The 72,089-nt window shown below is 41.3% G+C and overlaps 2 protein-coding genes across 2 annotated transcripts; both read right to left on the bottom strand.

Annotated features, from left to right (window-relative positions):
* Positions 1–8,066: 8,066 nt before the first annotated feature.
* Positions 8,067–46,950, bottom strand: LOC139743432 (uncharacterized). The gene is given in 29 exon segments (XM_071653916.1): positions 8,067–8,980; positions 9,401–9,496; positions 10,188–10,317; positions 11,500–11,586; positions 12,088–12,248; positions 13,043–13,179; positions 14,022–14,312; positions 15,329–23,292; positions 23,869–24,065; positions 24,730–24,888; positions 26,185–26,292; positions 26,885–27,010; positions 27,797–27,953; positions 29,923–30,110; positions 30,589–32,313; positions 32,916–33,103; positions 33,791–33,904; positions 34,738–34,858; positions 35,317–35,409; positions 36,141–36,278; positions 37,497–37,607; positions 38,608–38,706; positions 39,368–39,505; positions 41,374–41,479; positions 42,169–42,216; positions 42,829–43,147; positions 44,004–44,202; positions 45,050–45,129; positions 45,657–46,950. Coding segments are annotated over 29 exon segments (14,646 nt in total). The 5' UTR covers positions 46,849–46,950; the 3' UTR covers positions 8,067–8,806.
* Positions 46,951–46,973: 23 nt separating this feature from the next.
* Positions 46,974–55,854, bottom strand: LOC139743433 (uncharacterized). Its single transcript, XM_071653917.1, has 3 exons — positions 55,668–55,854; positions 47,072–48,615; positions 46,974–46,983 (listed from the first exon to the last, which is right to left on the bottom strand). Exons 1-3 carry the CDS (start codon positions 55,833–55,835, stop codon positions 46,974–46,976), a joined length of 1,722 nt encoding a protein of 573 aa, XP_071510018.1. The 5' UTR covers positions 55,836–55,854.
* Between the last annotated feature and the right edge of the window lie 16,235 nt (positions 55,855–72,089).

A 72,089-nucleotide genomic window follows, 5' to 3' on the forward strand; every position in this document is an offset into this window, starting at 1 on the left:
TTTCGTTATCACGAAATTTTGTTGTAACCGAACAAATACGAAGTACAATATATAACAAAAAAAAGGAAACCACGCATATGTCATATTCTGTTTGATGAATACTCGTCATACACTGGAAAGCTATGTGAAATGGGATGGTACCTTTTTAATTTCGTTTGAATATTACATTTAAAAGAGAGCATAAAGTTGTTTGTTGTCACACAATAAGTCGTATAGAAAATGATGGTTTAGGATTCCGTTACAGTTTGCTATTCCAAAGATTCATTTTTTACTAAAGTTCGTCACTCCGAAAGACTCTTTGTTCCAAAGTTTCGCCATTCCCGGGAATCCGAAGGTTTGTTCATTATTTTGAAGCTTCGCTCTTCCAACGATTCGTTATTCCGAAAGTTCATAATTTAGATATGAATATGTTGTTCGTTTTCCGAAGGCTCGTTGATCGGAAGAGGAAATGAGTATCGTCATTCCGAAGGTTTGTAAATGAAAAAATGAGAAAGGTTCACTGTTCCGAAGGTTTTTTAATCCGACAATGAAATAAGGTTTGTTATTCCGAAGAAGGTTTGTAAATCAAAAATGAGAAAGGTTAGTTATTTCAAAGGTTGAGTTATCTTAAGACAATTATGAAGTTTGCAATTCCCAAGTTTTGTTAGTGGACACACCTTTTTCACCTTTGGATTTAACGAAACTTTTTTTTGTAACGTTCCGATTAACGAAAGTTTAGAATTCCTATCATTTTCTGACTAATGAACCGTCGTAATAAGAACCATATCTCATTGTCGGTTTAACAAACTTTAGAAATAACGAACTGTTTGAATAACGCCAAAATATTCGTAATAACAAACCTTATTTCATTTCCGAACCAACAGACATTTAGGTGTACATGTATAAGAATCTGTGGTGTTTTGCAATAACGTACCTTCGGAACAATAAAATGAACCATGTTTAATTTCAGATTATTGTATTACAATAATGCAAGTCCCCCTCGGGAACTGTGCAGGACACAAGGAGCGAACAAGTACACAGTGATGTGAAGCGTTCACCCATGCATAGACGCTATAAATGCTTGTTCTGCTACATATTTTCGGAAGCGATTCGCATTTCGTTATAACGGAGCACATTTCTTTTGTTTTTCTTTGTCAGTGGTGCTCAGAAAAGATTTCGTTATAACGAAAATTTTGCTATAACCGTGTTCGTTATAAGCGAATTTTGTACCATAGACTTCAATGGAGATAATTTTGGGACCAGAAGTTTTACTTTGTTATAATGAAATTTCGTTATAACCGTGTTCGTTATAACGGGAGTGCACTGTATGTACTTCATTGCTACAGTGGAACCCATTATAGTGAGGTATGTACAAGTATGTATTAAGTTTGCAAGTCCCACTCTGTTAATATTCTTGTGTGTGTGTGTGTGTGTGCACTTACCCATGGTGGAAAACGAGGACATACACACGAACTTTACATTTAAACCGAGGACACAGAAAACAACCGAGGACGTCCTCGGTTTGCAGACCATTCCAGACGGTCTGCTTTGGCATTTACAAAGGTGTAGGGGTACATGTTTGTAGGTCCTCGATTATAACATTACTGTAATAAGTCCTCGGTCGCATGGTAATATACAAATGAGTCCTCGGTTGACAAGAGTCCTACTTACACACAGGTCTTCGGTTATGTGGTAAAATTCTTATGGGTAAAACAGGTCCTCGGTTTCCACCATAGACGCGTACATGTGTGTGTGTGTTTTTTTTCTGCATACATCCATCAACACTGCTTCTTACACCATGCTGGAACTAAAGTGGCAGAAAAATCAAACAAGGTGAAGAAAACATAGCAAATATACATTCAACATTTTATTACTTTTTTTCCCGTCAAAACATTCATCATCAAACCGTCGTAATTCTCTCCTGAATATGAATAAATAAGATTACGAAATGTGCGAGATGATAGTCTCAATACACAGATTTCTCCGCATTTCTCATCTCACTGTACAATAAAATATAAAGTCATTCTAAAAAAAAAACGCATTTAGATGGCTACGGAGTACAAAAGCAGACACAAACATGGTCATTCAAAGACTTAGTAACAAGAATAGGATATCAATATGGGCTTCTACTCTCAGCTACAGACACTCTCTCGACACGAATACTGAATAAGAGCATCAACGGCTACTCGGGATAAAGTAGGACTTTAGGTTTGTGCTTTTCTAACAGCTGTGAGTGGGAAAAAAACAAGAAAGGGTATGAATGAAAAAATATTCAGCCCTGTAGGCTCAAAAAAATCACCATCTTTGGTCACAAGTAATTCAGGATTATAACGCTTGAATACTGTACAGAGTCAACAATTCATAAACGTGAACAGCCTACCGTCAAATATCTTTCCGAGTTTAAAAATTGAAATGTTGAAAAAATATCTGCAAAATGCAGTATTTTATATAATCACTTCTCAATACAGACAGATTTATTCAATCAATTCATTCTCCTCTACTGAAACACCATTATTCGATTTTTTTCAGATCAATACCATGGAAAGATTACAGAACAACACAGCATCTGATGAAAGGCTCAAAAAATGTTACTAACTACATTTCTTTCTTTTTAAAAAACATCAACAGGATATACAAAGTACTTCCCCCATTTAGCTTTATGCACATCAGAGAGATAATTGAACATGGACTTCTTCAAAAATAGAGGGCTCTTTTCACATGGCATAAAGTGCCACAGATCGAAACTCACGTGTGTCATCTTACAAACTGACCACCAAGAACGAAAAGCGTCCAGTCTTTATAAAAGAAAGATAAAATAAGTGCTCCCAGCAGCACACCAAAATTAGATTAAGTATGTGTTTGCAAAACTTAAGGAGTGCAGTGTGTACACTACTGGTCTGAATTCATCAATACTGCCACCAGCGAAGGGGGGGGGGGGGGGGCGGAGGTGGGAAGGGATTGAGATGGAACAGTCTCTCTTTACACAATTTTCTCAAACTTTAGGACGAACTAAGTGGATGGCTTTTGTGACGAGATGAGAAGACTTTTGAGGATTTTATTGGAGAGGAACACAGATTATCATGCTTCATGTACAACTCTGATTTCAGACGACACTCCCCTTTGGTCTGGGTATGAAAGATGGAGCTGCCATTTTCTACATGACAAAAGGCAAGCATATTCAACACATGGACTCTAAGAAAAAACTTCCAAGTATGGCCACAATTCTTTGACACCCAGCATACCGAAAGGGAAGCTTGTAATGTCTATGTGTGTCTTAGAATAGCTACTTAAGGGCTTTGAATGGTGCATGTACAGTATACAGTAACCTCCTCTTCGAATTATGAAAAATGAAAATCACATACGAGAATAATTAAAATGAGAAAGATGCCTGCCTCCATCCACACTGTATCATTAAACAACACACTAGCCATGAGACATGGTCACATGACCAAGGTGAGGGTCCACCAGTTATTGAGTACACTGTAAACATGATCATTCTTCTGCCACTGCTGATTGCATTGTACCAACTCGCAACAAGAACTGCCTTGGTTATGTGCAAGATTACTTGCAATGTGGCCTAGTACAGCCCATCATGTCCATCTTCGGTGAGGAGACACTCTTGTCTCCGTTGCTAAATAAATATGAGGGATCCTGAAACAAGACTATCATCACACGTGGGTATTGTCAGTCACGTTTCACACTGGTCATTAAAAAGCAACAACAAAACAAAAACACACTATAAAACTTACACATGCAACGGAGAATATTGCTTCTATACTCTTCACACAAACAACCACGCATAAAATGTCCCAGAGTGAGCAACTGGGATTGGAGAAAAGCGAAAAACACCCAAACAAACAAGCACATGCACAAAAAAAAAACAACAAAACAAGAACAAGTGACCACAGTATCTGTGGTCTCGTTTGGCACATTCACTTTGAGAGTTGAGAGAACGGCAAGACCAACTCGTCTGCCAATCATTATCTTCAACTCTCCCCGTTATTCTCTCTTTGACTTCAGATTCCCCGAGGCCTACTGAATACAAATCCTATCTTTGATTATGGCATAAACAAGTACAAATGTATTAAGTTTTTTAAAAAATGCTCCAACTTAAAACTGCACCGAAATCTGCACTTTATAAGTCTGAAAGGAACATGGGAAATATATTGGTTCTGTTAACCGATCAACTTTACCTACAATCAAAGAATATGAAAAGGAACATGTCTAAGAGATTATGTAATACTGCATGTATTGATATTACCCTACCAAAGTTGAATTATTCATACCCAAATTTGATTATACTGCCATATCAGCCCCAACCCTTCTGCCATAAAGATAGATAATTCACTACTGAAGTTGCTGAATACCCTTTCAAGGCTTGTTTATTTGCATTCTTGTTGAATACATAATTCTGTTGATGTTGCATTCAGAATCTTGATGAATTAATAACTACAAAATGTGACGAATCAATTTAAATCTTCACTACATACATTGTACGTCAGAGAGATAATACAATGATTACTCCTGCTTAGCCTAATTTTGACGATTCTGGACACGCAAAAACAGATCATTCATAATGAATTAAAATTTAAGTCGCTGATTGTAGCTTATGGGACATCAAGACAAGGACGCACAAAGTGGAGACACTGACTTCGATCCCCATTTGGGATTTACAGCTACCATATGTATACAAATACTTCATGTTTTTGTCTTTTTTAACACAACACGAATCACTCAAGGCACTATTCATATATCTATTAAACTATTTCCTCACAAATGTTAATTACTAGGGTATGTATTACATGAGAGTAAATATCTTTCATGATGATGATGAAGATGATGATGAAAACATTCATGCAGCGCCATTTGTCTGTAAAGAATATTTAAAGGCGCCCATATAATGGACCTACTGATCAGACTGATTGTGAGGAGAAAGTTAAGTTTCAGGTAGAATGAGACTGCTATGCCAACATTGATGTTTTGGCTATATGAGCTGCATCATGTATGACGTGATGATTACCATACCATGCTAAAAGAGAGTCACCTGTTCCCTGTTTTTTATTCCTGTCCAAAGTTTCATCAATATTGTTATCACTTCTGCTCCTACACTTTAAAGAGAGATAACAAATTTAACAGTCTATTCTCTCAGAAATTAGTAGTAATAATTAGTAATAATCAGAAAAAGTAGTACCTCTCAACATCAAATTTTTCAAACGGATCAGAAGTCCAAGATGAGAAGTCAGTTGCTCACGCAGTATGAACATGAAAAATATTACTCTTCTGTTCCATGAAAGAACATCCCCCACCCCCCCCCTTTTCTTTCGCAAGCATAGATGATCCAGACAAAATGGGTCAAACTCTCATGACCTCTCATCATATTGCACTCCCCGCGAAGAATCTTGTTCTTCCAATGAAAGTTTTATTATTATCTTCTTTTTTTTTAGACAGAACTGTGAGGAGTAATATACAATAGGTTTTGAAAACACTTTTTTTGTTTTTGGTGGTAGTGGTGGTGGCCACAATGTCGTGTGCTACTTCACATCAAACAATGCGTCGTGTCGTCTCAAAAATAAATATTCACAATCTCTTGTCTGAACAAATGTACTCGTACTCGTATTTTGACATTTGGACTTGCTTTGCAACAAAGTAGAAAAGGAGGCTTTGGGTTTGAGACAGAAATGTAAAATATCGCTTACGGTAAAATCCATGCTCTAAAGACAGTGGAATAGTGTGGAATGTCGCAAGTATGCTATACACAGTAGCACAAAAAATACTTGTTCCACTCGAAACCTAGCCAAGTTGCATTAATTGCTTAATATACAAACGAAAAATTTACAACATGAAAGAAAACGCAAGGAAAAATGGGGAAAAGAAAATACAAACAGGTAATATTTTTCAGTGACCACAGCAAACTACAGCAACATGACAGTTATCACCATTTCAACTAAAAAACACCAACAAATATGTCGAGTATCGACTCAGATTTCTCTCTGAAAGCTTCACTGACTTCACACTCTTTCAGATTAGATTACTTGTCGTCGATTGAGAAAGATAAAGGCATTAAGGCTACACTAACCGTACGCCATCAGCACCTGTATCTTTCTGAACCGACGTTGTGACATACCACTTTTTCACAGCGGTTACACCAGAAAAGATGGACATTTTGATGTGCCACCAACTCAAAGACCCGATTCGATGGCAAGAAGACTTATTCGTAAGAAGCGTCTCCCAGCTACACTTCCAAGCGGAGCAGAATGCAGTGGTTCCAATGACCTTGTGACCCTACATGACATCAGTTATAATTTCCCATCATGCATTGCATGTCATCTACATGTATGGCAAATATATGACACATATCGCTTTTTAAAGCAGTTTCTTCTAACACGAAGATCATACTGCAGCAGTAAGCACTTGTACATAAAAAACATCCTCCAACTCTTTTTGACTCTATAAATATTTCTAAATTTCTATTTCATTGTAATGATAAAACATATGAAATAGCTGCTCTTGTAGACACACAAAAACAAAACATTGTACACACAAACGGAGGAAAAACCGAAAACAAGAAACAAAGACATATCTCAAAATATGAGGTAGCGGCTGTTTAGCACATAGTACTAGCATGGTATAGGTACAATGTCAATCAGTCATTCTTGCCTTTTTTAGCACTAATATCTTATTGCCATGGCATCTGACGAGAGAACTATACTATATTCTCATTACACACAGTTGATCTTAGCAGTGAAAAGGGCTTCTCTTCTACATGTAGGTGGAGAATCACAAAAACTTCAATCGTGACCGACAAAATACATGTAGTTCCGGTTTGACCACATTATTCATTTCCAAGTGAGCAAATCTCTCGTCCTTTATGGGAAGTCTGTCAGAAATGGTCACAGCCACTCCACAGTGTACACAAGAAAGTGTTGCGGAGGGGATTTTTGAGGTCACGGAAAGTCAACTCAAGCAATCAAACAGAGAGGAATTATTTTCTGCACACACACACACGCAAACACCGAGTGGAGAAACATGTATTGATGTAAGAAAAGAAAACGGACAGCTTCTCTCGACTGACATCTAGGATGGAAATTTTTGATGGTAGCTTGACTGGGTTTACTGGCATCATAACCCTTTCCCTGCCAGGGACTTTGGACAGTGTGTACAATGCTATGGGGTTTTCTGTGCCAATCAGCAGGCAAAGCATGCAGAGGGTTAAAAACAGATTGTTGGACATGGGTTACTAGTATGTGGATCAACTCTTACTGGTATTATCAGAGATTAATGAGAGTTGGGAGTGTTCAGTGTGTTAGGCTCTGAGGTGTTGGAAAACGAAAAATATGGAAGCAGGTCGATGATTCATTCTTCATAATGACAATACTTTCATATCAGAGGTTTACACAAGTGTATTTTGACAGATGTACACTGTAGTTCTGTTTTCATCTTTGTAACAATTTTTTTGCATCATACGCTGATTTCATTTAAAGCTCAAAGTCAACATTCTGGCAGTCAATTGAAAAGTCGAGCTACCTGCACACTCCTCTTGCATGGTGGCCTACATGCAGAAAACAGAATATCACTTCTGGCTTCCAGCAATAGGATACTGTAAAAGTGGTTATTTTCGCGCGAGTAATTTTTTTCAAGCTCGGCTGGGTGAGGTGAATTTCGTGTGGTTTTAATTCCTCAGAATCAAGATTTTTTATTAATGGAACATACGGTGTCCAAAAATATTTTGGCACTGGTTTTTTGTCAGGCAAAATGCGCAAAAATTTCCACAACGCGAAAATGTCAATTTTTACAGTATACTGTTAAGACTGGAAATGTTTGATCACAGGCTTGTCCAGCGTCATTCTAATCGTGGCTGTTCTCACCAATGCTCACACCCTCAAAAAGGCAGTATACAGTAATGTCTCCACCATCTTTCTCATTTCCGTCATATAAGATGTTTATTGGGGATAGGGTAAACATCACAGACAATCTTTTTTGTTTTGCTTTTTTAATAAATGTGGACACATCTTAGGATTCCCCCTCCATTTTCTTCGATTAGTTTTGGATTTTTTTTTTTGTACAGTTCAGAAAATTTTTTCTTTTTCCCTCCCTCTAACTTGTCCAGAATGCCTTAACAACTTCATTGGGGTAATCAAGTGTCTTGTAGAGCCCAGTATCCAATCAAAAGGGTAAATTTCCAATGATTTTGGCATCGTTTCCCAGAAATATAACATGGGATTTATAAGGCACATCATGACTACATTTCAACTGCAGGAATGTAACATACATAGATCAGTCATATTTCTGGATACGCCGATTGTAAGTAGGCGGCTCAACCTCAGTGGACTTACAACATTCGTCGGAGAGTGTGTTTTCCTTTTGCTTTTGTACTTATTGGAGGAGGGGGAAGAGTGGTGGGAAGCTAATGGAGGGGCCCCCTTTGACATTTCTTGAGCTACGCATCACACAGCAGATCAGGGATCAACTTGTGGTTCGGTATCAACGAGGCTGGAACCCATCTGACTATCCTCCGTTGCCCTACAGTCACACTGACATATCTCCTGCCCTCTTTGCTAGTTTTGTTGTATTGCAAATTTCCTCACACTCCTCTAAGACTCAGAGTCCAGCATATTTCAAGATAAAAGAAACTGCAACACACATCTCCACATGAGCATCATTAAGTCCATAACCTGTCCCAAGCTGTTCCTCCTCTCCGAAGCCCTTTATTGGGCTTATTCCCCATTTAGGGGGACTTGCCCGAGGAATAAAATGCCTCAAGGAATTGACACCCAGAGTCTTCCTCGTTGCTGCTTCTGGAGGACGGGGACACACCCGGATCGTCGTCTCAGTTGAGGTACTTCCTGCATCGCCTGGAGCCACAGTTGCAGGGGATCTTGACCTCCTCGATGGGGAACTTGTAGTCGTAGGTCAGCTCCTCCCCCACGGTGATGCGCCGGCTGGCAAAGATGATGATGTGCTTCTGGCCGCCGACCTCGATCACCCGGGAGAAGCAGTTGGGCTGAAGGGGTGGTGGGGGGGGGGGGGGGGGGAGGAGGAGGAGGAGGAGGAGGAGCGGGAGGAGGAGGAGCGGGAGGAGGAGGATAATAATTGTTAAGAATTTTCTTATGTCTTCATGCAGTCAACGAACTGCTTCACAGATAATTTTCAAACAAGTGCATCACATCTATAGGATAACACATTGTACATTGTGATAATTGACAACAACTGAAGAAATATGATATGTGTCGTTTTGAATTGTATCATTTATGTCATCAAGAGATGTGCCTAATCTGCTTTAGACTACCCAATCTCTTCCACTCATGCTGTTCCAAGATGAAACAAAAATCTAAGCAAACATTGTTCTTTTTAAAAATGTTTCTCCCTTAAACTGATACAGAGATGGTTGCCATGGCAACACAGAAAGCACATGAGAGCATACCTCGCAGGAGTGGTTGATGAAGCGAGCTGCGTTGCCATGGGTCGTGGCGTCCACCACGTCGTAGTCGTCGATGCGGAACATGTAGCAGCCAATACCCTGGTGGAAGCGAGAGAGTGTAAAATATTCTCTTCCTTACCGGTGAAATTGAGGGTATTATAAGTGCAGGAATTACTCCATACATGTGGATGAAATTGCATGAAAAATTTACTTTAAGGTGTAATTGTAAAGAGAAGCCACTTGGCAGAATAAGACGTGGCTGTGCTCCTCCAAATCATTTGAGCCACATTTATGGGTTGACACGTAATAATCCAACTGCAATACATTCAACCTTTCTTGTCTGAATGAACTACATGTACGTGCATGAATCTATGGAATGGTGATTACATTCAATATTTTTTCTCAATATAGTAAAAATGCATGCACTTTGAGATCTTTATTTTGATATTTTTCTCTCTTTCTTTTCTTTGGCAATAAAAAGAGGACCCCAATCCACTCTTTGCCATCAAAAAAACAATACAATAAGAAATGTAAAAGTTACAAGTTCTGACATTATATCAAATATGAGTTAATCACCTAAACCCCAACATGAAATTAAATATGTGGGACTACATCATATCTCACATTTGTATGAAGGGACCTAATGGATATAGACAGTTGTATCAGTCAGTGAGGCAGGCTGTGAAAGAGAGGTAACTCTCACATTATCATGAAAACTGCACTGCAAAGGAAGTCAGCATGGTTTGAAAGTACTAGTCCTGAAAGGATTAAAGGGGGAAGAACCACTCACCTTGCTTTCATAGTACTTTTCTCTCTTGTCTGTGAGGATAGACCGGATGACCGTCCCGCTGTATTCGATGACCATCTCACCGGCCTCGATGGGGCGGCGGCAGAACAGGCCACGCCCATGAATTCCAGATCTGGAGACAAGAGAATTTTGTTGTTTTCAGTTCTTTCAAGCTTCTACAATGACTGTTTTAGACCTTCCACCAAATGCAACTCATACCAAAAACTGAATCTTGATACCACACTTTTGATCAGTTACAAAGAACACTGTTCACTTTCCTTATTTTCACTTTCTAGTTGTTCTTATTTCCTATGTCAGTGTGTTAATCAACACTTAGTTTTGCTCACTACACAAAGTTTTGAGTATAATAAACCAGATTTTCAGAGTGAAATTTTCTTGCCTATCCATTTGTTCAAAATTTTCATGGAGGCATCACATTTTACAGCAAATGAAGGTTAGGCTGCAAGAAGTATTACTGTGGAGAAAATGGCATGTAATCAAGCGACAAAAGTGCCATCTTCAACAAACAGCAACAAAAAATGATATGTAAGCAGAAGTTGCAGAGTACAGGCATATTTCTAATATCAAGAGGGATATGTCACTGCAGGTGCATGATAGACCACATCTGAACAGTCGAGTGAAAGTTCTAAATACAGTCCGACCTCTCCCATACGGTCTCCCTTCATCCAGATCTCTCGATTATCCGGATGCGATCTCGCCATGATTTTTATTTTTATTTTTTTCAGTCTAATGATTAGCCGGAAAAGGGGGATTTCAAACTGAAACACCCCCCAAAAAATCCTACCCATACTCACATAAATTTCATATTATTCCCGAAATAATTAACATACATTCATATCTAATTTTCATCTAAAATTACATGCATTCAGACTTTCACTACCCCCAAATTTTGCCCTGATAGCGAAGAAAGAGTTTCAGTGTATGCTACCTGCAATAGGTTACATGTAGCTACCAAATGGGTAAGCAAGCTGCGTGTATGAAACATTTAGTCTCCCATATCCCGCCTAATCCCTTATCCGGATGAGCACCGGTCTCAACATGTCTGCACAGGAGAGGTCGGATTGTATAAAAGTCAGACTGAGGGACATTGCAGCATGACTGAATGTGTTCAACTTAGCATTTATTCACACATTAAAACTGCAAACTTTCTGACCCTAGACAGATGTATCTTCTTTTCTTTTTCTTTGATGAAAGGGTACATTTTGAGACTTCATTCTTCAATCCCATCTAAGTACTCTGTTAAAAGCTACAGACATTGGGGGTCAGTGTGTCGGGCCTCATCGGGCAAGCGTACCTGTAGACTCCAACGGCTTCCTTGGCTGTCTGCTTGAGGTGGCGGAACCGCATCGCCATGGGCAGGTCCTGAAGACTGGTAGCCCTCCTGTCGTTGGGGAATGAATGCAAGAGACAGTGTCTGAGTCTTTAATGATGCAATTTGTGTGAGTCCACTCTCCAATCAGTCTACCAGACGTTGAAAACTCAACTCAACAAACAATGGATAATGCATCTCATCTACCAATGAAGAGCATGATGATCTCCATTTTTGTTTCAAGAGAAAAGTCTCTTGAGAGAGCAATGGCAGTGTCTTCAAATCAGCAATGCATAAACAAACACAAAGATTACAAAGTCTAAAATTAGCAACTTATTTATTTAGGATTATCAGTCAAATTATGAATACTGTACAAAGTTTATGGCATTTCGCTGGGAAACTTTGTCTTCAGGAAAAACTCTTAGCTATTTATGCTAGCTGCTACTTGAGCTTTAACTTTGTGTGAACATGAAAACCAAAATACAACATCTTTAAATTTCTACACAAAGTTGCCAATTCGGGATGATCTTAAGTAGTGACCAGGGCAACAGAGAGAAATAATAAAATGCTGACCTTGATGACTTGTGCTGGACATCGGGCTCCTCCTGCTGGTCAACCTCGCTGAAGATCGGTCGGCTGCGGTGGCTGGACGCCAGGAAGTTGAAGATGTCAAAGGTCGAGGATCGTTTGAAGACCTCGGCTCGGGCACAGCCGTGGGGATTGATCGGCGGCTCCTGTAAAACACGAAGAGTTTGTGATAACCAATCTCAGATCCAGCAGTGAAAATGTGACAGGATTTCTGAATCTTTCTCAGTTTCCTTTTCTTTGCTAATAAAGACTAAATGCCACAAGCTTACAAAATGTCTTATCCCTCTATATAACAATGGGTTCATTTAGTTTGGAGACCATCAGCCATATTGGGAGACGAGGACTTTCACTGCCACGACCTGATACAATCAAACCTCATTTCCTCTTGATTACAGAGCATATTAAAAGGACAAAAATACATGTGTTTGCGTGTGGGGGAGTGTCTCTGTTTACTATATTTGCAAACGATGGGCAAAACAACATGAGCTCAATAGAAAGACCAATATAACAATTTTCCCTTTGTTTCTTTCTACCACCATCCTCCACCACACCCAAACTTTCCTCATTCCCCAAATATGAAGACAATGCTCTCTTTTGCAGTACTGTAAGAGTTGAAATTCTAACGTAATTTTTCAAGCTCTGGTGGCTGAAATGAATTTTGCACGCCTTTATTTCCCTGTGATGAAATAGATAAAACATTATTACATACTACAAGCAGAAATATTCCTATGCTTTTATTTTTGCACTAGTTTTTTCGTGTCCACGAAATGCACAAACAATTTCCACATCGAAAATATTTCCACTTTTCACAACTTTTATGAAGCGCCATGAGCACTGAAAGGTGGACCAGTGGGCTATATAAATAGCCATTATTATTATAATTATCAACCAAAGCTCAGAGAGAGAGAGAGAGAGAGAGAGAGAGCTGGGAAGGGTAGACCTACGTCTTCCTCGTCGCCCCCTCGTGCTTGTGGAAGCGGAACTTGTAGTTGCGGCAGTTCCTCGCCCCGTACAGCTGCTCAAGAAGAAAGATGACGGCCTCGTGCGTGATTCCAAGCATCTTCATCCCGTTCACGCCTGCCACAAAAAAATCAACCGAACCAAAACTTTACATCACAAGGGGAAGTTTGTACCTCTACATAGCAAACAATACACACGTACACTGCACAATGCACCACTGCAGTCACTATTCTTAGTTTGACCGATTTCTCTCGTCTTTTATGTGCGCCGCAAAATGTAAAATATTAGAAAGAACGTTTTACGAATTCTTTCCTCTTAATGACAAATAGATATAATTTTTTCATTAACGCAAGGGAGAGATTTCCATATTGTTGAATGAACAGGTAAAAAGACCTCTATGTTCATGTCTTTGTTGGTCATTTACACCTACACACTATTGAAGAGATTCTGGAGACACTCAGAATTGTTACAGTGCACTTCAACTCCATGATAAAATTGTCTTGAACATATGTGACCCTGCATCACATAACCAACAAAAAAAAATCGCCAGACATGGATTTTTAGTAAAGGGCAAATTCTGATAACAGATAATTTCATGGGGATGAGAAAGTGATGAATTCGGTCTGTCCTACAAAATAAACTAAAGGTGGCAGGAAGATCTGGGGAAGGAGAGTATTTGCAGAAAAGAAGAAGAAGTAAAAAACTGAAACTGAAGTCTGAAGTGCATTAAACCATTTACATTTCAATGCATCTAAACTTCTAAAGAGTCTGAAAGTGGGTTTTGGGTAGAATAAAATGTGACATCAGATGAAACTCTAAACTCTCACATCCCTGAAAGATTCATGTTAATCCGTTAAGAACAAGTCCAGAGTATACTTTGGCAGGTGTTTATGGGAAATGTGTGTTGTAGCAAATCAACCTGTCCTCAACGGGTTAAGGAATCAAACAGAACAGCTCACCATCAAACGAGAGGTGCTTCATCCTGGAGTTGCTCCGTGCCTCCCGGACTCGCTCCACCACGCGGCCCCAGGCGTCCTCCAGCGTCTCGGCGCGCGTCTCGAAGCCGTCGTCGCTGGAGATCTCGAAGACGAGGTGGGGCCGGTTGGACGTCCGGCGCGGCGTGTTGCCGTGGTTGCGCCGCTTCTCCTGCTCCATCAGGGTGAGGAGGAGGGAGGGGCTGTCGTCATGGTGATCTGACTGCTGCCCCAAGGTTGGCATGGCAGCGAAGAATGCATCATCAGCAGACAGGCCTGCATGAACAAGAAGAATGAGGGAAGACTTCAAGGTCATACATCCGTTTTGCAAACATGTAGAAATTCTGCATTGTTGAAGAATAACTTATCACAACAATGACACCTTACAGCAATACATTTGAGTGTTTTAAAAAAAGAAGAAAACAAACCCCCTGTCACTCAAGAGTACCTTCCCCTTTTGTACTAAAAATAATGGTTGGAAGTTCTTCAAGGTAAGAATAAACTTAACTGCAAATCAATAGCATCACTTTCCCCTCCATCATAAAGAAGTTTCCAGTTTTATTATTCCAGTGAAAGATCAGAATTACCTAACATCTACAATATACTGTACCAGCTTACAAAAAAGAAATCAACAAGGACACACAAACTTTGAGCCTCAGGTCAGGAAGGACAAAATCCTCCTTAATCAAAACAGAATAAAAAAGATAAACAAAAGGAAAACTGAGAGGTACTTAGAGTGTCTAACAGGAAATGTCTCCAGAAAGGTCTGATCAATGAAAAAGAAAAAAAAAACAAACAAGCACACACACAGGTAACTAGGAGCTTTCCCGCCCCCTTTTGTATATTTCTGATTGGGAAGATTGCTAGACTGCTACAATGGTCTCATTAAAATATTAGACATTCGTTGAATATCAGTAAATGCAGAGCTATCACTGGGCTCTGATTTCATGGAAGCTTTGGTATCAAAAGTTGTTTTGCAGGCAATGTCCGCCACCCTCTCATATTCCCCCTTAAAAATCCCTCACACCATATTTGATGTGTCACATTTACAATTGTAGAAAAAGTTTGAGGCAGATTGCACCACTTTGACTGGTAGCATTTTCCCATTGCATCTTCAAATTTGCATAAAGCAGTGCAGTCTAGTGTAAGTATGGAAAAATAAAAGCACAAGAGCATGAATATTCAGATAAAATATAGAAGCTTATAAGGAGAGCCTGGCATTCTTTTCATGAAAACAGTATCAACATTTGTGACAAAAGATATGTGTATTGGAAACTGAGAAACTGACGTACCTGACAAAATGTCCCGGTTTTCGTTTCCAGACCAGCCTGTTGGTGTTCCCTCCGACTCTTCCTTCGATTTTGAGCGCTTCTTGAGCTTGATGACAGCGCTGTTCCTGCTTTCATTAACACCGAAGGTGGGATTTTTCACCCTGGCTCTCGGCGCACTGGAGGGATTCTTCATCCTGACCTTGGTGTTCTTGACGGGAGAGGGTCCCGGGATCTCGTCAGTAGAATCCTTCTCCTCTTGGTCGGATCCCATCAGGCTGCCATAAGAGTCAAACCACACCTTGATCTGGTGGGGCGATTTCCGCCTCGGCCGGCTGGCATCTTGGGGCTGCCTGGTGTACGTGTGCTCCTTGCTGAGTGATTGGTTCGTGGTATCGGGTAGAGAGATATTGAGCTGAGCATTGACTGGTTCTTTGCTTGGTGAGCCCAAGCCACTCAGAATTCCGGTCATGCTCGCTTGACTAGTCTGCAGACTAGACAGCGGCGAGACAAGATTCTGGGTGGGCTGGACGCCTGGCAGAGGATTGATACCACTCGGGAAGTGTGGGCTGAGTTGTCCGAGGTTTGGCTGGACTCCAGCCTGCTGGATGATAGCCTGGAGGGTTTGGAGTGTGGGGGAGGCCATGAGCGGGGCGTTTGTCGGGCTGATGAAAGGGGATAGTACTGGACTGGTGACGCCCGGCAACAGAGACGGCACTGCCGCCCCAGGCAGCTGAAGGCCAAACGGTTGTAGGTGATTTGCAGATGGAAGGTGCTGGGCTCTCACGCCAGCAAGTGCATTGACCTGCTGGAGTTGACTGGCCATGTACGACTTCTGCAAGATGGACAAATAGTGATCCTGAGCTGAGCTGGTGGGTGGACTTGATGACATTGGCAATGGAAGCTGGCTCTGGGTACTGACAGAATTGATCTGACCGGGGGACACTATTGTTGCACAAGATGTCACAGCGATCCCAGTGAGGTTTATGTTCTGGAAGCCTATTTGAGTAACGGGAATGACACTGGGCACCACAGGGTTAACACCAGGATCAGAAAAGACTGGGTTAGCATTTGGGAGCAATGTTGAAACTGACTGCATAGGGGGTTGGCTTTCGAAGGCTTGTTTGGATGGTGATGTCCTCAACGTTAACCCTGCCGTTGGAGGAGCATCAGAAGCTGGAATTGTCAGGGGTGCAACCCCTGGCCTGATGGTTGCTGAACCTAACACTGGAGTACTCGATCTTTGTTGCTTCAAAGCAAATTTGACAGAAGGGCCACGAATTCTTACTCGTTCGTGAATTGCTGCTTTTAGTCTTATAGGGGTAGGTCCACGGAGTTTAGGCCCATTCATACTGCTCCTTAAGTTCACATTAGTTGGTGAGGTCTGTCGAAAGTCATTTCGTATGATGTACTGATTTGTGTGCATATCTTTGCCGACGATGACTCTATTCTGCTTGAGGTCGGAATGTAAGCTCATGAATTTCTTAAGGTCTTCTGGCCCGACCACCTTAGGACTGTTAATTCTATAGGCAGAATTTCCTGAGGAAACGCGAGATGCCTCTCCATCGAGATTAACTGACGGCAGGGAAGGGATCATCGCTTTCAACGGGCTGGCTTCTTGCATCCCCAAGAGATGTGAATGGCTGGAAATGGCTGGTTCCTTGCCAGGTGGGGTAAGTCCTACAGAAGTCCCTGTGATTGGCAACTCGCTGACTTCCTCGGCACCATCCTCGTTGGTCGTGATTTCGGAAATCATCCCAGACTCCGAGTCAACTCTTACAGTAACCTTCACTATCTTGGCTGGGGAGGACTGAGCAGGTGGCCCTGCCAAGGACACATGGTCCACTTTGGGGTCGGAGGGCAGGTCAGGTGACTTTGCGTCGACCGCGCTAGAAGTCAATGACGTGTTTTCACAAGTAGCATCAGCTTCCATTTTACTTCTCTTTTCCTGTCTCGTTGCAACTTTTCCATCCTGACAGGTGGTGCAGTCATCGGAAAGCATACGCTTCTTCTCCTTAACTCTGAGAACAGCATTATCATCTCTGGGAAATTCTCGTGCGACCACAATCTGCTTTCGAGGATGATTCATCCTTTCTGGAGACTGCTTCTCATCCATCGTCCTTGTCACACTGCTTTGCTGGTCACCATTTGCAGCGCTTGCACTAGGCTCTCCTGTTGGCTTCATTCGCTTTGCCATGCTCCTTGTTGTCTGTCTGCCTGTCTGTGTCTCCCCCGCACATTTCTCCTCATCTGATGATGTGGACAAAGCTGCTCTGCTTCTTTTCTTGTCGGCATCTTCGACTATGTCCAGCTGCGAGACGTCATCCTTGTCATCGGGAATTGAAACGCTCGAAGGCTCTCTTCTCCTCTTGGTCACATTCTCCCCATCACTCCCTGCAGTCTCTTCATCGCTGCCCACCTGCGATTTCCTTGGTCTACCTCGCTTCCTCTTCTCAACCAGCTGAAATACCTGGTCTGGCCTTGCTTCGTTCTCTGGGACGTCCTTTGGGACAGCTGGGTATTTCCTGGGTCTTCCTCTTCCTCTTTTCCTCCCATCTTGGTTCAACGGATAAGGACTAGTCTCTCCATCCTCATGTGAGGCTTGACGTGTTTCCTTCAGTGAGATGGTCCTGGTTTCCCCTTCGGTCCGAATATGATTCACTTCCGAATATTCCTCAGTGGAGTCTAACCTTGACAGAGAGTCTAAAGACTTCCTTGGTCTCCCTCGTCTCGGATGGGAAATATCTGAATGAACTTCACTGTTTACCACGTCCCCATCTGACTTTCTAGGTCGCCCCCTTCCTCGTGTGATGACACTGTTGTCTTTCTCAGGAGTATCTGCAAGGGATATTGGCAAAAAGACAGATTTCCCTTCTCTTCTTTTGACGCCATCAAGTACTTGTCCTTCTTGGTCTTGATTGGATAACTTGGAGGAGGCTCCATCCGACTTCCTGGGGCGGCCTCTTCCTCGTTTGGGGACAGCAATCTCACCGTCATGGCTACTTTCGAAGACTTCATCAGAAAAACTTAGTCTTTCTCGCCCAATCAAGACATCCTTCTCTTTCTCCTCTTGGATGTCTGTGACAGACAGAGAATTTCTGGGCGATTTCCTCGGGCGGCCTCGACCCCGTTTAACAACTGCACCCTCCTGCCCATGGTTGCGATCGAGGACTTCTTCAGATATGCTTGACCTTTCTATCTCAGTCTTGATGATCTCGACACCAGTTCCCTCTTGAATTCCATCCAGAATCTCTATAATATCCCCGTCCGATTTCCTTGGCCTACCCCTGCCTCGCTTCGCAACCTTCTCATGCTCTTGACCAACTTCACTAACATTCTCGATTGAGGGCAATCTTCTCGACAGATTTTTCCCCCTTGTGATCACCTCATTCTCTTTCTCCTCTTGATTATCATCATATTCCACATCTTGATTTCCAACAGGATATTTTCTTGGTCGCCCTCGCTTTCTAGTTTCTTTACTGCTTGGGCTGAGCAGATTGCCATTTTGCTGCCCTTTCAAGTCTTGATGAATACCATCCTCTGACTGCTCTGACGAAGATACTCTCCTCGACTGTCGAGAGCTCCGGCGAATCTGAGCGTCTTCAGGAGTCTCCTCTGCTGTACTCACTGCAGAGTGAAGGTTACCATCTCTCACATCAGGCACAAATGAAGAAGTCACGCTCTCCACACAATCCTCAAAATTTGCTATCCTTTGCAGCCTAGAGGACGTGCTCCTCATTGGGTACTTCTTTCTGCCTGGCGGACTTGTATCTATCGCATCCAGTTTGGGTGATGACAAATTGGAGTCACAGTCCGAACTGGGATGTCTACTTTTCTTCCTGGTTGGCTTGTTGGAATCATCGTCGGCACACAATCTGTCATCTCCATTGAGCAAGTCTAATTTTGGTCGAGTGTTGCTGCTCGATGTTTCAGTGTCATGGACATCACCACCACTCTCATTACTGCCCCCCATGCTTGAATGGAAGTCCTTTACAGTGGAGAGGGAATTTCCAGGGGACACATATCCTGTCTTGTTATTCTCTGCCTTTTGTGCAACGTCCATAGTGACCCCATCTTTTGCTGCATGACTGTCCACACACACCTTGGAAGAATGAGGGTGCACTGGTTCTTCACTAACGAGATGCCTTTCGATGAGGTTCTCCACCACTTTTTCCGGACACTTCTTCTGCGCATCCACAAAGGCCTTCATTGCACTGATAAACGGTTTACTGCTGATTTTCTTGAAGATGTTTCTGACAGGCTTGGGAGAGTGAGAGTCTGCCGGTTCGTAGCACTCGGAGTCGTTCAAGACAGCCTGGCTGCTTACAGGGGATTTTCTGTGCAGTTGCGTCGCAAAAGTGGCAAGGATTGGCTCCCTGTTGATGGATGGTGATTTGTGGTATGTCAAGATGTCCGATGACAAACTTTTTTGTGGTGTAAACTCATGTTCTCCTCCATCTTCAAATGCTTGCTCCTGAGGGACAGTGACTTCAGTTGGTATCTTGTCACCTTCCTCTTCTGCAACAAGAGAAGTTGCGCTTTCACATTTGTCTCTCGGGCTTTTCACTGAACTGCTGGAACCGTCTGGTTTCATTGCTACCTCTGCCTGTGCTACATGTGCAGCAGCGCCAATGTCACCCTCACCATCAGTGACAGAGTCTGATGCTTCTCTATCACAGTCTGGGAGGTCAATCCTCTGTACTTGCGTCTCCTTTAATCTGTCATCTACCTCATTACTATGACTGGAAGAGTTTAGCTGCACTTCACACTCTGCTATGCTCCCTTTGGGCTCAGTACTACCTGAAGGAATGTACTGCTGCAGTTGTTCAGTGAGAGCCTCTTCTTTGCCACCGCTTTCACCAATTAATGCTAGATCTGCAGCAGCAGCTGGGTGTTGGTCCTCGCAGCATTCGGTCCCTCCACTCAAATTCATGCCATGTGATGGGCTTGCATCTGGCATCTCTCCATGTTCTACGACTACAGGAAGACAAAGACTGTTTTCTGTGGACTGGTCACTCTTGCTGCTATCTGGTTTCTCCTGAATTGCTGAGGTCTCCAAGTTCGGAGTTGTCAGTGGCATGAACAATAATGAATTACTTCCACTTGAAATTTGAACAGAGTTATCCGCACTTACAACTCCTGCATCGGTTGAGGTATTTTCTGTATCAACTGTGGTGACTGTCAAGCTGTAACATTCTTTGCTCTCAGCAATGCTCTCTGAGAGGTGTGGAGAAATTGGGTTATGGATGTCTTCAATTGTATCATCTGACTCTTTATCAGGTTGAGGTAATGTTGTGAGTATCTGTTGACATTTTGAAGTGGTGTTGAATTCCTGGCTGACTACCTCCTCTTCCAAAATTGCCCTTGGCTCAGAAATTGATGTAGTTTCCTTTAAGATGCTGGACACAGCAGCTTCTCTCGAAATGCACCTATTCTGGTTCTCATCACCATCACACAGCTCATCTTCATGCACGGGCTCTTCAGTGATTCTGCTCTGCAGTAAACTGCTCTCAATGGAGTGGTTCGATGGCTCAGCATGCACTCGTGAGTCCAAAAGTTTGACATCTCCTTCATCTGTAGACTTTTCTTCACAGTGTTCAACGCACACACTTTCTCCTTGCAGGTCTTGTGATGAATCTTCAACACATCTTTGGTTGCTCTGATGCTGCTGGAGATCACCTCCTTGAATGTCATTCTGCGCAGCTGATGTTCCGCTATCATACAGTCCTGATTCCTCTCGTGGCTTTTCAGAGTCTCTTTTGATTTCTGCACTTGAATCGATTGAACAGTCTTGAGCGGGCAATTCCACATTTGACTCTGAAATACCACTCAATGCTACATTTGACTCTGAGATAGGCACTTCATTTTGACTCTCCATGTGAGTTGATGTTTCATGGCAATGTAAGTTATCCAAAGCGCTGCTCTGCTGACTTGCTTTCGACTCTTCCATGTCACTGGAATCTGCAGACACAACCTCTGCTTTGCCGTCATCTAATTCATGGATTATAATTGTATGACAGTCACTTGCTTCAGGATCTTTCGCTGGACTTGATCCTACACATGTGTCCTTTGCCAGCTCATCACCTGATTTGTCAGTAGCAATTGTTGAATGCTGCACTTCTTCACAAGAGCCGCTTTCTTTCGCTTCAGTCCCATCACTTGCGCAACCTTGTATAGCGTCACTCGTCTCGGGTGCAGTCGTCTCCTCAGATGATGATCCAGACGTTGATGGGGATGAGTTTTCATGGTTTTCCACAGAAGTCTGGCTCGAGATGGCCGGTGGAAAGCTCACCTGGGTATGATGAGCACCCAATGAAGTACTGGTGTTTTCTCTTTCTGCTGCTGCACACTCTGTTGCCATATCCTCAGATAGTGGGTCAACATTAGCTGATATTCCTTCAGGCTGCAGGGAGGCAACATTCTCAGTTCTGCCAGGTCCTGCCTCCTCTGTTTCCAGGACAGCTGCTGTTGCCTCTGAACACGAAGCAGGTGTCTCTGCAAGGACTGACATGGGTGATGGGACTTGAGTGGCTTCCGATTCAGGCGTATCTCCTAATGTTGACTGTGCTTCCTCCCTGATGGGAACTGTGTCTGACACAGTGTCTGCTGAAGTTAGATCTGTATTTTGCTCATCACTCACTTGGCCCTCAATGTCTTTATGTGTTGGCGGTTCTTTGTCGCTGGGGCTTGTAGACACTTTTGGAAGCGAGATGCTGTCAGCGCCGGCCAATGGGTCCGTTTCCCGATCAGTCACGGGAGAAATGTCGACAGTGATGGAAGCCTGACTCTCGGGTCTCTCCATGGAGGATCTCCTGGAATCCGGTCCCGAATCAGTATATTCACTAGAAGTTTCATCATACTTCTCATGTTCCTTGAGAGGCAGCTTCACCAGTTTCACAATGGGACCCGAATCAATAAACTCATGAGGAGTTTCCTCATACTTTTCATGTTCCTTGAGTGGTAGCTTCACAAGTTTCAGAACCGGAATCTTTTTGGGGCTTATCTTTGGTGATTCTGGATTATTTGGTCCTTCTTCCTCATTCACCATTACAGTAATCGGTGACAAAGATTTGCTGACCGAGGGTTCACTGACAGGTGTCTTTGCATCGTCAGAATGTACAACGTCTTCACCTGTGGGATTTGGCGAGCAATGATCAGTAGTACTGTTGCCCTGCTCATCACTTTCTGTGCTTTGTTCAGGGACATTTTCTTTGCCTTGTTCAAGCACATTTTCTTTGCTTTGTTCAGGGACATTTTCTTTGCCTTGTTCAGGGACATTTTCTTTGCCTTGTTTAGGGACATTTTCTTCGCCTTGTTCAAGAACATTTTCTTTGCTTTGCTCAGGGACATTTTCTTTGCTTTGTTCAGGGACATTTTCTTTCGAGACTGTGTCACTGTCTTTGTTGTCACTGTCTTTGTTGTCACATACTTGCTGGTCATCCAATGTCTCTGATTCCTGTACCACTGGCTCTGGCAATGGCGAGGGTGTAGAATCATTCGATAATTCTTCAGGATTCTCTGGGCTGATGCTATCAAGGTCTGCAGCGACAGCATCCATCATGTCTATGATGCCATCAGTGTCGAGCCCCGAGTTGGAGTTACCGTCGAGATCGATCGTCCCCAGGACTTCGTCGTCGGTGGACTGCTGGACGTCGAAGAGTGACGAGTCCGCCGCCAGCGCGTCCGCGGCAGTCTGTATCTCGCTCACCGTTTGGGAGCCTGCGAGCAGCGCGGCGACCTGGTCGAGGGCCATCGCCGCCTCTTCGCTCTCCTTGGTCGCTTCCATCAGGGCGTCGGTCAAGATGTCTGAATCCTCACCCCCCAGAGGCCCGCCCTTGCAGAAAGGGAAGCTGCTTGGACTATGCTCGGTGGTGTGGTTGATGTCCTGGGGCGTTGTGGGCGAAGCCAGGGGATTGACCTCTATAATACGCATGGTGTAAATACATCGTCTGCGAGCATCCACAGTACTCCAGTACACCCGGGTACACCTGCAAGTTGTCAACAAAGCAAAGACTTTGATTAAAGCACACATTCTTGTATCATATTCATTTACACTGTAATTTACAGAGATACACGCATATGCATGTTGTTGTATGAATGTTTTAAGCAACTAGAATCAAAGGTCTAAAAAATGTGGCAGCAAGAGACAGTTTTTAAGCAAGGCAGTTATTCATTCATCAGGGCATTCCCTGGAAACCATCTACCATCATAACTAATCACATGCGAACTGAGTTTATCAAAGTACTATAAAATGAAAAAATGCAATACAGCTATCACCGACCATGACAACAACAACAAACGCAAAAAAACATGATACCTAATTCTTTTTATTAACTATACACATACACCACTGTTAGAAAACAATCAAGAATTGCTACTGAACTTTGCTCATATTTTCCAATATTCATACCAACTATATTCTATGTGTAGAAGTACCAGCACTCAAATAATATGATAAAACAAATCAATAAGACTCTTGTGTATGGTAATAGCTAAAGGAAATGAAATATAATGGTGACTATTATCATCATATGCAAAATAAAGCTAATGGGAGTATAACTTACGAGAAGCTAATGGGGAAGAGTCCATTCGCTTGATCTGAGAGCATGGCAAGTTGGCCCAGCGATTCCAGAGTCCAGGACCCGATCATCACATTGATGTTCTTAGCCTCTAGCCCTGCGGCGAATGTCCGGTTTGGCTTCATATTGTCCAGGCTGACACAGACACGACGCAGCACTCCAAAGCTCTCCGGTCCCATTATCTGTTGATCAAAGTCAGAGTCAGTGTGAGGTTTACAATAGTCATTTATTGTCTATCATCCACATCTTAATAACTAGACATAGCCAACATCACAACTTTCACAGATATGCCTTTTTTACACACAGTCCAAATTCTGTTCTCTATCCGTACTGGCGATTTGGATGCATATAGGAGAAACGGTGTACATGTAAATGGAGCTGCCCACCTAGTGATAGCTTCGTAAAGGTAGGTAGCGTATACCATAACAGTGTTGTAATCTATTCTACCTATTAGAATCATAGTCTGATTTTTACAGTAATTGAAACATCTTGAAGTAAAATCTGTAACATGTTTCTGTTAGGAATATTACAGATGCATCAGGTGAGTTTTGCAGGAGTTCTATCTGAATTTCAAATCACTCTCTTTTTGTGTGTCTTCACTATCTGAACTCATCCGGAAGATAGAGAAGTCCAAAAGGTGTGACTGTACTACTCATATCTGCTTCCTATCAGGCCTCAAAACCTTGCAAGTAAGCCTATTACCACAAATATCTGTCACACATCTCCTGAAAACTGTTTATGTGAAAAAAACCAGGGTAATCTCTTAGAAGTCATCACAATCAGACAGACTTGCATGGAGAACGGTCCCGTTCTCCAAGAAACGGGGCGTTGTCGAGAAGAACTCACCTCCTTGTCCACTTTGTCCGAGTGGGTGAAGCAGTAGACCTTCTTGTCCTCCTGGAACACGGCACTCCTGGACCTGGCACACATGAAGTGGAAGTTGGCGGGACAGCCCCTACTGCAGCAGCCCACGGTGGCCCCTAGGTTGCTGCACACCTCGCATCGCTGGGGAGATGTGAATATGTTTGAGCAGTTTATACAAATGCACGATAGCCAGTGAGAGAAAGATGGGGAATACCCCATCTGATTATAAAAGCAGCGTGTGATGACAATGAATTATTTGAACACCACATCTGTACTGTAGCTCATGGTAAAGCATAGGATTTTAGAACAGCTTTATAGGGAATGCCAACCCCATAAACAGCAGTGCTGTATTCTGAGGGCTAAAAAGGTGTATTTTTGGTGAAAAAAATCTGTACTTTTACCTTTCCTACAATATTCATGTATGGTAGTAGTAGTAGTACTTGTAGTAATAATTCTCTTTTCTTTTTTTTTTCTTTTTTTTTTTTTTGGGGGGGGTCTTTTTCATGAAACCTGCGGTATTTTTGGCTAAAAACAGTGCACAAATAATGCAACAAAAAGGTAATATTCCCATCAGAGGACCAAGAGGACAATCACAACACCACAGGGGCATTTCCTGAAGCGTTTTGTACGATTTTTTTTTTTTAACCCAAGCTTTTATAAGCGACTGAAATCCTTGCATCGGAGTGGCTGAGTACAAACTTGTCTGACACAGTTGCTGGCCAAAACGCTTCGTGAAATGACCCCTGCCAACATTCACATATCAAAATTAGAGAGATTCCAAAGAGCTATCAGGAAGATCCGTTTGTGTATTACATGCAGCTCACTAGGCAAAAATGATCTCTAAATCAGGTAAATGCTTTTGATGATCTCTGATCTCAACTTGAGGAGACATTGAAGTTTTCACACAGCCTCCTGGAAAATCAGGAAGACTCGGCTCTTCTGCAAGTGCACGTAATTCAAGGCAGAGCAGCAGTCTCTTTCAGGTAATCATCCAGACTCACAGACACAATAAATCTATGGGTACTCGAATGCTCTCCTAAAGCCAAATATACCATACTGTACCTGCAACAGAGGAGCGCTCAAATGCTCCCAAATTGAACTGTACCGAACCGAACCCAGACCACTTCCTGATGTGCTCCAAAAGGGTACCAAAAGTGAAGAATGCATGTAACATGCACATACGTCATAATGCAGAGAGTTCATTCTCTTTGCTTGGGAAAGCTGTAAGTAGTACAAGCGCACCAGATGAATGACCCTTTCGCCACAAAATGCATGGCCTTCTGCTAAAAGTAACTAATGAGGTATGCTTTCTCAACAGAGCGCTCGAACGCTCCAAATCTAGCACAGTTCAGTATGGTACGCTTTGGTTCAGTTTGCTTTGGTTCGTTTTAGAGCACTCTAATGCACCCCCTCACATGGTCTTCGTGGCACACTCACCATCATGCGACCTCTGGATATCGCCGCATGGACGTTGATGAGGGAGCCGTCGACTTCTTCAAACACTTCTGCCGACCACAGAGCACAGTTGATGTGAATCCACTCATCCTACAGGAACACAAAGATCAAAGATAAGTTTTCAAATTGTGACTCCTTTACTGAGAGACTAGGATGAGAATATCTCTATTATGAATTGCTAACTTCCATACTATATTCTGGCTCCTGTTGAGGTTCAAAGTGAATTTACAAAACCTTGGCTGAAGTTATGTACAGTACTCACTAAAATGGATAGAGGCACATGGGACTATAGGGCAGAAGAAATTACTGCAAAAGGGGTCGACATATAGGAATACAGCTGTGCATACTAGTAGTTGTTGTGGCTCTACATAAAAGAGACCATACACTGACAGCCATGAGATCTGGAGTTCCAGTCAGTCTAACTGCAGCGGCTGTGCCCATGGTCCAGGAACTTTATCCTTACTGCAATAAAGTCCAAGTGAGGGGCCCACTCGCTTATATGCATTCATCACTTCCTAAGTGGCTACATAAAACAAATCACAATGCAATGCCAATCAGAATGTAGTACTAAGCCATTCCTTTTACTCTTTATCATCTGCAACCCTGTTACATAAAATTTCAACTTTATTTTGATCTGGAGACCCTAACGGGAATGAACATCCAACAAACATAAAAGGTCTACCTGTCCACAGTAGAGAAGCCTTCCAGCATTGTTTGGGTCATCGTCACCCATCTGGCCACAGAGGCAGCAACGGCGGGGGTCTGAGATGTTGTCAGGAGAGGTCAAAGGGTCATCCTCATTTGACCTCTTACCTCCTATAGGAGAGATGGCAGATGAGGCAAGAAGTGACATACTCAGTAATCAGCAAGAGATAAAAGTTTACTGTAAAAGAACCTATCAATCTAAAAATGAAAAATGCTATACTTTAATTATGTACTTGGAACAATTATGCTATTGGTTTGAACTCTGGCAGAGAAAGAGGTCCAACACCAATGCATGTCCACTCCTGCTTGCAAAACAGAGGAAGTGATATCAGCATCTATGCAAATGGTGGTCCATGGGCACTAAAAATTGGTGTCAGGCTAACAAATTGTTCAGGTGTATCTTTTTGGTGGCCAGACTGGCAACTGAGTCTCAAAATGTATTGTTATTTTTGCTTTTATATTGGACCACTACATCTCTTTTTTCGGGCATCCAAAATTTCAGATTTAGAGATTTTAGTGGTCCGACTGGGCCACCTGACAAAATGTTAGTGTCGAGTGTTAGTGTTGCTGAAGGAGTTGGTGTGTGATATGACACTATACAAGGGTTTATCAGTTATTGACCGTGTATTCCTAAATAATCAATGCCCATAAAACACATGAAATGAAGGGCTGATTACTACCTATGGAGATGCATCAAATTATTTTTCACAGCAGTATCGCTCAGTAATACTTATAGTAACTCTTCTAACTGTGGTCCTTCACAAGTGAATTCATGGCAACTGCTATGACCTCTCACTTCTTGTCATATTTCAAAATCCCATAATGTGACAATAAAAACTATCAATAAATGAAATCCCTTCCCAACATCATCTGTTACTACGGCAACGACCCCCTCCTCACCGATGATGGAGTGCCTCCTCCTGGGCGTCGGTAGCTTCTTGAACGGGGATGGCTGGGCGGTGACTGATGGTTGCAGGGCGCGGTGTCTCCACTGGGCGTACTCATGGTCCATGTGGGGAGGCTGGACGGCCTCGGGAAGCATACCCCTACAGGGAGGTCAACAAGTGAGAAGAGGAGAGAAATATAAGGATAAAAGGAAAAACATATAAAATGGATAAAAGGAGAAATATATGGATGAATTGGAGAAATATATATGAAATGGATAAAAGAAGAGATATATGGATAAAAGGAGAAATATATGGATAAAAGGAGAAATATATGGATGAAAGGAGAAATATATGGATGAAAGGAGAAATCTATGGAGAAAAGGAGAAATATATGGATAAAAAGAGAAATATATGGATGAAAAGAGAAATATATGGATAAAAAGAGAAATATATGGATAACAGGAGAAATATATGGATAAATTCCGAGACAGGGAGATGGGTATAAAACAAGGAACATAATAGGGAGAGGGCAGGAGGGGGAAACAAACGAAGGGAGCTAAAATTAGAGAATTAAGCACTGTTTGTACTCTAATTACTCAAAATTTGTTGGGCCATACAGTACAATGCAGTTCTGCCAAGACACATTTATGACATATTCAATGACTTCCCATAAAAGGTCTTCGAATGGATACTCCCGGAGACAATGTAACCTAATAGGATGAAAAGCCCTTTAAAAATATATATAACACAAAGCAATTCTAAATTGGAGGTAATTGAAAGATACCTGATGTAGTGAGCGGTGAAAGCTGAAGGAGATCTAGAGTAAAGAAGTGTGAAGATGGCCAAAGAACAGCTCAGCAAAGCAAACTTGCCTGTCCTAGATGGATACATATGATGTTCATGTTTCTTTCTAAAAGCATATGCAATGACCAAATACATGTGTACATTGTCTATTTGGCATTCCAACTCGTATCTATTCAATGTACCATTACTCTGAGTAACAAGTAATAGAAATGTGACACAACTACAGCAAAAATATTGTTTCCTCTCCTTTATTGCTATGTCAAAGTCTTGTCAGAATTAATTCTTATTTGCATTAAAAAAAAAAATGTGATGCTGTTGTGAGCAAGTGCAGGTAGTAATAGCAATAAATGGTATTAGTAAAGCACATGACTGTGTCATGTCTACTGTTCAGCTCAAGTGTTACAGGACAATGATGTAACACAGCAATATGACTAATGATGATCAGGAGGACCTTCTTTTTAATCTAGGTTTAAACAGGGTGCAAAAAAGAAAGAAAGAAAGATAGAATGTCTGAAGATATATGATGAATATTTTCATGAAGAATTTAGTGACTTGGTTAAGTACAGACCAAAAGGCATCAATAGAGGTCAACATACATTTGGACTGCAGGAGCTTTTAAAGTAAAATGTCTATTAATGCAGGAAGAGTCATTGTTAAGGGAAAATAGCCACAAAGGGCACACCACAACGAGTCAACATACATGATGTTGGCATTGAAGACAGGTGTTATCTGAATAATAGAATTGGTTTTCAAGTTCTCTTCACCATCTTAAACATTCTTTTCTCTCCCCTCATTGATTGATAGATAAATATATTTGATTTGGAAGCATTATCATCATTGTAGCAAAGATAGATACAAAGTTACAGTCAGACCTCTCCTATCCGGACATGTCGGGACAAGTGCTAATCCGGATAAGGGATTTGGGCGGATATGGAAGATCAATGTTTAACACACACAGCTGCTGAAGAACAATCGCCTGTACAGGGCCCTCATATAATGAAAAGTTTTCTGTTCAAGTTCTTGCGGTGATCTGGGGTGGTGAATGTCTGAATGCATGTTATTTACATGAAAATTAGATGTAAAAGTATGTTAACTATGATGAGAATAATATGTACAAGTATTTCACGTGAGTTTGTGCAAGAATTTTGCTTGAGTTTGAAATCTTCTTTCTCCCCGTAATTATAACATTGAAATAAAAATCACGCTGAAATCGCATCTGGATAATAGAGGAATCCTGATAAAGGGAGACCCCCGGATAGGAGAGGTTGGACTGTATGTTTTAGTCTCAATGTCAGACAACAACTTGTTAGCACGGCAAACTCACTCTGGATACCTCTCCTCCTTCTTCCACATGGGGGAGCCCTCCACATCAAACCAGGGGAACATCTGCACCATGATTTTGACAAACACCCCCCTCGCCACTGAGTTGGAGCGCCGCAGGCCGGGCGTCTGTTCCGTCTCCTTGTCGACGGCGGTTTGGAAGATGGCCATGCAGTCCTGGCAAAACTCATCCTGGGGAGATTAAAACAATATTTGGTATGCATCACAGTTTTGAGTATCATACAGATGTATATCATAAGACGGTGACATGGATACTAATCGAATGATTGGCTGACAGAAGTCATGTGACCAGTCTTTCATTTTGCCTAACTTAAGTTTTTACTCATGACCAGCAACTGCTCAGAGATAGCATTGCTCAAGTACGTGACTTTGTTCATTCAGCTGGCTTGCCATAATCATACTCACTGATGTCACAATTGCAATCTTTAGCAGTGTGCACGCAAGCCTGTCAGTAACTTGCACCAAGAGTTGGTAAGTGCTACTGGGCTATGAAAGCCAGCGTTTACAATAGAAAATGCAGAAATCTGGTTTCCTTCAACGAATTCCCATGGGTTCCATGATATCATAACATTTTTGTGATCATTTCATACCAAGATCTCATGAATCATGCTCACAAGATACAAGGAGAAAGTTCAGGAAATGCACATACCACACCAAAGTAGTGGCCAGCCATTATCTTTGCCTTTACTTGCTGAAGGCTGCTAGGTCTCTTGGCATCATCGTCATCTTTCTTCTTGACGTCAGCGTCGCATGTCTTAGCAACCTGCAGCAGGGGAACCATTGCTCTCTCATCCGCAGAGCTGGCATCCACGACTACCGTTATTGCTTCAGGGACTGCATCATCCTGCCCTGTGGCGCGGTCACCCGAGAAGGGAGACTCGGTCTTTGTGCCGGGTTCGGCTGTTGTTGCAATTGCAGTGTCAGGTGTGGCTTTTCCCCCCTGCAGAAATGACGAGTGTGTTGGTTTCACGCTGGACTCAGAGTGGTCTGTCGTCAACAGAGCTGCTCTGTGAGATTCGTCAGCCACAGCCCCCTCTGATTCCAAGGCTGGAGCGCACTCTCTGTCGCTATCCACTTCCATCTTCACTTCTGCGCCGTCTTCGCCAGCGAGGTGGATGTCCATTTCTTCTGCGGCAGAGTCGACGTCGCTGCCAACGTCGGCTCCTGCACTTCTGTCCTCGCAGCGATTCGGAGATGGGGGTTTCTTGTGAAGTGCACTCAAAGCAATTTCCTGATTTTCCCCGCTTGCTGCCACAGTACTGTCTTGGGTAACACTCGAGAGAGTGTCTATATCGTTCAGCTGACCGCTTTCTCCCTCAGCAACGGGGGCACAGGCACTTTGGTCACTCTCTGAAGCAAGCTCCGTACTGGTTGTCAGGACTTTCGCTGTACTTGATAAATGACCGACAGTAATGGCCAGCACATTGTCTTTGGTTGCCCTAGATTCACTGTTCTCACTGGTTGCACATGGAATGGCTTCTTCAGCTGAAATGATTTCACTGTCAGAGGCAAGATTGGAAGACAAGTATTGCTCAGGAGTTCTCTCATTACATGGACTCGCCTTGGTGTCACAACCCTCTCCAATGGGTACTGTACTACTGCAAGAATCATGAGGTTTGGACACAGGGCTTGTTGACCGCACAGTGGAAGAACGATCAACATCCAACACTACAGGAGTCCTTAATGCATCATCCGGTCCAACCTCTGATTTCACTGAGCTCTCTCTACTCTGGTCATCAACTGCTGAGGGTATTGCACTTCCTTCTGTAATGTCCATGCTTTCGTCGAGGGACAATGCAGTCTCTTTTGAGCACATTTCCGAAGAATCACCTTTAGAACCTCCTCGCCTTGACAGCTCAGCCATTTCTCTTGCAACTCCTTCTCCTCTCACTGCAAGCTCATCACTTGTAATTTCTTGGTCTCTATCGTTTATTCTTTCTAGAGAATCTCCTAGGATTCTTTCGTGATCCTTTGCAGTATCACCAACATCATCAGCTGCTAGCCTCCTCACATCTTCACCAGATTCCTGTTGCCTGGACTCAACTTCTGAGGCTGCGGTGTCCTCACCTCCAGTATCATCCTTTCTTGCCGTTTCCGCAGAGACAGCGCTGCTTCTCTGCTGCCTCCGCCGCCTCAGCACCCGCCTCACAGTCCGCCCCCTCCGGAAGGAGTACGTCTCTTCGATGTCGTCCTGCGTGGACGATCCCGCGCCGTCTGTCTCCATGGCCCTGGAGCTGTCCGGCGTGGGGGTCTCCCTCTGTGAGGATGACGCATCGCTTGGGGCCGGTGACGATGCATTGTCACGGGAGTCCTGGGTGGTTGCCGGGGACGATCTATTCGAGTCGCCAGGCTGCACTTTTCGTAGGTATTTGAACTGCAAGAAATGGAACAGAGTGAGAGCGTGATATGATCTGATGAGATGAGGTCTACATTGAGACAGCGGGATAGATAAAACACTGAGTGACTTTGACTGCTCCTGCTTAAACATGCACATACAGCTCCTCCTAATTCTGCAACACTTCATTTCAGCTTGACCGTGGACCATCACACATGTGCGTACTGTAAAACCCAAAATGTTTGTGTGCATCTAAATTTTGCGCATTTCCCGAGAGCCTACATTCGCAAAATTAAAATGCATGCAAAAGTTCCTGTCTACATTACATGTATTGAATGCCAGTGGCAATTCCCTAAAAATTTCATGCCAGGAAAAAGGCCATCAACTCCAATTTGTAAAAATTCCACCCTGCAAAAACATCTTGCTTTGCAGTAATGTGTTGTTCTGCAGCCTGCTATGGAAATCATCACTGTTAACAATCTGCAATGACTGTTTTGGAAGTTTTGAGTTATTACTCATTCTTATTGAGTGCGTTTATCCACCCGCAGACTTCATGCAATCGACAAGGCACCACGGGGCATTCATTCAACTGATAACAAAAGTGGAAGATGGTAGGTGGGGCGGAGAGTATTTCGTCTAACCTTTTTATTGGGCCAGAAGAGATGGCCGGCGCTCTTGCAGTTGTTGAGGGCATTCAGGACGTTGAGGAAACCAGCGTGGAGCTCCTCGTTCACCTCATGCTTCCACCGAGTCTGCCTGTTGCGGCCGCAGATGGGGCAGAGGTACGGAACCGAGTCCGGCAGCTCAGTCAGGATGCGGTATTGGTCATCTGTCAAAGAATAGACAGAAGACTTTATGTCATTACAGGTTGTGGCTCTCTTTGTTTGTTTGTTTGTTTGTTGTTTTTTTTTAAACAGACCTGGGTCCCTGTTGCATATAACTACGACAACATTCAAAATGGAATGGTAGGTCTGCAATCAATGGTAACTACCGCAGCAACACAGCGTCATAGTCAATCAATGCTACGAAATAACTGATGGTTAACATTAATTGCACAGTTCCCATTACCATAAAGTTACCAGAGATGAGGCATTGTTTGTTTTTGTTGTTGTTTTTCTTACAAGATGGACTAGTGTTGTCCATTTAATGAGAGGGACAAAGAAGATGAATGCCGAAATTTTTTTTTTTCTTTTTTTTTGTTGTTGGAATATTTGGGTGGTGGTAATGAAGACTTTGTGATCAAGGCATTTACAGAAATACTGGGAATATATTTTTTTCTGGTATTGCATCACACTTTGCCATGCATTTTGGTATGACTGCTACACTAAGTGACATTTGTTTGTTTGTTTAGGTTTCTTTTGCAATTGCTACACATAGAATAGTACATCAATTTGTTCAAAATATATGTCAATCAACTCCAATCACTATTAAACTATGAGAAGGGAATTTGCTCCCTGAGATGCATTTCAAAATAAAACCAGTTACAATGACTGGTAAGGCTTTTTACTCCAACTACCTGACAGGTTCTCGCATTTGGCATGGACCCATCTGTCGCAGTCAGAACACTGCATCATTTTGGACTCAAAGTCGTCGTCCTCATAGCACTTCTTGCACACCGGACAGTAGTTCCCTGGATTAGTGAGAGACAGGCAAGGGGAAAAAATGTACTTTGGACGAAAAATGACGGCACGTACAGATAATCTTCAGATGTCGGAAAATACGGAAACTATGATGTTCACTGAATATGTCTCCACGTGTTTGACTTCATTCTATTAATTAAAGTCTGTGTTTCCCTTTCGCAACCCTGAAAATCAGATTTCTTTCATAAGTAGGAATATTGTAGAGGTAGGTGATTCAAACCTTTTCTCAAAATACTGAAACTGGAAAGTTCTTTGTGATCGAGTGGGAAACAAAAATACAAATTTCCAGCGACTCCTGAAAAAATTTCAGCCACTATTTTCAGTGCAAAATGGTTGCAGATTCACATGTGACATGGGGTTATTTTTTCTATTTCTTTTTTTTTCTTATCCTCTGAGGTGTATTTCCGTGAGATCACATACAGAATGTTGGGAGACATTCTTCAACTATGCAAAATTTCATGACAGTATCAAAAGCGATATGCAACCTTTACAGTTACTTTAGACATGGAGTGATATTGAATTAAGGTACGGTAAAAGTGTACATTTTCGCACATTTTGTGCAACCAGAAACTACTGTGAAAATAAAAGCATGCAAAATATTTTTGCTTGTGGTATGTTTCTGTTATTTTATGACTTGATTCCGCGAAATTACAACTGCACGAAGCTCACCTTACCTGACCAAGCAAGAAAAAGTATACATGTGAAATTTTCCACTTTTACAGTATTTCTTGTTGTTGTTGTCAGTTTGTATTGTTTTCTTGGTGGATTTGCTTTATTGAATTTTTTTTTCTTCTATGGCTGTAGATGAGCTTCAGATGTTCACCTTTCTCGAAGAGCTTGCCACACTCCTGGCAGTGGGAGAAGTCGTGCATCCACTGAGACTTGGAGTCCGGGCCCGGAGTGGTGGCGCCGCAGCTCTTACACTTGACGCAGCGAGAACAGACCTACGACAAGGGGAGAGACAAAAATAGCAGGGGCCTTCAATTTCATGTCAGCTTGCACAGAGTACTTCCACAAGGCCATGGCCGCACTCTACACTTAAAAGCGACTGGAGACATTTTACGACATATATCAGTGATCTACGACAGTGTGTACCAATCTGGCATCCCAAACCCTTACATTTTTGTCTGGATGACATTTTCATTGTTTAATCTGTCTTTGCTCTTTTCATACAACAAGCGAACAAAAAATTGACAATGGAGTGGATTTTTCATTTTGAGAGCCAATCAGCAGTGACTACAATGTCAGGGTTTTACCAAGAGGCCAAGACTACAGTATATGTGCGCCATGTAGACTGCCATTCTACAAGATTTTAAGTGTGGCATGTAATCTGCACACTCCTGCTATTCTGATCTGAACAAGGTGCCTGGAGTTGAAATGTAGTAGAAGGTGTGTCACTCACCCAGATTTTCCTCTTCTTGGATGGTTTGGTGGGATAGTTTGGTCCCAGGCATTCGGCATGATAGCTGCTGTGGCATTTGTGGCAAGTCAAGAGCTGCAGGTGTCAAGAGGAAAAAAACAAATACAACAATCAGCATGTGATAAGACTATGTCATATATAGACCTACAGATTACAACTGAAGGTGACAATTTACACAGTGCCACCTTGGCCCAATATGACACACAAGGGAGTAGAAATGATAGTTTCTGGAGTGAAAATTAGCTCTTTCCAAAGCTGCTCTCTATGTTCCTGCACTCAGAATACAGGGAAACCTCATTATAACCCGGTTACCAGGACCACTGATTTGAGTTCATTGAACCAAGTACCTCATTGTAAACATACTAAAAAGGAGACCAATTAAATGCATTCATGGAAAATCAGGACTACAAAATTCACCTTCTTAAAAGCGATATCTCATTGGGGGCCAGCTCATTATATTGCAGTTTCCCAGTACAAACTTTTACAACTTCTACTACCAAACAGGAGCATAGATGGATACGGACATACAGTTTTATACTCTCGTTTTCATGAAGTCCCCGGGACCGGTGATTTTTTTTAAATGTTATAAATATTGAAATTTTGTTATAACCAAACAGCATAGTGTATAAAAAGGTATATAGATGATGATTTTGCGACCTGCAGTTTGATTTTGTTGCAAGAGGAATTTTGATATAACCGTGTTCATTATAGGGGAGTGCGCTGTGACACAGCAGGAAGAGACTACCTAAAGCATGTCAGTCATGTGAATATCATGTAAATAGAATTGGAAATAGCAATCCACGCACCTTGTCCTGATGGTCGCAAACGTGACAGAAGCGGCAGTTACGGCAGCACCAGTTCTCCTTCTCGTCCGGTAGAGGGCGCTCTTCCTCTTCCAGACAGAATTCGTGGTACGGCTCACAGCACACATTGCAGTATATGAGCTGCAAGAGAGAGGGAAGTAAAGGAAGTACACATGTACTTAATCTTTCTGGTTGAAACTGGTTTTGCAAAGCACAGGGACAATGCAACAATGCGCTGGAGAATGGACACCTTTACTGGATAAGCAATGTAAGGCCTCTATACAGTATGTCCCAAAAAAAATTACAACGGGACCCCCCGCAATGATATCTTTAAAAATGGTGAATCGATCTAAATAAAAATTCAGGGCATGAAACTATAACTCATTGCCCACATCTTACAGAAAACCCCATTCGATTTGCTTCAGTGGTCAAAGAGAAATGAGGAATTTTGTAGAGGATGTCGGGAATCTCTTTTGTCCAAGTTCTGTCTTTTATTCACGCACTAGAGCATTGAATTGCTAAAATTGGAAAAATTAGACTCATGACATGCTTTACAACAATCTACATTTTTCTGTGACCGCTTAACCAAATTGAATGACGTTTTCTGCAAAATAGAGCTAAGATGTTATATTTTAAGGCCCCGACGTAGCACTTAGACAGGTCGATCATTTTGGATGTTATCAATTCGAAAATTTGATTGTAATTTTTGAGGGACATACTGCAGTATGTCCCACAAAAATTACAATAAGATTTTCGCATTGATAACATCCAATATGATTATTTTTTTCAATGCTACTTCAGGGTGTTAAAATATAACATCTTAGCTCTATTTTGAAGAAATCCCCATTCGATTTGGTTAAGTGGTCACAGAGAAATGGGGATTGTAGTAAAGCATGTCATGAGTCTGATTCTTCCAAGTTAAGCACTTCGATGATTTTGTGTGTGAACAATAGACAGAACTTGGACAAAAGAGATTCCTGACATCCTCTACAAAATTCCTCATTTCTCTTTGACCACTGAAGCAAATCGATATCATTGCGTAGGGCCCCGTTGTAATTTTTTTTGGGACATACGGTATAGAAGAATATCACTGAAAGTATCATCACATGAATGTCTGATTTTTGGTAAAATTTGATGATCTCCTCTCAGGCACTGATTTACTTTTGTTAACTTTTTCTGAGATGCTACTTTGCCATCAAGGTATCAAGGTCGACTTTTCCTGCTTGACATGTTCACCGCTGCTTTGAAAGCAAGTCATCCTACTTTGGGCCACACAACAGTGTATCTGGCTGTATTCACAATCTTTAACAATCAATTTTCCACTAGAACCAAGTCACGCACACAACAAAACTGATTTACCTCATGCTTCCCACTGCTGCTGCACAAGTAGCATATAGTGCGAGGCACCATGGGCTCCGAAGAAATGATCGCCATCCCGCGTTTCCACGCAATGTCCATGTCGTAGTCGTCCTAGGGTAGACGGCAAAAACACATCACACTGAAGCTTTGCAGATCATGTGACGAGACTCGTGTTCACAATAATTAGTCTCAGAAAGCAATACAATGAAAGAAGATATTGTATATGCAACAGATTTCATTGCACTTTTCATTTTATATCGTTAATTACCAACATGCACAACTAAAGAAAATGCTGTCTTCCATTACAAATATGGTATGTATATTGTCATCTCGATGGGAAATCACTGACTTTTCTCTTGAAAATGGAGAATGCTTCTTTATCCTTCTGTCACTGTGGTCAGTTTCCTTGAAAATAACCACTTGTAAAATTGTCTTTCATGTCTCCTTTCAAAAAATATATGGCATAATATACAGTACCACAAATCACTCTTGAGATATGGACAAGTATGTTTCTTTTCCTTTCTTTTCCCATGTATTCATCTGCTACGGTGCAGGCTCTAGAGTAGCTTGACCAGCTTTGCATACCAGCGTCACAATGTGATGCACTCATCTGCATACTTGTATCTTAGAGTTGCTAAAGTATAAATGAACTCATATGAAAACATGGCATCTAGAGTGCAATGCATATTGAGCTGTACACAGATCAATTCTGTCTGCAGAAAGCTTGTTGATACAATGTACACTAGGGAACATAGACATACACAGTGTACACAAATTTTTTGTTACACTACGAAAATTACACACAATGACACAATTCATGCAATAAATAGCATATACATCTATTATCTTTGTCTTTTCACAGCTACATTGTACATACATGAATGTGTATATATCCAACTGCTTCAAAAACAAAAGTTGCTCACTTCAAAAAGCAGGTTTGTCCAGCAATTCTTCACTTTTCTTCACTTTACTCACCTAGGGAAAACTGGTTCAAGTACCTTACAAAACTTCCTTAAAAAAGCAAACAAAACAAAACACCAATAACTATACATTCCTCTGAAACAAGCCACACTCCATGGTTACAGGGTGCACAAACAAAACACAAACTTACTTTGAAATCTGTCTTGATGAGATGCTTGCCAGGAATCTTCTTGGAAAATTTGATGGTTCGCAGGACATTTGAACTCCCCTCTGCCTTCTCAGTCTTATCCTGCAGACGGGAAGGACACAAAGTAATTGTTAACAAGTTCTAGTTTCACGTCCCGTCTTATGTGCCCACACACCATCACATTTCAAGCATGATATCAACTGGGGGCTGGAACATAACTTTACAATTCTCCTGCAGGTGGACGTACAATGTGTCAAGGTGAAAAAATGCAAAATCAGGACTTTTCCCCTCCAAAATCATACTGTGGATGCTCACTGGGGCTTGAGAAGTCAGACTATTACAGATTATGATATCAAATGATAAACAGAAAATATACAGATGATTCCAGACAAATATGAAATGCACACATTCCCTTGACTTGTAACTGACATACAAGTTTGTTTAGGGCAATACTATTCCCCCTGTATTCTGAAAGAGGCACGTCAAGTGCTCTTTAATTATGCTAGAAAAGTGAATATATGTTGAATTTTCTTTATTCTTACATACATGACGTCACAAACTGTCATAGTCTTCTCATCCAGTGATGGCAGCACTGAGGCTGTAAAAATGTATAACTTTCTAACAGATTGTTTGATTTTCCTAAAACTTTCACTGTTGTGTTCCACTAAATATTGCTGCATTCCCTCACTTCATTGATATTACGTGGGCTACATTTCTCCTTTTAGTACAAATACGCCTCCTGGACCCCTATATTTCTTCTCACCGTTTGGGCTCCACGCTTGGACTTCGTGACCAGCTGCGGCCCATTCATAGAGTCTCCACCGGCCCTCTTGATTCTGGCCCCCGCTGGTTTGGGGGCACCCGATTTGGGGACACCCAGTTTCGGGACACCTGGGACGGAAGAGATGAGGGGAACATCCATAATCAATTGCACTCGTTTTTGTCTTTTGGTTGACCCTTGACCCTTGCCCGACGCAGGCTATTGACTTACGATGACACTTTGACATCCATTTGGTCTACTTTCTACTCATATGTGGTACATAGTATGCAGCCATTCATGCAATGGTATCATACAGACTGCTTGAACCCAAGCTAAATCTCAAATTTCTTTAACATATAGATGTAATTACATCAATATTTGGTGACACAAGATTTGCTCCTGCAACAATTGCTCCAGTCCCATTTTCTCCAAGGACTTACATTTTTTATGTAGGGTTAGGGTTAGGGTTGTGGTGAGGTTTTAGATACTGTATACCCTATATATTTCGCGGGGGTTTTATTTTCGCGAATTTCGCGAGTCGGGAGCTATTCGCGAAATTAACAACACGCGAAAATATTACCTTCCAAAATGAATCCCTTGCCTTGATGATACGAACATTTCAGTACTAGTATACCATGTCACGGCTTACCGAACAGACCATACTGGCTAAGTTTGTTTACGCACGTCCACGTCTACTTTACGAATACTGTAGAGAGCCAATCCATTATCGCAAGGGGACCACTCGTCAGAAATCTCGCGCGATGGACTTAACCACTTCAAAAATGTTGAATTCTAACTTACTAGTTCGCAGAGTTTGGCAAGTCTTTTTCATGCAGTGTATATCATTCTTATTTGCTAGTAAGTTGAAAATTCGCACTTTCTTTGCCACTTCATATATTCTCTGGTCTCCCAATCGCGAATTTAACCACTCACGAAAATGTGTGACAGCGACAATTCGCGAAAATTTATGTACGCGAAAATTATAGCGTATACAGTACTACATTGGTAGTTTGATGTGACAGTTATGACCCAGACACATAGACATCCCGGATCACCCCAGACCACTCTGGATCTGATCCGGGGTGAACCGGAAAGGGACCTGTGTTGACGCCTCGGACATCCTTGGACATCCGGGAGGCCAACACAGCAACTTTTGGAGGTCAAAAACATCTGGCATCATTTGGGAATTGCCGTGTTGGCAGAGCAATCCAGGATGGTCCGTGTTGCTGCTGTGTAGCTGCCGTGTTGATCTGTGTAGATGCTGTGCTTGTCTGTGTAGACGCCGCGCTGTTCCGCCCTTATCCGTGTAGCTGCTGTGCTGATACCGTGTGTACAGTCATATCAACACTCGTCGACACACTCCATCAAGGTCAAAACTATCCTGGATCTCCCCAGACCTCCCCGGATCTCCCTGGATCACTGTGTAGATCCTTGAGGATCCGTGTTTGTATGTGACTGGGGACTTGGGATTAGGATTAGAATTGTGTTTGTGGGAAGGTATTCTATGATTGGCTTAGCATGCTGATATTTCATGGAAGCAATGGTGGCAGGAGCAAATATCATGAAACCCAATAATAACTCCTGTGTGTTACTGTACTGTATGACACAATAAAGGGAGAAAGACATGGGGGAGAGAGAGGATGAATGTAGAAGGGAGATGAGAGAGAACATGAAAAAAATGTTGCTGAGAAATCTTCCAGTTTACAAGAGTAAAAGGGTAAGGTAGATGTCTTGTTCTCGTATGCATTCCATACTGTAAAAGTGGACATTTTCGTGGAGTGAAAATATCTGCGCATTTTGCGGAACCAGAAACCAGCACAAAAAATAAAAACACAAAAATATGTTTGCACCTCATATGTTTCAACTTTTGAATGTCTTAATGTCATGAAACTAAAAACATGCAAAATTCATCTCACAGGCTGAGCGTGGAAAAATACTCGCTGCAAAAACATCCAATTTTATTAGAGTAATGGCAACATCTTCATGATCCAGAAAAGGATGAGTAAAATCTGTTTACCTTGCCCTGGTTTCTTTGATTGGGAGCTCGTCCCTTTTTGTCTCATCTCCTTCATACGCTCCATCTTCATCTTCAGCAGGTTCTTGCACTTGCGATATCTGTGAGGAATGGACAGTGTTTTCTTTTCGTTTGAGCGACAGAGAAATTCAGATGTAAACACACGCATAATCAGCAATTTTAGTTCAATGACCGGTCTAATAGTTTGCATTCTCAGAGAGGACTACACGGGAATATATTCATGATACTACAGACACAGCATAAGAGAGTGTGCACACCGACAGTGAAAATGAATTAATGGCTCGCGCAATTTATGCATGAATGTTCACAAACTATATCATAATAATCACAATAATGATAATTAGTTTTTTTTTATAGTGCATTTCAGACTCATTAGGAATTTCAATGTACTTCATAGCCCATTATCATAATGTCCTGAATAACCATTACTTGCTCTCCATAGAGGTAACTAATCACAAAATGAATATCAAAATGGCGTAATGTAATGAATCTCTTAAATTTCTTAGGGAAGGTGCCCTCTTGAGTTTGGTACAAAACTTTCTAATCCTGCTCCTGAAGGTACCTCTACACACCTTGAATACACTTGCATAACTCGATAGTTTGCAGTCTGTCAAAATATCAAATAAATTTTAAACTGTAAATGAATTCATAAAAATTCTGTTTTAATTATTTCAAAGTTCATGAACATCTATTGTGCTTGGTGATATGCCATCACTCAATAGTCTGCGATATATATTGAAACAAGTTTGACAAGTCCCATATTACTCACATGCAGCACTGCTTCTTGGTTCCTGGTCCACCGTACTTAGGCTTGTCCCTGTTGAGATAATATTACAGACAGGATCACGACAGGTTCTTTCGAGTACTATGCCTCATTCAATTGCTGCACATCTTGGGCATTGGTCATCGAAGAATCCAACAACTTTACGCTCTACTTAGAGAATTGTGATAAGTTAAAAATGTTCACTAGGTATGAAACCATGTTTGAATTAATGTCTCACATAATCCAGCTATTCCTTCTTTTTTGTCGTTACAAGTTTAAATCAGATTTTTACGAAATGATCTACTTGTTGTAATTTCTGTTCTGCATATGTAAATTACCTTTTTGGATTCAAAATTCTGCACAATGTTCAGTTCAGGGTGTTATTCTCCCAACAAGAATATTCACACCGACCGTGTGAAAGTAATTGATGTAGGCCTTCCAAATCCAACAGCTGACAAAGGTGGATTCTGGTAAAAAATTTTCCGACTTTAATATTACCCCTCATTGCTGCTAATAAAAAAATGTTACTCATCACCTACCCCCCCCCCCCCCCCCCAACAACATGTAACACCCTGGATTGACGTACTACTAAATGTAGGATTACAAATGGTAGAGCCACCCCTGTCTGATAGGAGGTGTTTGCGAATTAGAGTCACCATCACTCACTTGCAGTTCGTGCAAGTCTTGCAGTCGCTCTTTCGCAGGCAGGCCGAGCACTTGCCACATCTCGTCCGACGCTTGATGTTCGAGGAGTCGACCAGTAGTGAGGTCATGCCGACTCCGGCGCCAAACTTCTTCTTTTTCTTCATCTTCTTCTTGTGTGGTGAGGGTTTGGGCTGACTAGACACGGTGTCTGAATCGTCTCCGTCCATGGTGACAAAGTCTGCCATTGAGCGCCGCTTGAAGGTCGACTTTCGTCGCCGACCCGAGAGACGGGGAGAGGTCTGGCTGCTGGGGCTACCGTCCTCTGCGCCACTGTTGTGATCTGTGTGCGCATACAGCAAGCAACGAAAGACACATCAATCAGGTCATGTAAAAAGAAATTCATCGTAACTGCACATTTAGATAAAGAAGAAAACTAAAACTATGAGCATCCCGCAAGGTATTAAAGTGAATACTGCTGTAATTGCGTAACACAAAGCAGGATAACAATTTTACATTCAGTCTTGAGAAATAGCTATGGTTAAATTGTTAAATCTCTCTAAATATTTGTCTTTTAACTCTTTGGACCATCAAGCATACTCTTGGCAAACTGTAGTTATGAACTTTTTTATCGGTGACCTTCTCTTAACACCAGCTATTTCACACTCTTTAAAAGAATTTCAGAATGTAACATTATTCTAGAATTATTAAAGAATATGTAGTGAAGAGAGCATTTGATGTACTATAATATTCAGGAAATTAACATGTTAAAATACACATCGCTTACTATAACAAAAATGAAAAGTTTATCATCTATCAAGGTTGGAGATCATCAACTTTGCTGGCTGGTAAGGAAAATATTTATGATTTCTATCACTGTGTTGAGCAATGAATAATCAAACCACTGACGAAATAGTCCTGATTTTGCAAAACATCACGTTCCCTAAAATAGCTAGCACGCATAGAAATGTGTTTGCATGATTTGAATTTCATTTGACAGCAACAAGAATGGTGGAAAAAAAAAAGGAAATGTCACTATGGCAACTGGTAAACTGAATTGAAGGAAGTTGCTTTCTCATTGGGGCAAAATATCAAGAGACGTTAAACATTTGTAGAGCATGTCTGTAGCAAGAGATACTGTGGACTTACAAGACATTTTGCGATTAAATGAAGTAGTATGCAACGACGGAAGAGCTTACCAGATGCATCACTCATAAACAGCTGTTTCCTCTCGTTGCTAGGCAACGCACTCAGTGTCAGGCTGTCCCTCGGGGTTGGAGGTCGCCCCTCATATCGGGCCGGGGAGTAACCAAGGGCGACCGAGGCTCTACGGCAGACGTGCTTGATGCGTGGGCCGGCGGACATGACCCCACCTTCTATTGTCACTTCGCTTGCGACCTGTCGGACAATAAAGAGTGTCAAATTAATGTGCAATCTGTCGCATATAATATGTGTATCAAAAATGGCTGGGCTTCCCTTTATCAACAAAACTTCACTGTGAAGAGGCAAAAATATGAATAGTGTATAAGCTGTTATTTTAAAGATTATGTGCAGTAATAGTTCAGATATTGCAGATATTTACAGATATTTTCGCAAATGGGGAGGTTGCAGACATTTTCGCGAGATGTTTTCACAATTTAAAACCAAGGATTATCTAAAGTGCATGTAGCCTGGCGTATGGTGACCTTTTCACATGTTGTTAAATTCGCGGTCAAGCAGTGATAGACAAAATTCGTGAAAATTAAACCCCCACGAAAATAACAACTTATGCAGTACATAAAATCCTTATCCACGTCCAGAATAAATCCACCCATGTGTTGCTACATTGCAGGTGTCTATTCATCATAAGAGAGTGTAAAACCTGTTACCAATAACAAGTTAAGATTTAGTTGTTATAAGCTACTGAAATCCTTGCGTCTGATTGGCTGAAAACAAATTTGTCATAGAAACGTAGCAGTTGTTACTGATAACAAGTTTTATGAAATGGGACCCAGATGCTCCTACTCATAGACTTTTACTTTGTTAACATTTGTCAAGTGTGCACAAAGCAACCTGTGTGCTGGAAATATATATGTATGTTTGTGTATCATTACAGTTTATCATTGGTGCTGATCTGGCTCTTCTTTCCGAACTAATATTAAAGGAATGGGTGAATCAATGAGTATAGGAAATGAATGATTAATAGATGAATTAATTAATTATAAATAGATGAATAAATTAGGAAACCAAATGAAAGTACGCATACCTGAGGAGCATGGACCTTTGACACTTCTGCCTGGTCGGGAGACATATCTGCTTCCAGGGCATCAGCCATCTGACGAGAAACTGTTATTTGGAGAAACAGACCAAATATGATAAAATAATGGTGGAATCTGGCTACTATCGCAAGGGATCAAACAACAAATAGTGCCACATATTCTGCCCTGTAGGATAAATCTTACACACATACACATAATACTGCAGAAAAAAGGGTGTTGAGAAGAGTAGTAACAACCTCTTGCAATTGCTCAATACTATCAAGACAATTCAGAATTACCAACATACTCTCTAAACAGAAATGACAGAAACATAGTTATACTCAGCTTATGGAGAGTAATTTCACTGATGAATGCAACTCCAGGACTGTTACCTCAACAATAGCACTGCATTTGCCATTTTCGTGTCATTGCACAAAAAATACAATATATTGCACTGAGTTTTCATTTTCAGTTTTTCAATATGATGTAAATGGCATTGAAGACCTTCATAAAAAAACTGGAGACAATATAATCTGCAACATCAAGTCAATGGTGGACTCTTAGCTCTTACTGCACAGAATATTACTGGAAACAAAAACAATATGCATATAGTACCTGCATCATGAAGGGACTTGTCAGATGGACTAAGTAGCTTGTCTCCCGATAATAAGCTCTTGAGTTTTGACCCCTCTTCATGCTCAGTCTTTCCTGGAAGGAGAGCTTTTGCCGCACGCTTGACCTTGTCTGGAGAGAGTTTGCGCCGACGGTGTTTGGCCTTCATTAGAAGCTTCTTGGAAGCATGCTTCTTGTGCAGCTTGAAGTCGATGCCGTCCGCATCTTTGCTATGTCGCTTCTTGCGCTTCTTCTTCTTTTTCTTCTTCTTCAGCTTCAGTCTCTCGGCCTTGGACAGCTTCGGCTTGGGAGACAGGACGTTGACCTTCAGCGGGTCTTGACTCTTCTTCAAACTCTTCTTCTTCTTTGGTGGAATGGTTTCCTCAAACAGCTTGCTACCCAGCTCGAGAAGCTTCCGTGTGTTGGGGGAGAGCCTCCCGCTTTCATTGTCCAGGCTGACTGCACCTTCCTCCCCACGATCTGGGAGGGTCTTCTGCACTTCCACTCCCAATTCATCAAAGGACTTCTTCAGGCGCATCTTCGTCTCGCGCAGCTGGTCCTTCTTCCTGCGCAGGATCTTGTCTTTCCGCAGCTTCTCCATCTCCTCGGGGGTGAGGTCCAGGCCATGCTTCACCTTCCTGTGCAAGGCCCTCACAGATGGCAGCTCATCATGGTCCGTGGAATCACCTTGTTCGGCAATGGTCTTGGCGACATTCTCCTTCTCTTCAAGGTACTTTTTGAGCAACTGCTGCTGCTCAAGTTTTCCTCGTTCTGCTCTTTCTACATCTGTCAATGCAATCTTCTTTTTCTTTTTCTTGATGTCTTTTCCTTTGTCTGTGCTGATCTTCAGGTCTGCCCCTTCCTGCTTGCCCTCCAGTGGTTTGTTTTCAGTGTCCTCTGAGACACCACTGTTTTTGGTGGCACTCTTTCTCGCTCTACTCTCTTCCTTCTGCTTGCGCTTCTGCTGGCTTACCCTGGCCTTTCTCACCTTGTTGTAACGAGCCAGCTTCTCTTTCTCCTGCTGTGTCACCTCCTTTGCCAGGGCGATCTTCTCCTGGATCTCGACGACTGAGGGTAGGCCATCAACTCTGCCACGAACGTGCATGATCTCCTCGCCACTGTCCAGACAGTGGAACAGGACAAGCGGTGATCGTCTCAGAGCCGCAGATTCCTCTTCACTCAGTTTCTTCTTCATGATCAAAGTTTTATAAACTGCTTGCAACGGGAGCCAAGACTGGTCCTCAGTCTCGAGCAATCTGGACTTCTCAGATTTGGACAGAGGTTCACCATTTTTCACCTTGTTGTTGATTTCCTTGAACTTCAAAGCAAGCTTTTTGTCAGACAACACTTTAGTGACCTTAGGCGCCTCATCCACACTAGCTGTGACCCGATCTCCCTCCACCTCTAATTTCACAGGCTTTATCTTCTTAGGAGTTGATGGTGACTGCTGAGGGGATGCTTCTTGGTCTTTATTGTAGGGCTTCTGTTTCTTTTTAGCACTTCCGGGCTGCTTTGTGGAGGGTGTCTGCTTGTCAGGTTTTGCCTCTTGCTTCTCAGGTGTTACTGGCACGACATCAGCAGTATCCAAACTGGGAGACACAAGAGATACATCACTGAAGGAAGAAGAAGTTTTCCAGCTGCTGTCCAGACCAGCTGACGGAGAAGAGAAAAGAGAGGTGCAACTGAAATCTTCCTCCTCTATGAATCGCTTTGTTGGCTTGATAACTCTGGATGATCGAGAGCTCACAACTGGCATGATGAATCCAAGACTGCTCTTTGAGGGCTTTGGGGTTTTGTTCTCGGACTTTGATGATTCAAGCATTTTAAGCTTCTTCCTGGACTTCCGCGGATTCTTGAGAGCTCTGTCTTTGACCACAGGAGGGGACGCCGTTCTGTGCAGGAAGTGCAGATCCACACCTTTCATGACCATGTCGGTTAGCTTACTGGAGCACTTCACCGATCTCTTTCCGGGGGTGTCTGAGCCAAACTCTTGCTGCTGGGACTTCCTCTGTACATCCTTGGCCTTCTTCAGGAGCTGCTTGGCGTGGGAAATATTGACCTGCTTTGACTTTGGAATGCTCACTTTGCCAACCTTTGCTGTCTTGGTGGCTGGAACGGGATCACTCGGCATCTGCTGAGCCTGCTGTAGCTTCTTCTTACCCCATGGCTTGAACTTCACTGGCAATGGTTCCTGCTTCTTGTTCTTGCCTTTGGCTTTCTTCAACAGCTGCTGGGCCAGTTCCCTCTTCCCCTTTGTCTTCTGCTTTTGGCTGGCAGCAACCTTTCTTGGGGTTGGGGGCTTAGTCTCTGGTTCGGTCTTTTTCCTTGGTCTTCCACGTCCTCTCTGAACTATCGCTGCCTTGTTTCCATCGCCAATGAGTTTGATTTTCAGCTTCGTGAGTCCCTTTGTGGAAGCTGCGCTTGGTCCTGCAGAGCTGGGCTCTCCTGGCTTCTTTGGCAGTACGAAGGGCATGCGGATTTTTCCACCAAGCGTCTTCCCTGAACTACCACGCCAAAATTTGGGCAATTTTTGTGGTATCGACTGTTTCTTTGGCTTGATGAAAAGATCTGATTTGGGTGGGATTAGTTTTGGTCGGACAAATTCGACCCCTTTGATCATGTCCCTGTATGAGGGTCGGTCAATCGACCTTTGCCGCCTACTGCCATCTCGTCCACTCTTCCCTGATTTCACCTTCTGTATTCTCCCGTCCACAACTCTGGCTCTCTTCCTCTTGTATGGGTTGGCCGTCTTCCACTCCCCGCGCTGCATCTCAGCGCAAGTGATCTTTGTGTAGAGTTCTTCTCTGCCCGCCCTGCGCCCAAGGATGGGCCACGCCGCTTTGACGTTTTTGATTTTAGGGGAGAGTGAAGAATCCTCCTCTGGATCTGTTTCTTGGACCTCTGGCTTTACCGGCGAGACAGGGCCAGCCTCGGCAGCAGAAAATCCTTGGAAATCATCCTCCTGTTGCAAGGGAAGAAAAGAAGACAACGAAACATGAAATCTCCAATGAGGCACCTACTTGTAGTAAACATCCAAACGTGATTTCACTTGCTTCTTAATTCTTACACCGACTATAAGCTATTCCATACTCATCACACTACATTTTCACAAATTTGAAGCAGCAGCTCTTCAACAGTTTTCTCCATTTTCACCAAGGGAAATATAGAGAATCCCTTCACACATCAATTATCGCATTTTAATGAGATTGAGTCTCTTAATGTGTGAAGAGCACAGTAAAAAGCAAAATGACAGATATCAATCTGGGCCTTGTTGCATAAAAGTTGATAGTAACATTAAGTCAGAAATTGAAAGAAATTAAGTCATTAAGTATTCGTATTTGATTTGATTTGCTGATATCTGACTCATGTTTGATTTGCTATAGTGTGGATTATAAACCGTTACATAGCAACCAAGATCATAACGTTCTCAGTGTGCAATACTGTCAGCATACCTTTTTAGCTAATATTTTGCACTTTTGTCGTTACCAAACTAAAGATTGTGATATCAAATTTGATTTCTGTGTCCATTTTAGAGCAAAAAATCTACAACACTGTACATGTGTACAGTTACAATTTTGTACTGCAGGCATATAGTAAACATGTATTCTTCAGGTCTTCAACTCCTTATGTACAATACCATGGTGGAAACCCCCAGAGTGCCACATAATTCTGAGACACCAACCTTGTCATGCTTTGAGAAAACATTCTGTTTTTCAAAGATACAGTATGTTACTTTTATAGATTTCTGTTAAGCTGGGCATATAGTGAGTAAAGTTATAAGTTGTAGAGAAAATGCCAAGCTTTCCTTTGATGTTAATTGTATGAAAAGTCAGATTGTTTTTCTCTCAAATGACTACACTGTAGTAGCTAAATATTACTGTAAAGGCATGACTTTTGCACACAAAACAGTGACTGAAACTTAGAATTTACACACAAATCCAGTAGAAAACATCGCTTGACAGTCAATCATAACAATAAAATGCAAGCTATCAGAGAGGAACAGAAGTGCGAGAAATGTTTTCATTGTTCTGCGCACGGCATTTGATGATTTATCAACCGGTTTGGGCGGGTTTGTGTGTCGAGCAGAATATGCGAAGTTGGCATGCCGTCCACCGAGTCTGACGTGTGAACGTGGCATACAAGAGTTAAAAGACATCACAGTAACAAAGGCTGAGAGTGTTGGTACATTTATCCATAACAGATTCACTCAGGGCAGCATCTCATTGCAGAGCCCAAAACGGCCATTCCTTCTTCAGCCCAACTAATCTTGAGTTTGATCACTTACATACCAAACTTATACAAGATGTACCAACATACATGGTATACCAGTACATGTAACAACACTTTTCTCAGGAGACCCGAAAGAAGTAGTAGTCTTATGCCAAATTTTACGCTAGACAGGTAGGGTGAGTCCTTGAGGGGTTTGAGCATGTTGCTGTAACACGCTTGAATTCTTGCGCAACATCCAAAAAAGCCAGTAACATGCTTTGAGACATCCTCGAGAATTGGCAAAATGAACACAATAAAATGTATTCAAACATGTGCAAAACTTGAGAAACATCAAACCACTTAAAACATTTCCTGTACAAAATAATGAACATAAGCAGCACAAGGAGAAATAAGTTGCAAAATATTGCATGCTACATGCTAGTGATGTGCACTTACAATGTAGCATGCATACAATTTCCACAATAATCTCATATCATTTCAGAGCTTGCAACATGCTCAAATTTCAAGTTGTGGACCACCCTGAGATATTGTACATTGTACATGTGACATGACTTATTACCAAACACTGAAGTACATTGTACAACTGTAAATTTGAACCAAATCAGTTACGGGGAACAGTTGACATCAACTTACATTTGTACATATCGTCTCTCAAAACAATTCACCCTTCACAAGCTTTGCGGCACAATGCTGCTTGCTACATACGTACTTGTATTCACTATCTAAAACTGAACTTAGCCATCTAATTTTTGTATACCCTCATAATTTGGGCAAAATTTCATCTGTACACAGCTATCTTTGGTTTCAAATCATGTACGCAGCAAACTCTGCAAAGCTCACAAAGAGTGACTTATTTTAAGCGATGACATGAAATGGCACATACAGTGTGCATTACAACATGGCTAACATCAGTTTCGGATTGTGTCGGCAGCAGTGTAAGTCAAGAAACTTGTGAAGAGGGAGTCGTTACAGGCAATGGCATGCAAGTTGATGTCACAACACTTCTGATATAATGTAGTTTGGTTCAGTACAAGATTTGAAAAAAAGCTACCATTTCCTCTGATTTTGGCACAGTTTGGATTAGAATGCACACAGAATTTGATGTAGAAGACCCAGTCTACATGGATACAAAAGTACAATAACGACATGATTTGCTGACAGAACTACTATGAGTATGTCATCACACCACCACCTTGCCAAGCAATGAAAATAACCTCATTTACATGTCTTAGACTCTCTAGCAAGACAACTCTATTTTCCCCCAATGTTTTTGTCACTCCATACTCATGTTCATTCTACAAGAAGATCAAAAGCAGAACTACAATATTGATTGCGGGACTTTCGACCTGATGCTAGATGGTTAGTGCAGGAGTGCTGCGCCGCCGCCTTGCACATCAACAAACAGCACATACAGTAAACGTAAACATGAGTCTATCGCAACTATCAAAGAGCATGCAAAGAATGTTCTGTGTTCAAGCTGTAGCTCCTTATGGCACGAGAATCTAGATACAGCCTATAGGTAGTGCCGTCATCCATCTACAGAAGCTGCTGCAGCACACCGCTGATTGCTGCACTGTCATGGCTGGCTGCATGCTGGTTGACTGTCAATTATGGAATCTGAATGCACCAATTGATATCCCAAGGCCTTTGGGTTGGCAGTTAGGGAGTAAGATCTTCCTGAAGAAAACTTGCAGTTAAAGCAGATTAACATTTGCGACAAGAGAGAGAGAGAAAGAGAGAAAAGACGAAAAGGACTCAGGGCCTACAATGTAATTTGAAACCATTCAAAGTAAAGAAAATAGAAAGTTGTCTAGGAGCTGGGAGTAGAATGTAAGAAAAAAATTGTTATTTTCATTGTAGTAAATTCACATTGCATCGAGTGTTGATGCTTGGCAAACTGTACAAAGTTTGTACGCAGCGGGCCACAGTTAGTCACTCACATGTGGCTGCACACTGCCTACAATTACAATCGCTGCATGTGATCTACAATACGTTTCGTGCTGAACACATACACTGTAGAAACTACCCAGCAGCAGAACACACAGCATCGGTGTTTCTTTTACTGCCTTTTCTATTGCATCTAATTCACGGCCCTAGATCGGCAAATTTAAACTTGCATGTAGCAAAATCAACATTTCAGGGATGCATTGCACTCTCCAACATTTCGGTAGAATTTTCATGAAAAAAGATGCAACTACCAGCAGTCGTAACAGCTCTTCAACATATGAATCCGTTAGCCAATCACATGCGAGGTAGATTTCTACGTGTTTTATATTAAAACACATACCTCGCATGTGATTGGCTATTCTAGAAAGGATTCAAAATGGCGACTTACAGCTAGCGAACGGCGGTGTTGCGATATGGATACAAATTTCTGCGATATAACCTAGGAATACTCTAGTTACTGTATTTCTATTGCACAATGTGAGAAAGTTACCCCAAATATATGCTGCATAATGTGTCATGTCATGTCAAACTTGCTTGAATGTAGAAAAGCTGTCTGAAAATTGGTTTATCGTAACGTTTGATCTGTGCGCGACCACTGGCAGCGCATCCTACAGGAGCCAGCATCATTGCCTTCCACTACATAGTACATATTTTGACAGTTTTGACATAGACGATTCTAGTAAGAAGCCATTCTGTCCCTGTTTTTTTTTTTTTTTTCCTCTTTGATCGAGCAAATAGATGCTCCAGCAAGTATATTTGGGCGAAAAAGAGGTCGGGTCGAAAATTTAGATACCGAACAGTTGTAAAATTTAGAGACGAACAACGAAACGTAAAGACCGCACTGCCACTACTGGCCTGGGGACTGGCGCTGGCGGTGAGTGAGGTGATCACCGGTAACGAGGAAACAAGAAAAGCATAATAGGGCCTACTCTAGCTAGCTGCGCGCGTGCGTTGTCAAGGACTTCGCTTGCCCTCTAAGATGGCGTCGCGACTGGCTGTCAAGCGAGTGATGACGTTGTAGCGGTTTCCAATATTTCTGTATTTTTTACTGTCTGGCTGCCGTCAATTATGCTGTCTGACAACTCAGCATTCTGTCAACAGCCACGCGAACTTTCTTTGTGCGCCGGCACGAGACAGGTGCGCATTACATTCTTCGCCTTTGTCATCCTGCCGAGGTACGCGTATTTCACATTCCAACAGTAGTCGGATTTTCATAAACACACCCCTTGTTTTGCTGTCACGGAAACAACCTACCAATTAGTGGCGAGCTGTACACCTTCACCAGCCAATTACCACTCTCAAAGCTCCTGTCCGTGACACATTTTTTTTCGACCACGCTGTTTCATTTTCCACGCTGCATCACTTCACGATTAGCTTTCACCCTGAGAGCACGTTCTAATCGTTGGAGTCACTCACGTCCGTATATTGCTTCCCACGTCTTCTGGCGCTGACGATACCTCGCGCCGTGGACTGCCATTTCATACGGATTATACTCGATACGGATACACTTTCCCGGATTTTACACTTCGCGACATTCGCTGCCTTTTCACATCGCGGCTCGCCCTTTCTTCAGGCTACACTCCAACCTGGGGATCGTTACATCGCTGCATTCAACGCGATCGGCGCCTCGTCACATCGCTGCATTTCACAACGCGATCTGCGTCCCATCACATCGCTGCTTCGGTCCTGCTAGCGAGCTGTCCGTGGTGTACAGACTCTGCCACAACCAGGGACCGCGCAGTTCTTCTATCCAGCGCTCCAGCGGTGGATCGACTCTACCCTCGCTTGTGCTAGCCGCGGCACTCGGAGGCTACTCCACGCTGTCGCTGGATCTTTTGTACATATTCATATGGGACACTGTCGTCTTCGGACACCCAAAGTGCATTCGGAGTTAGTCCATATCATTTCATATTAGTACGGGAAGTGCAATACCCATTTCAAGGACACTGTTCACCTCTACTGGTGCCCTGGTGCATTCCACTCTACCGTTTATACGATCCTCTACCATTCCTGCTGGTGGTACCTTCAGCCCTGTCGTCCTGTTTGCCATTTGGTGAGTTGTTAGGTATTACATCATAGGCCCGTACCATAATACCTACAACATCAATGCATAAATTTAAGGTCTTGCTATCCCAGCCTATCCAAGGTCCAAGGACATGTCACTGTAGAATCTAAACAGGTGAGGTATGAAATGTACCAGAACACTTGATGAGGTACTGTATGGCCAAGAGCCTGGTCTATACAATGTCTACTTCTGACATAACACTTAGACAAAGAAGTGCAAGAGCATGCAGGCTGTGCGTAAAAATCATCGGCAATTGTGCACTTTACGGCCTTATATTATCGGTACCTCATTCGTCATGTGCCAAGGCGATATCCCATGAACCACTCCCCACTGAGCAGCTGGCGAGCTTCTCTTGCTGTATGGAACGCCGTTTGACAAGTGATAAGGTCACTAAGTAAAACTAAAAGCCTGCCTCACTCACTGCGCTTCGCTTCCGCGGAGCGAGCTGACACATTGAACACTGTGCGATCGCGATTTCGCATGCCTTTGCTCTCCGCTGCAGGATTATCGAGCTTTACATATCTAGGCCCTATGTTGCATCGCAGAAAATTGCCATGATCATGGCCCAAAGTGTGAGAAAGTTGGCGGTACAATGTACTCGTAGTCTGCGATACAATAGATTCCATTTTTGAATATCCTAGCTTGCACCAGCTCGCCACTATCCTGAACAAATCGCGCAAACCAACCACGCTGACGAGGTTATGTGTGTATGTGTGTGTATCCATGCAAGTAAATCGGTAGCTATATACACTTCACACGGCGTCTGGTCGGGCTCATTAAAACGGTAACTGTGTAGTCGTAGACGAAATAAACACTCACACTAACAGACTGACGAATCGGGATGAGATTTCGGGGTTTTTTATTATCATTTCACAGTCTATTACGGAATAATTTCGCCAAGGCCGCGAGCGGACATGTCCTCTGGCAATAGGTTAATCATTGATTCTCTGCTTAAGATATAACACAAAATTCGTTCATTTAAAATCATGATTGAAGCACAGAAGTTTACCACTCGTTGCATTCCGTTGTGTGCCAATGCACAGCACCCTGTTTGTCTAGGGTCTGCTAGCTGCTCACGCTCGACCACGCCGCACCGCGCAGGGAAGGGCATCAGAGCAGGCATGTGGCGTACCGTAAAACTTTGTTCGTCACTCAACACATTCACACACAATGCATCCCAACGCGAAATCTCACACAAACATACACAGCACAGTGCCTGAAGACTTGCTGTCGACCCGCGGCGCCTGAGTAATATTCTACAGAGGACAGTGTAACTTGTGCGATTAGGCCCTACTCAAATTCGCACGCACTGCACTGCTCGATTAGGGTAAACTCTCGCATCGATAATACAGGGCCGTAAACTTCATGAAAGTGCACAACTGCCAAATTCTCTCTTGATCATCACAACATGCATGGACAGGCATGCAACGTCAATTCTATCTACCAATGTAAATTTACCATCAGGCGCATCACAGCAAACTGCAGTAGCCTAACGTACGTCGTACGGTTTACATTACACCTACTAAATGGCCCTATTAATTAGCAAAATGCCCTCATAACAGAGGAAAGTGGGCATGTTTTTCACATTCCGGCTGACCTATTTTAATCTTAGTTGTCTCACAAAGTTAGACACAATTCGTGAGAGTTGGCATGATTGTTGGTGAGACATGCGATGGATTTTGGGTAGGCGACGTGTGATGATCACACGCATTCGCATTCATCACACGTCAAAAATACGACACCCAAATGTGTTCACACAAGCTATTATTTACCTCGTCTGAATCACCAAAAAGATCATAGAACCACTTCAAATTTCGCTGGATCGATGCTGTATATGCAAAGAAGGCATGTTGACGATTTCGAGCCTCTTCGGGCAGATATCGGACCAGAGATCGGCCATAACGATGGCCAGGCCTCCCTGGGAACCGAAGGCGCGCCATATTGAGTGATAGACTACGATTCAGTCCTCAAAGCTCATAATACACTCTTTCATATGCGTTCATGCCGAGCCTCATCACCTCAGCTCCCATCCAATTGTACACAACACATGTACAGAGATACTAGTACTCCTTCACTGCACAACACACAGACCACAGCGCTTTCAATGCACGTTCGGATAAGAGTGCACGCACTGTCCAATTAGGAGCGAGGCCCGTGAACGAGTATTGTCACATACAAACTTGATGGCGTGCTGTTTCAGTGCATGCATGCACACGCATGCAGTTGTCTCACGACTGGACATCAACATTTTGTCGTCGGTTTGTTGCACAATATACTTTATCTAGTTATTGATCCAGGCATAGGATATTTGTTTCATCGCGAAGGTGTTGCAAGAATCTGCACTGGTGGTCTACACTTAGGACTGTACATAACTGAGTACTTTACAGTATTTCTTCACAAATCAAAGCATGTAATAAAAAATCCTAAGTTTCTACAGGTCCTGCCCACAGGCAGGTATAAAGTACAAGGAGAAAAATACGTGGAGCATCACAAAAAAGGAAACATTACAAAAAAAAAAAAAAAATGGTAAGTAAATTAGAATTGACGAACAAAGTAATTACTGAGTACACAATACTAATTCCTTAGATTAGTCAAATCACTTTTGTAACAGTCGAAACGGACAAGGAAAATCAAATACCCAATTCTTAGAACTTGATTCACAGAAAATTCCGTGTCCACAGTGCTCGGAATGACCGATCAGATCTGGGATTAAATACTATTTATCAACAACGCATGATAGGTCTACTCATACAACGTACGTGTGCGTATACTTGAAAAAAAGATAGATCCAATGCACCAAAGTGTTGAAGTAAGATTAGTTTTAGAATTTTCACCAATTTTGATCATAAATTGAAGTGACATTATAGGCCTAATTCTTATCTATCAGTTTTTTTAGTTTGTTTATTTGTTTGTTGTTGTTGGTTTTTGTTTTTGTTTTTTGTTTTGTTTTGTTTTTGTGTTTTTGGTTTTGTTTTGTTGTTTTTTGTTTTTTGTTTGTTTGTATGTTTTTTTTTTTGTTTTTTTTTTGTTTTTTTTTTGTTTTTTTTTTGGGGGGGTCCTGAATCATCGGAAATCAAGTTTGGGCCGAATCACAGCCCCCTATTATCCTAGCGAAAGCCAGAATCTCATTTGGGGGGTTATCATGACTACCCAGGTAACAATTCCTCTGGCCGAGATCAAAAGATCAATAGGCGGGCCCGCTATCCATAGAAATGAATTTGATAGCACTCTGTCGATTAATGACACTCGTATAGTGATTCTTATCCCCGAGGCCAAGCCATGTGAATATCATATTGCTTTAGAATATATATATATATATATATATATATATATATATATATATATATAAAGCAGTAGATGATAGGTTCGAGTCCCACTGGTTCCTTTTTTCCGATATGTTTGTTTATTTACAGATCAGCAGTAGCGAACTTAACAAATTTAATTTCGGAGACAAAGTGAAGAAACACACACCTGAACCTTCACCCCTCTGAATAATATCTTTCTTTCATTTATATATATATATATATATATATATATATATATATGTATATACATATATATTATATATGTAGGGGTTTTTTATGTTTATATAGACCTACACTGGCCATCACATGTAAATGGACTCGGGCAACTAGATAGTATAATTTCATTTTGCATCCGGATGACACCATCATAAATATAGGCCTACTATAGTAGTTGGCATATATTACACAACCCCCCCCCCCCCAACTATTTTTATGCCTCCGCCACGAAGTGGTGCCGGAGGCATTATGTTTTCGGGTTGTCCGTCCGTCCGTCCGTCCGTCCGTAATGAATTTTGTGGACAAGGTAACTATCAAAACCTGTTGAGGTATCCTAATGAAACTTGGCATGTATGTGTATTAGGGGGTGAAGTTGTTCCTATCAACTTTTGGGTGCACATGCTCAAGGTCAAAGGTCAAAAGGTCAAGGTCAAATACATAAAATTCACTATTTGCTCCATATCTATTGAATGCCAGAAGATATTTTCTTGAAACTTAGTGTATACATGTATTACCCAATTACGATTCTCTGGTAAAAGTTTGGGTCATGAGGTCAAAGGTCAAAGGTCAAAAGGTCAGGGTCAAATACATAAAATTTCACTATTTCCACCATATCTATTGAATGCCTGAAGATATTTTCTTGAAACTTAGTGTATACATGTATTACCCAATTAAGATTCTCTGGTGAAAGTTTACGTCGTGAGGTCAAAGGTCAAAGGTCAAAAGGTCAAGTAAAAATATTAAAACTTCTTGTTTTTCTCCGTACCTTGGAAAATTGTTCAAGGTATCTTCATGGAACATAGTATATACATGTACTGACTGGAAGTGATTATCTAGAGAATGTAGGGTTCATGGGGTCAAAGGTCAAGGGTCAAAGGTCAAGTGCAACACTTCAAAATTTTACTATTTCCCTCATATTTATGCAATGCCAGCAGGGTTATTTTTTTTTACACTTGGTGTATGCATATGTAACCTAATAGAAATTCTCTGGAAAGTCTTTTTTTTTCTTCTTTTTTTGCCTCAAAGGTCAAAAGGTCAAAGATCAAGTGAAAGTGCTCAACTAACTTTTTCCTCCATATCTCGAAAGTGGCTCAAGTTATCTTGAAACTTAGTAGGCCTACATATTATGCATGTTCTACCTGAAAGTGATTATCTTATGAATTTTAGGGTCAAGCGCCAGATGAAAATGGTAACAATTTACTATTCAATTCAGAAATTGCACTTTTTCTCCACACCTGTACCTTGAAAATTACTCAATGCCTAAATGTATGAATGGGTCAAAGTCAAGTTAAAGTCCTTAGATCCCTAGATACATGCTCTCCTATTCATCCAATTAAACCTATATAGGTCAAGGAAGGTGGACATTCAACACATTTGTGACAAACTTGTCATTTCAATATTTTGCCAATTTTGTGAAAAATGTAATCACACATTGTCCACATGTACTATCTAGACCTATTGGGAAAATCATGCATTATGGCGGAGGCATACCAGTCGCCAAAGCGACATCTCTAGTTTTCTTTTGGTCTTGTTTCGTTTTGCTATATGTGTTGTCGTTGTTGGTTTTTTTTTTTTTTTTTTTTTTTTTTTGGTGGGGGGGGGGGGGGGGGCGGGGAGGTTCCCAGAATCCACAAAACTACAGGCGCAATTCGAAGAGTGAAGATTTTGTTTTCAGTAATGATCTTAATTAGGGCCTCTGAAGCAAGACACTATCTCTGAAACGCTCGACAAGAAAATTTTGATAGAGGCCTCGATCACAACAATTCAGGATTTCTTGCTCTCGATCTGTACTGTGAGGAGATGCAAGGAGAACAGAGCGCGTACTCGAGCGAATGGCGCGCGCGCGCACGTCGTGGTAGCGCTTCCCCCACCACAGCCCCATCCACGATCGAGATGGGAATTTAGAGGAAATCATGCCCCTTTCTCAGTTGGCCTCTGAACATCCAGCTGGCATGACGATCGATCGCGTTTCAAGTTGACACTCAGCTGTATGACAGCTAAAGGCAACCAAAACCCAAGGAGAAATGTGATTGAGTGAAAGCAGCAAAATTGATAGAACACATCAGTTAAAGTTTGAGGAAAATCGGACAATCGAAGCAAAAGTTATGAATTTTTAAAGTTTTGGTGTTGGAACCGCTGGTAAAGGAGAATACTAGAGGTTATGACGTCATGTGTGGATAAGACATGTCCCATATAAATTGTAATAGTAAAGATTTTTTTTCATGAAAATTACACATTCCATCAACTTGATACTGACATGATTAGTATTATTCCTCTTGCTTTCTGAAAGTCAAGTGCTCTTGCGCTAGAGAAGTGATTTTTTTTTTTTAATGTGGAATTCCCTTTAATTTTTTCTTTGTATTCTTGTCCACACATGACATCGAACCTCTCATCCAGCGGTTAATTCCAACACCTTAACTAATTATTCTTATTTATTTATCTACTTATTTTTTGCATCGGGGCGGGGCAATGTTACATATTAAATTTGCATGTGTATACTGGAGTAGGCATACAAGCTCTATCTACAGTGAACCTATAACTAACTGTTGATCATTGAAATAGGATCATGAAAAATGTGATCATGAAAAATATGATCATCAAAATATGATCAAAATATGATCATGAAAAAGTGCCGTAGTACCACTTTGCGCTCTCGAGTGGCGTGCGTACATGTGGCGGCGGGTCGGTCGCGGGTAGCTTTCATTCAGCGGTTGTTGCTTGCGAAAACATTTTCAGGCCTTTTTTTCCGAGATTTTTTTTTTTTTTTTTTTTTTTTTTGCAACGTTGGGAGTGCACATATTGGACTGACTGTCCTATTGAATTCATGACGGAATTAATACCGTAACCTCAACATTTTGCCACAGCAGTTGAGAGGTGCCTCTCAAAGCTTTTGTGTAGCAATCGTAAATCTACAGAATCTTTCCAAAGCTATAAATGCGGTTCGAATCCTCGCGAGCGGCGCACAGTGAGGCAACGACAGCCGATTCGGTGTCCAGAAAATAACGTCTGTTTGGCCGGAGACACCGGGCGGTAGGCGTGACAGTCTACGCACACTCTGCCTTTCGCTGATCGATTGGGTAGGGCCTACGTTATGGTGGGGACCTCCCTATTCGGTGGGATCGTGAGGATGGGTACGGTGAGCGAGGAGCCCGCAGCGGGCCTGGGGAAAAAGTTGCAGAGACGAGCTGGGTCACCACGAACATGAGGAGTTACAGCTGGGGACAGCGGGTGTCGGACGGACCAAGTCAGGCTATCAAACCTACATGTTCGATAGTTACTATAGGCTCTCTATCATCGATATCACCGACCGCCCCAATAGCGGCCCGACCAGGGAGGTGGTATTCCAATACCACCTCCCTGCTGGCCCAACCAAGCTAATCGGCGCGGTGTGTGTGGGTCGATCGAGTGTGTGAGTCGATCGTTCGCATGCACTGAACTACGCGCATGCAGATCCAGACTTTACACGTGTATTTGCACACCGAACATGAAAACGGGTTCGTAAAATAGTACCGTTCGTGGGACAGCAGGGAGTTTAGAGACCTGCGACTGCTTCATAAAGTGAAGTCCACAATATGTATTCGATGGTAAGGATCACACTAGATCTCCTGCCCCTGGGCGAGAGAATAAACCAAAGTATTTTGGTAAAATATTGCTTACATAGCGTGATTGTTTGTTTTTTCTCTTTTTTTTTCTGGAGGGGAAGAGTAGTACTTTTATGTAGTATAAGGCCTAGATAATACTGCCAGATTAGAAATAGTTGATTCAAAGTAAAATTCTGAGCTAAAATCAAAGTAGGCCTGCACGTATTTGTGATGGGACGTTTACTGGGTCCTATTATGAACATTATGTTTTGTTTTGTTACTGTGTGTTTAATCTTTTTTTTTGGGGGGGGGGGTTGGGCTTTTTTTTTCTTCTGTTTTTTTTTTCTCTCGATGTGAGCCTGACGGTATATTTACGTGAAGGGCGTATAATCTCGTCCTAATGAAATTGTACACACCCTATTTCGATCACTCGAGCTTTGACTGGCCTGCTCGCTCTTGAGCCGACAACTACTGCCAGTAATTTCTGCCACTCAAGTTTGTGTGCATGCATTATGGGCCTTCGCAACTTGCAGCTGGGCGATATCGAAGTCGAGTCTTGTACGTAGGACCTACATTATGTCGCGCGAGGAACGTCAGATACACTTATGATTTTGCCACCATCCACTCCTTACAAAACAGAATACTCAAATGATCGTTTTCTTACTCATATATTCCTCCCTTCAAGGTAGGTAAGGGCGTCACCACAATTCATTCATTGTTTACTAACATTATCCACGCTCGAAGCGCGAGCTTGGATATGGGGGAATTGCGCAATCATAACAATGTACACGTGCTCAAGGCAGTTTGATAGCCTTCTAACAGATAGTTTAAAACTGAAAGATACATTTATCATGTACACATTTTGCCAAGAAATGCTTCAAGGTGAAATAACGAGCAACAGAGTGAAGTTAAGGCAAGATAAAACGAAACGTGAAGGAAAAGTGCGAGAAAGATGCAACATAACGAAGAGTTACAACAGCTGGGACTGACTTATGATATACAGGTTACGGGGCCCCATATTTTTTCCTCGCTGTGAATCCGCGCGGTGTGTTTTTCAGCGCGAAATGAAATAAAAAGACTACGAGTAAGCGAACGCCCTCTACGTTGGTACTTTTGGGTTGGGCAATGCACCTGTCCAGTCTTTTTGCGTTCTTGTCCAGTTTGTTGCATCATCTTCATCATTTTGATCAAAGCACGATGACAACTTTTATTCAGCAAAAAAAAAAAAAAAGAAAAGAATCAAGGTTTTCCGTCTCGTCGAAAAAAAAAATCGTTTGGGGGATGTCATCTTGAATTTTGTTGTAAATCTAATTTTGATATCCGTATCCAGGCAACGTTCTAAAATATACTGCTCTCGGGTTTCAGATCATTGTTCCGATCCAAGGATTACAAGTATCTGCTATAAGGGGTTTTGAAATAATTATGGTCAAATTAAGAAGTCCTCACCTGACGAGGATAATAACTTTGAAATGAACTTGAACATCAAAAGTCAACGGCTGTATCAACTGAATTATTTAAACGCTATTTTAATGGCAATGGCAATGGCAATGGCAGAATGGCAAGCTACTAGTATGATACTTGAGCGACAAGGTATAGGCACCGTCACTTATTATTACAGACATTACTACCAATGGAAAGTCTATAAGAAGGCCTTCTTTGTATTTTAGGATCTGGGTTTATTTCTGATTCTGTATAAGTGTACTTTTATATGGTAACGTGTATTAATTTCACTGTTATTTCCACTATTAATATTTAGTAGGCACCTATTCATTTCTGTGGACAAGTTGTAGGCCCTATTAATATGCATGTGTTTGTTTTGCTTAGTGATGTCGGAGGCCTCCAACGGTATGAAAGTGTTGTAAAAGAATTTGGCAAACTTGTTTTCTTTCATGAAAATGTGTACCTGCAAAATATCACCGTCATAATCATCATTCACCCTCTCCTCAGAGGTACCCACATGATACAAGCAAAGTCTTTCTAGTGGGTACTTTCAATTTTTTATTTTTTATTTTTTTTTGCAGAATGTATAACTGAAGAGTTTGTTCGCAAAAAACGATAAGTCCATATTTGCCAGATGTAGTGATATTTGCGATTAAAGGTCAAGAAAAATAAAGAGAATAATAAGAAAATATTTGCTTCTTGTGACCATAACTTCAAACATGTACCTTTATATGTAGTGACCAATATATCATTTAAAAGTTTTTTTTTTGTACTTTATGACAGAGACCGTACTTCAAAATCTTCAAAAATGGACTTATCAGTTTTTGCGAACAAACTCTTCACTTTGATCTTATGTCTCTTTTTTTTTTTTGTACTGATCATGTCGACATGAAGATGTTGCTATCTCTGGCTGGCTTTGTATATTTTCAACGACACGCATGTCAGATTTCACATATTTCTTTGTATATTCTGTTGAAAATAAAGTGAAAATAAAGTTTCAATCATTGCATACTATTGTCACATCACTGTCAAATTATCGTTAAAGAGCATGAAGAAAGTAGACTTAGAAATCTTCATTTTGAAAGGATCTTCTTCCCCCTTTTTTTTTAGCGAATGCTTCACTGTACTCTTTCCGCAGTCACTTAAAGGACAAGTTCACCTTCATATACATGTGGACTGAGTCAAGGCAACAATATTAGTAGAACAAATCAGTGAAATTTTGGGGAAAATCCGACAATCCGTTCAAAAGTTATGAATTTTTAAAGTATCTGTGCAATCACTGCTGGAGGAGAAGACTACCACAATGTATGATGTCACATGCGTACAACAATATAAAGAAAATAAAAAGAGAATTTCACAAAACTTGACTTTTTGAATAAAGTGCACATTTCTTCGACGTGTTACTGACTTATGTTAGGGGTAATATTATTTCCCCTGACTTCTGAAAGAGAGAAGTCGAGTATTCTTTTATTATGTGAGAAAAGTGAGAATATGTTGAATTTTCGTTATACTTTCTTTGTACAGTTGTACTCATATGACATCACAAGCTATAGTAGTCTTCTCTTCCAGCCGTGACTGAGCAGAAACTTCAAAAATTCATAACTTTTGAACGGATTGTCCGATTTTCCTCAAACTCTCATTGATGTGTTCTACTAATATTGCTGCATTCACTCAACCCACTTGTCTATGAAGGTGAACTTGTCCTTTAACCTACATCTGGCGAAACTTGATTTCTCTTAGAGCTTTCAGCACGTTTTATTCGAGTTTTGAGGAAGCCCACGCTTATCGCGTTTGTTCACACCCGACGGAGTCTATTAAAATCAACTTGGTAGTCGACCTCAGCTCCACAAGATATTGTAATAGGCCCTATATTACATAGGCCTGGCACTGCATGCCTTTTCCCCAAGACTGTAATCATGACTCTGTGTATGGTATACACTTGTACAATGTTTAAATCTCCCCACATGGAACGATTCGTGTATAACAATACTGAAGATTGCAATCAATGGCAATATCCGTGGGAGAATATCTTCCTAAGTCTTTTTAATCCGATTTTGATCAAATTTCACTGTTGTGCTTGTGAAAGTTCACTCTTCCTTTTCAGATTAACTTTCAGCTGGTCGGGAATTTCCCTTTAAATGACTGCGATCTTTTGTATATATATTGTTGTCACAAATATGTATCTATTAATTATGTAAATTAAGTGTAACATGACACAGCCCACGTGGGGGCAGAAAGTTTTGAGATTTTTTGGGAAAGATTAAAGGATTCAAATTCATTTTTCATTTCCATCAAGAGAAATTATGTATATACAATGCAGCCCCCCCCCCCATAAGCAGGAAATGTCTGTAATAATTGACAAAATAGGCCCTATATACATGTGAAAATGAGTAACAATGAAGAAAACACAATTGTATTTTTTTATATATACATATGCATATAACAAGATAGTTAAGGCTGGGGATGGAAATGGAGGGTCCCACTAAAAAGCAAAGCTTGTACGATATGTGACCCTCAGAAGGCGTATCTAGGGAAAACGGCGCCCGGGGCAAGCGAGAAAATTGCGCCCCTGATTTCTGAAAAAGTGTTCAACCCCAACCCCATCCCGGTAGGGACTTTTAGAAAAAAGGTCCACATATGCTTTTTCAAGCACTTAAAAGGGGTCTTTTGAGGGTGATTTAAATGTAATAAATTTAGATAAATATTGGCGAGCGAGCGCAGCGAGCGAGCCGAAATTTTTGTATATTTCGCGTCATCATCACGTTTGGTTCTTATCTTCTTTTTTGTTGTTGATAAATTGCGGCGAGCGAGCTCAGCGAGCGAGCCGAAAATTTTTGTATTTTAGCTTACACTACATGGAATTCTTGTCATTTTTTGCTTATTAAATCTTACAATTCTAATCAAGATATTGTGACGGCCTTATAGATAACGATTTATACCAACAAACTTAGGACTTGAAAAAATACTCCAAATTAGTACGCACGAGTGAGCCGAAATTCGTATATTTCCGCGCCATCATCACGTTTGGTTCTTATCTTCTTCTTCTTTTTTTGATAAATTTTGGCGAGCGAGCGCAGCGAGCGAGCAGAAAATGTTTGTATTTCAGCTTACAAAACATGGAATTCTTGTCATTTTTTGCTTATAAAATCTTACAATTCTAATCAAGATAGAAGTGACGGCCTTATAGATAACGATTTATACTAACAAACTGAGGAGTTGAAAAAATATTCCAAATTAGTACGCACGAGTGAGCCGAAATTCGTATATTTCCGCGCCATCATCACGTTTTGTTCTTATCTTCTTTTTTGATAAATTTTGGCGAGCGAGCGCAGCGAGCGAGCCGAAAATTTCTGTATTTCAGCTTACAAAACATGGAATTCTTGCCATTTTTTGCTTATTAAATCTTACAATTCTAATCAAGATATAGTGACGGCCTTATAGATAACGATTTATACCAACAAACTGAGGACTTGAAAAAAAATACTCTAAATTATTACGCGCGAGTGAGCCGAAATTTGTATATTTCCGCATCATCATTACGTTTTGTTCTTATCTTGTTTGATTTTTTTTGCGCCCCCCCCCCGTATAATGTTCGACACCTTTGGTGCCCTCGTTTGATCCAGTAGGCGATCGCTTCAGAACGAAAGAAATAAAATTGCAGCCGCTGCTCCGTGTAACATTTTGCCTTCTAACAATGGCATGTGTAACACAATATACATTGTAATTTTGCCCGCGTTATCATCACGTTTTGTTCTTATCTTCTTTTCTATACATTTTGTCGAGCGAGCGCAGCGAGCGAGCCTAAATTTCAGCTTACAAAACATGGAATTCTTGTGTGAACACAATTAACATTGTCATTTTTTGTTTTTATCTTGTTTGATTTGGTTTTCTCTCCCCCCCCCCCCCCCCCCCCCGGGTCCGGGCGAGGTTTTTTTTTTTTCCTTCCTCTTCTTCTTCTTTTTTTCTTTTTCTTCTTTTTTTTTTTCGTTTTTTCGTTTTCGGCGCCCCCAAGGAGTGGCGCCCGGGGCACGTGCCCCCCTTGCCCCCCCCCCCCCCTTAGATACGCCACTGCTCAGAAAGACATGCGTCTCGAGGGCAAGAGTAAAGTTCAGTTGCGAGGGTCTAGTGGTGATCTCGCTGTTACTGATGAAACGTGTGAAGTGTGAGTTGCCACCATACCACTCTATTCTTCTCCGCCATAACACTGTATACGCTCTGTCAATAACGACCATACATAATCATCATGTAATCGATGTAACCAGTGACAATTCATTTATCGAAACAGAGCACACAACAATGAGTATGGAGCCTTTCGAAGTTACTGTATTGAACGTAACCATCATTAAGACTGACAAACACTATGGAATTCACACACTGTCGTTTTTTATCTTCCATTAATGCCATAAATGCCATTATTTCATTTTCTTCCTCTTCAATGAAATCATTGTAATGCTATATATACGGTCTTTCAATGGCAGCAAAAGCGGATAAGCAAAGGTGATATCCTTGGCCCGGCGTTTATCATTTTGTGAGTGTATACAGCGCGGACTTGAGATTTCAAAGCGACATATTTATATGTCTAAAATTCATGAACGTCTATATTTCAGTATGTGTGTGATGACCACCCGACTTTCTCTGCTTGTACTTAGTGTTATAATTAATAGTATTTGATAGAGACCATCATGAAATTGAGTTGAAATAATATAAGGGAGCTTTAGATTTGCGGCGCGGACATTAATTTTGAGACGACGATTGCGTTGGACGTTCTCCTCTCTTCCTGCGTCGTGTTGAAAACTAACTTTGCGCGGAGACGCAACCTGTAAAAAATAAAATGCCGCCCCCACTATTTAATGTGATCGGTGGATCAAATTATTTTATAGTGTAGTTCTCTGCGTCGTGAATTGAGCAGACGTAAACATGCTAAAGGGATTGTACAGTTTTGGTTGAGACCTAATTTCAGGTTTCTAACATTTTTTGGTGAGATAATGAGAAACCTCTTATGAAATATGAAAGAGCAGGTAATTCTGTGAGGAATTCAACGTTTATTTGATGAAAATTGGTTTTGAAATGGCTGAGATATCCAAAAAAGAGCGATTCTAATAAAGTGTGGGACCCACACTTTATTACGATCGCTTTATTTTACTTTGTTTTTGGATGTTTCAGTAATTCCATACTCGATTTTCATCAAATAAACTTTGAATTCCTCTTAAAATGGTATGCTCTGTACTATATCATAAGTGTTTTCTTGGTATCTCGCAAAAAGTTAAAAGCCCAATTCTCATCTCAACCAATACTGTACTATCCCTTTAAGCTATAAATAGATCGAGTTTGATAAGCGATTTTGCGCATGCTCAGAACCGATTTTTCCCCCCTCTGAACGTCCCCGTCGCTAAAATCTAAAGCTCCCTATTGTCCTCCTTTCTTAGTATACTCTTTGTGGCGATTGTACTGCGTAATGCTTTATACTTTTCAATTACATGTATTTCATATTCATTTCAGCTCATAGCAACTTTTCATATTAAAGATCTATTTTTATGTTATTAATAGCATGGAACATCACTTTTTGAATTCCTTGGATTAAGATGAGGGACAAATCCACAAGTAGATTGAAATTTCAATCTGATAGATTTGGAAGTCAATAAATATTGTAATCATGTTTATCAGTCCCTAACCACAATCTTTCAGATCAGATTGATTTCTATATATGTATATACATATATATATATATATATATATATATATATATACACATACTGAATGGAGAGCATCTATCATATTAGAGCTTTTCAATGGGGCACTGCAAAACACACACACAAACACATTTTACACACCATTACAAAAATAATTTCAACACTTTAATTTTCCCGCCATTTTTTCGTCATCATTTCATTCAACTTTGACATTTCCTGTTATAAATATGCGAATGCTTGTTTAGATTTTGTCTTTTGTCGATCACTTTCGAAGTGTCATTTAATTCATGAGATGTCACCTATTTCGTCAAATACAATTCAGATTAGAATTTTAGTCACAATGCTGTATAATATTGAGCATGAGACAGCAAGTTAATTTCCTTTAGGCTTATTGGCATTCACTTTCGTCAAAGTTTCACTCAAACTTTATTTGTTCCTTGTGGTATAAGAGATGATAAATTTCTGTCTGAATCGAATCTCTTACCCATCATTGATGTCACTTACATAAATCAGTCACAAAACACCTTTTTTCTTTCTTTCACAGCATGCACTCACTTGACCAAAACACAGAAATATTCTCACACAAACACTTTAGTATACAGTGACAAAATAGTTTATTTAAGCACAGTGATAAGAGAATACTATATAATTGAAGCACTATTTTCAGATTGACTAGACACAGCTCTGGACAACTTAATGGAATGACATAATAATGAATTTCTTTAGGGAAATATGTCGAATTTGATTCCAGTATTCTTAACTTGCTAAGCGACGGAGACAAATTTCAATTCATAAAATAAATAAAGATTACCATACAAACCCGACACGTGCAAGCGACAGTATTTTGTAAGAGATGATTGTTGTCATTGACATGAATGTTAAAGGCACCCATATTTGTCATAAATTACATTCAAGATCGGATATCCTCTCTTAAGCAATGAGGGCTGATATTTACCATCTTTTGCAGCACTGGTATTTCCTCTAAAATTTGATTGTTCATAGCGTCATACTGTCGCGACCATATATTCTTAACTTTAATTTAAGAGAAGTCATGATCCCCCCTATATCAATAGTAAAGCATTTCGCAGAGGCTGATCCAGGAATTCCGTAAACTAAGGGGGGGGGGGGGGCAAAGAATATTGCTGGTGCTACTTTCAGGTTAAATTATTTTTTTATTTTGTCTAAACAAAAAATAAAGAGGGGGCGCGCGCCCGGTGCGCCCATCTGGATCCGCCACTGTTTCAAGTCATACCAACAACGTCATCGTTGTTTGTTGTAAACATTCACCCCCGTTAATGCACTTCCCTCGTTTAATCTGTTCGCCCTTGACTCTGTATAACCGGATACTAGTTACGACGCAATATCTATTTTCCTCTTATAACAATAACAATCTTCTTTCTACGTGCTATTTTCTTTGTCCCTACAATATTACGAGCAACTGTAATCGGTCAACAGTTATCCACAGGGGAAGGTTAATCGATTTGGCTAATTGTTAATGAGGGAAGCACACATACATTTATTATGTCCGCTATTCATCGGCATCAACAACAGGAAATGCCCTATTATATAAATCGACAAAGATCAAAGGAAGACAAATAAAAAGCCGGAATGGCGATTTACAATCCTGGAAAGAAAAGGTATGAAAGCAAAAACAATAAGAACCGTATAAAAAAAACCCCGATATCTGATACGAAGACTGATGACTGAATAAAACATTCTATTTGCTAAAATCTTGATGCCACAGATTTAGGCTGCATAGCATACGGTTGAAATGTCAATAACATATTGAAGTTCAGGCTCTTTGGGAATAAAGGAACAAAATATTGCTTGACAGACAATACATCAAATTGCACCACCAATTAATACTTTTGTATATTGCAATATCTTCTCAAAAACTGCTTTTGAGATGAGCAAACTTACATTTTGATATATCAGATCTAGCTCAATAGACGAGTTTCTCGCGAAAAAGAGACCACACAATGGCTAAGTCTGGTATAGACGGAACACACTGTTCTGTCAAACTAACATGATTGTGTAAATCCATAAGTGCGCTACAGTTATACGTCGTCATGGTGCAGGTGATCTTTACTGTACACATTATAGTGATCAACGCTGTCATTCGAGTATAATATTGACAGAATTTATGCTTGTACTACACGACTTCCTCCTGCTATTTTTTGCAATTATATACAAGTCATAATAAATAAGGTTTGGTTTTTTTTTGTTTTTTTTTGACAGCGTATCATGTGCGAATCAACCTCTTCTTTCCTTCAACTTCCTACGGTTGCACCCAACTGTGTTGTTGCTTTAGAGATTGCATGTTCTAACTACATGTGAATTTCATTTTTTTTTTTTAAATTAAGATTCTAAAAAACAAAACATAACACTGAGGTATTTGCCGGCAAAAGAAAATATAAACATTATCTTCAACAACAAAGCAACAATCAAAACAAATATTCACCATCATGATTATAGTACCATGCATAGGTCTGGCTTAAGTGAGTGATGCATAAATTATTCACTTATAGTGTCGTTATTTTTACCCGTACCTGACCACTCCCTGAACATGCTGAAGATGTACTGTATTTGCTATCCATTCTCCAACAGGCAAGAGTGGGCAGATCACAATGATTTAAATGAATCTGGTCGTCGTGTTTTATAAACATAAGAATCAATTTGAGTAATGCATTAACGTATTTAGTCATATCAAGGGAGTAAGGTGGGAGATCGGAAGACGCCTAAAATGAAAACAGGTAATGATGAAGTTGACAGTAAAGATCATGTTTACAATAATGATTGCGACAATAAGCCCAAAAAGTAAGAGAAATGAAAAAAAAAAGAAATAAAAAAGAAGTTATCTCGAAACAGAAAAACTCTTTATTCTCGGGAGGGGGGGGGGGGAGATAGGGGATAGAGGGGCAATGATCAGATACTCATGCCAATAATTCAATTCAATAAGCTAGTTCGGAGATAGCTCATGTGTACATGGGTACAAATGACCTTTCATTTTTCTCAGTTGGTTAGGCACTTCACTCAATTCTAAGCGACATAATGTAGCAGCTTGCCCAACATAGCAATTTATGGAACTCGTATTCAAACAAAGAATGAACCTGTGTAGATGAAGTGACCAGAATGGTTCGTCAATCAACATTTTGGGAAGCATCTATTTAATTGTGCTGTATTGAATACGTCAGGTGATGTACTGGCAGGCACCATTTATAAGGATTCCATTAATAATCACTATACATTACAGATGCTTATCTAAGTGAAATTAAAAACTAACCTGCCTCTCGGTTCAAATGACCTCAGTTTTTCTGCTCATGCTCAAACTGGAACCCCGAACTGGCCTATTCAATTCAATTTCAATTCAATTTATTCATTTAATGAAATCAAATATAGAATATTTACTTAGATGTGTATGTCAAAGGAGGAAATCACGCAGAAGCCTAGGGCTTGGAAATGGAGATTTCCTTTATAATATAGTTCAAAATCACAGTTTTGAATGAAACATACACACACACACACACACACACACATATATATATATATAATACATCTATACATAATTTACATTAATATATATATATATATATATATATATATAGAGAGAGAGAGAGAGAGAGAGAGAGAGAGACATAATATATCAAAATGTACTTAAAACAGAACTTGAATTAGAGGCCGTTACAAAATCAACACATTATGATAGAACAGGAAACAGGAAACAAAACAAACCTGCAGGATTATACTAATTGTCAAAGGTTTGTATGGAAATTGCTCAATTTTCATCATTCATTCATATATAATAAAGATTAATTAATGAATAACAAAAACAGTGACAGGCACAACAATAATATTGATGATGTGAGCACAAATTTCTTTTATATCTCTCTAAAATGTGCATTCGAAGAACATGATCAGATACTGTCATGTAATAGTCCTATCACAGATTACATTTTCTGCAT

Source organism: Diadema antillarum, unplaced genomic scaffold, assembly GCF_040938485.1.
Source record: "Diadema antillarum isolate AM-2024a unplaced genomic scaffold, OU_Dant_1.0 seq00001081_RagTag, whole genome shotgun sequence".
Classification (NCBI taxonomy): domain Eukaryota; kingdom Metazoa; phylum Echinodermata; class Echinoidea; order Diadematoida; family Diadematidae; genus Diadema; species Diadema antillarum.

What these genes read in the sequence shown, in the direction of transcription:
- LOC139743433 (XM_071653917.1), bottom strand. Translation starts at nt 55,835, where the DNA reads ATGGCGCGCCTTCGGTTCCCAGGGAGGCCTGGCCATCGTTATGGCCGA. An exon ending in TTTTTGGTGATTCAGACGAG is followed by an intron (nt 48,616 to 55,667) that starts GTAAATAATAGC and finishes CCCTTGCAACAG; the next exon opens with GAGGATGATTTCCAAGGATT.